Source organism: Physella acuta, unplaced genomic scaffold (assembly GCF_028476545.2).
Source record: "Physella acuta isolate Inbredline_101_S28 unplaced genomic scaffold, ASM2847654v3 ptg001272l, whole genome shotgun sequence".
NCBI lineage: Eukaryota > Metazoa > Mollusca > Gastropoda > Physidae > Physella > Physella acuta.
Window position 1 is genome coordinate 120477 of NW_026732787.1, and position 72089 is coordinate 192565.

The 72089-nt window shown below is 33.3% G+C and overlaps 3 protein-coding genes, 2 long non-coding RNA genes and 1 pseudogene across 5 annotated transcripts; 2 read left to right on the forward strand and 4 right to left on the reverse strand.

Moving 5' to 3' along the window:
* Window positions 1-7585: 7585 nt before the first annotated feature.
* Window positions 7586-9974, reverse strand: LOC131957855 (uncharacterized). Its single transcript, XM_059322658.1, has 2 exons — window positions 9904-9974; window positions 7586-8776 (listed from the first exon to the last, which is right to left on the reverse strand). The coding sequence occupies exon 2, from the start codon at window positions 8768-8770 to the stop codon at window positions 7586-7588; it is 1185 nt and encodes a 394-aa protein (XP_059178641.1). The 5' UTR covers window positions 8771-8776; window positions 9904-9974.
* A 3468-nt stretch (window positions 9975-13442) lies between these two features.
* On the reverse strand, window positions 13443-15839 carry LOC131957849 (uncharacterized). Its single transcript, XR_009389142.1, has 5 exons — window positions 15502-15839; window positions 15149-15321; window positions 14692-14791; window positions 14330-14425; window positions 13443-14214 (listed from the first exon to the last, which is right to left on the reverse strand). It is a non-coding gene; the product is annotated as an uncharacterized LOC131957849 (long non-coding RNA).
* A 12558-nt stretch (window positions 15840-28397) lies between these two features.
* Window positions 28398-30375, forward strand: LOC131957850 (uncharacterized). The gene is made up of 3 exons (XR_009389143.1): window positions 28398-28479; window positions 29924-29978; window positions 30281-30375. It is a non-coding gene; the product is annotated as an uncharacterized LOC131957850 (long non-coding RNA).
* Window positions 30376-30936: 561 nt separating this feature from the next.
* LOC131957847 (uncharacterized) lies at window positions 30937-36276 on the forward strand. Its single transcript, XM_059322653.1, has 8 exons — window positions 30937-31129; window positions 31225-31374; window positions 31923-32331; window positions 33375-33530; window positions 33982-34125; window positions 34322-34397; window positions 34509-34557; window positions 35047-36276. Exons 3-8 carry the CDS (start codon window positions 32250-32252, stop codon window positions 35266-35268), a joined length of 729 nt encoding a protein of 242 aa, XP_059178636.1. The 5' UTR covers window positions 30937-31129; window positions 31225-31374; window positions 31923-32249; the 3' UTR covers window positions 35269-36276.
* Window positions 36277-37655: 1379 nt separating this feature from the next.
* LOC131957848 (E3 ubiquitin-protein ligase MIB2-like) lies at window positions 37656-46984 on the reverse strand (annotated as a pseudogene).
* Window positions 46985-62213: 15229 nt separating this feature from the next.
* On the reverse strand, window positions 62214-68456 carry LOC131957857 (uncharacterized). Its single transcript, XM_059322659.1, has 13 exons — window positions 68351-68456; window positions 67600-67754; window positions 66981-67107; window positions 66521-66606; window positions 66212-66419; window positions 65688-65833; window positions 65031-65403; window positions 64338-64502; window positions 63948-64091; window positions 63559-63646; window positions 63357-63447; window positions 63032-63088; window positions 62214-62931 (listed from the first exon to the last, which is right to left on the reverse strand). Exons 1-13 carry the CDS (start codon window positions 68427-68429, stop codon window positions 62476-62478), a joined length of 2175 nt encoding a protein of 724 aa, XP_059178642.1. The 5' UTR covers window positions 68430-68456; the 3' UTR covers window positions 62214-62475.
* Window positions 68457-72089: the final 3633 nt, after the last annotated feature.

The window sequence follows — 72089 nt, forward strand, 5'->3', positions numbered from 1 at the left end:
AAATATCAGTAGCCCAGATTCTTGCCAAGTTCGGTAAATTGGTACCGAAATTTAATGGGTTAGACTTAATTGTTTTTTTTTCAACTCTTTTGAAAGTTTAGCACGATCTTGTGAGTGGCCCGACAATGCTATCACAGCTTTGTTGAGCACTGTTTTGGTAGGAAAAGCTGCGAACACATTCCATGCACTCTATCGAGGTGTTCAGACTACCAGCTGGTCAAAGCTGCCATTTTTAAGGCCTAGGGGTCATCCATAAATGACGTCACGCTTTTTTGACGATTTTTACCTCCCCCCCCATCCCCTCCGTCACACGTCTTCACACGCCCCGCCCCCTTAAAATGACGTCACACCTCAACCTACAACCCCCCTCAAAATTGCAGTTGAATATTTTAAAAACATCGATATTTTTCCGAAATATTGTCTAAACTATTGCAATTTATTAAAACAGTTATCTAAAACGCGAAATAACGTCTAAAATTCGTTTTCTAACATTGCTTTTTTATAATGCAAAAATGTGACGTCGCAAGATCTGACCCCCCCCCCTCCCCCTCATCACACATCGTCACAAAATTACGGACCCCCACCCCCCTACGATTGTGACGTCATTTATGGATGACCCCTATAAATTAACGCCTGAGGCTTACCGGACCGAATTCCGTAAACGCAGGAACCAGCATAGCCAATCCTACGTAGGGTTCCTGTTTGAGACAGAAAAAGTCTTCTCAAGGTGGCTCAGCTCCGAAAATGTCGAGGATTTCGACAGATTCAAATATCTGATCCTGAGAGAGGATTTCCTGAATGCCATACCTGAGGAGATCCGTCTGCACATCCTAGACCAGGGGTCGGCAACCTTTTGATACGCAAGAGCCAAAAGTCACAATTTACAAAATTTCCCAGTTTTAAAGAGCCACATCATTTTTATTTCAATATTTGGTATTTGATTAGAATTAGGTAAATAAATTTGATTTGTTATTTAAAATAAATAGCTTTAAATATGAAATAATATTTATTCATATAAAAACATAGACATGTTTTGCCAGAATAATAAAATTAGTAATCCAATAATATTATTCTTGGACTAGCTAAATCCACTTTAGAAGCTGGTAATTTTTTTTTTACGCATATCACCGGCTCAGGAGTTGTCTCCAATTAGCCAGTCAGGCCTCAACACGGCAAACGCCGACTAACTGGCTTGGATATCGGTTTGAATAACTTGCATCGTACTCCTCTATCCTTTGTTTCTTACCAGGCTTATCTTCCATCCCATTGAACGCAGGGTAAAGTCGTACCCCACCGTCCAGTAAAAAAGAAATTATATAACTATTAATATTTTTGCAAGGAGCTGGAGAGCCGCATCTGGACGTCAAAAGAGCCGCATGCGATTCGCGAGCCGCAGGTTGCCGACCCCTGTCCTAGTCAACAGGATATTTGATATCAAGAAAGCAGCGGAGTCTGCAGATACGTACGAGCTGGTTCACAAAAAAACACAGGGGTCTGGTAACCGACTTAATCCGGTACTCCCCCTCATGGGCAACAGTCCCCCTGTTGGCCAATCGCTGAGGTCTCGCCAGACAATACAAAATCCCAGAACCACAGCCAGTCAACGAGTAGCATGGACACTTCATCAAAAAATGTTATCCGTGGCAACGAGACAACAGAGAGGTTATACGTACATCGGCGCGTAACGCTCTCCCCCATCAGCAGCAAGTCCAAAGGTGAACCTCACTCGTCGTGATGACACTACACCTACGTGTCAACAGGAAGGAAATAAAGTTTCCACCGCCTACGTTCAGTTATCTTTTGACTATCCTCTCCACTGACCAGCTACTTCATAGACGCTTCTACTGAAGGACTCGATGGACATTACACCGGAAACTAATACTGGTGATGTTACCATTATTCAAGGAGTGGGGGCAGAACCCACTGCAATCCCACTGCATAAATTTACCCTGACACATCAGCGTGTTATTCCCCTAGATTTTATTCACGAGCCCACGTTGAGTTTTGTTGTGTGTCTGACACTCTTGTGTAGTTGACATCTGTTATTAGCCATCCCAAAACAAACCCGGGGCGAAATCGCACCATGACGACGTGCGACGTAACCGCCTGATTCAACTTAGTAAACGACTACAGTACCCAACTTATTCATAGTCTTTTGAACTCATTTACGCAAACGTAGGTACCATTGCGAACATGGGAAGGCCTGGGGCGCCAAATCGCACCCTGTCAGGGTGCCGGAGGACGCCCGGATTTGATTCACTTAAAGACTATAGTAACCTATCTTGTCCATAGTATGTCGCACTGTTAAAAACGAAATTATGCAGCAAAGCACTCACATGATAGCCCAGGGTGCCAAATCGAACCGTGCAGGGGCTCCGGCGGACGCGCCTGTTTCAATTTAGTGAACAAAATTATAATACTCCAAGCTTATCCGTAAATGGAAGAAATAAGCACATAGGATTTGTAGGACCTGGCTTATTAAATGTTATTAATTTTAAAAAATAATTAGTTAACAGTATGTTCAGTGTATAGAATAAATAACAGGCAGTATTAAAAATAACAACGACATTGCAATCTCCGCTAATTATGTAATTTTTTTTCCTAACACCAAAACAAAGTAATAAAAAGTAAATTCTTTCTTCCCCAATTCTAATGTTTTTTTTAAAGGGAAGTAGCTGTGTTTTCCAAATCTAGCGACGTTATGAGAACTAAAGGACAAAATGCAAATACGTTTCAGACACAATTTTAGAAATTTTATAAACGTTGATACGCGGTTTTTTTTAAATTTTATGTAATGTCCATAATTGAAAATTATTATTCTAAGTATATAAAATGAAAATAGTTTTAAAAGACTTTTAAATAGTAATTTTTTAACTTATACATTTAGACAGTGAGCGCTTTAATAATCAAACACTTGAATCCATCGAGTATCTTTTTTTTTTCGTTTTTATAATCCACCACAAACATTTTACAAACATTTTACAGACAAACATACATAATTTAACGTTATATATTAGATTGGACGACAAACATTTTACAAACATTTTACAGACGAACATACATAATTGAACGTTATATATTAGATTGGACGTTTAATATTACTACTTAATAGAAGTATTTAATAATACGTGATATGTCATCTGTTTTACATTTCCTTATTTGAAATATTTGTTATCGATTGCCTACTAACAAAATGAAATTGTTTTTAACTTAACAAAGTTTTCTGTGTATAGTTTTATTTTACATTAATAAATTACGTTGAAAATATTTTAAATTCTTGTTTCATATGACTAAACATTGACTTAGACAGCAATAGATTTTGAATGAGTTATATATATATATATATATATATATATATATATATATATATATATATATATATATATATATATATATATATATATATATATATATATATATATATATATATATATTCTACCACACCAAATTTGACGCACCTGGGGCGCCGGAAAGTGCTCTATCGGGCACTTGACCACTTTGTTCTCTCTCTCTCTCTCTCTCTCTCTCTTTATATATATATATATATATATATATATATATATATATATATATATATATATATATATATATATATATATATATATATAATTTGGGGTGATAGAACACGAGGGCCGGTGACGGTTGGCTGAAAAGTCCACGGAGAGGGAGTCAAAACTAACCTTGACTGACCTGCGCTTTATATGGGCTATATTACGAAAAATACTTTTGTCGAACTACCCCCCCCCCCCCCCTTGATATTTTGTGAGGTGGTAGGAGATTGTCTAGGTGTGTCAGAAAAAACTCGGTATATCCGGGAAAAATCTGCAAGTGGGTAAAAACTGACTAGTTGTATTTCACTAAATAATCTTTGTATTTTATGGGAAAATCAGAGGGTCATTTTAATGCGGATTATAGGGTATTTAAACTCAGTATATCTGACTAATTTTTTGCATGCTCTTAGGTAAATGGCTTGGCCTTTAGGGAAAACTGTCGGTTTGACTCGAAGCACTCGACGAGGGCTAAAACATGACCGCGAGCAAAAAATCTCCTTATTTGAGCTATATAACGAAAAAAAATTCTTGCTGAACGACCCCCTTGATAGTTTGTGAAGTGGTAGGAGAAAATCTGGGAAAACTTCGTAAAGTGGTCAAAAGTGACCAGTTGTATTTCCCTATATAATCTTTGTATTTTGTGGGAAAAACAGAGGTAATTTCAGCAGAGATTTTAGGGCACTTACGGTCTGCACATCTGGCTAATTTTTTGCAAGCCCCTAGATAAATAACTAGGCTGTATGGAAAAACTGTCGGTTTGATTCAAAGCCCTCGACGGGGGCTAAAATATGTCCACGAGTGAAATTCTTATTATTTCAGCTATATAACGATTTTTTTTCTTTTAAACGACCCCCATTGATATTTTGTGAGGTTGTAGAAGGACGCATTGGGGTGTCAAAAAATACTCGGCATATCTGGGAAAACTTGGTAAAGTGGTCAAAACTGACCAGGCGTATTTTCCTATATAATCTTTGTATTTTATGTGAAAAACAGGCTATATTCAGCACACATTTTAGGGTACTTCACCTCTGTACATGTGACTAATTTTTTGCATGTCCCTCTATAGATGTCTAGGTCGTATGGCAAAACTGTTGATTTAACTAAAAGCCCTCATCGAGGGCTAAAAAATGACCGCGAGTACAATTCTCCTTATAAGATATATATATATATATAAATATATATAAATATATATATATATATATATATATATATATATATATATATATATATATATATATATATATATATATATATATATATATAAATTGACGAACGATCCCCCTAATATTTTGTGAGGTTGTAGACGGACCCTAGAGGGAACAAAAACACTCTATTTGCGTCGGAAAAAACCCTTAGGATCGTTAGATTTGTCCAGATTCGATATTTTCTTATATAAACAATTGTTTGTGAAAAAGTATACAAAGAATACGTCATTCGGTCTATGTACACTGGAGGTTACGTATTAAAGTAATCATTTTTAAATAATTTGTATACTATTTATAGAAGAAACAAAAACCACAATGTATAGCATTCGTTTAAAAAAAATTCGTTATACATTTAATTATTTATTTTAACTGAAATTATAAAAATTAATTGTAAAAGTAAATTTAATATAATATATGAATTATACTATTATTGAAGCCATAACAGTTCTAATTATCTTGCGAGTTATAAGTTTACGAATATACCATTACTGTCATGACATGAAATTACTCAGACTGTTTAAACTTAGGCCGTAAACACTCCACATAACAGCCAAACACCAATTAATTAATCATTAAAATTCTCGTCAGTGTTTTGTAAACCTAAGCGAAGCTAATCATGTCTGCTAGCGTTTCAAAGGAGGATCCTTCCCTTTTATAATATACAAGACAGTTTCTGAAAATGTTATTAACAAAGAATAGATGCCCTTAAGCGCTAGCCTTGTTAAGTTGCCGCCCGTGTTGACAACCTACTTACTGACGCCACTTAAAATATTTTATAATAGGCAGTGAAAGTAGCCAGGAGTTTTTATGAAGGGGGTCTTCAAATTTTCCTTATATATATATATATATATATATATATATATATATATATATTGAAAATAGTATGGTAGATGTTTTAAATGTATAACCAGCAATTATTTAAGGAAGAAAAATAAAAAAATAAAAGCATATTCGAATGTAGAAAAACAGTTTTAATTATGCAACAGGAAAAGTGTTTATAGTTGTGTAAAAGAACCCACGAAACAATGACGTCACGTTAACTAATAACGTCATCTGCCGAATTTAGAAAAAAAGAAATTAACTATTTCATTCAAATTTGATTTAGATCTACGTACGCTATGAAAAGTATACAATACAATTTTTCCGACCTAAATTTATCAAATTTATTTTGTCTATTTGGATTCTAGATCTAGAGATTCTAGATCTAGACTAGATCTAAATCTACGCAAAAACTAGACGTAGACGCTAAGACGCTAACATCTAGATTTAGAATATATCTACTTTAGAATCTACTCCAAAAATAAATTTCTATATTAAACTATTTCAGCCCTTAATTATTTTATAAAATCTTTGTTTGTTTAGCTATGTGACTGGCTAATTTTGGATAAAAAAAATCAATTTGAAAGAATAGGCATATTCGCGTAAGTTAACTATTTTTTAAATACGTCTTTCATTCTCCATGTTTTACAAGGTGCCTAAATAGCTGAGATGATAGTGTACTTAATACTACGCAGGTAACACCAAGTCAAACTAATTTTATTATTATTTTTTATATGTGAATCTTCCGATTGTAGACTATAAAGAAAGGAACTACTTCATTCAAATTTGATTTAGATCTAGATCTATAGATCTACTTATCAAGACGTACGCTTAGAAATATATACAATTCAATTTTATCAGTCAAACTAATACAAATTACTTAAAAACAAAACAATGACCGTTGAATAGGGAGTCATCCATAAATGACGTCACGCTTTTTTTGACGATTTTTACCTCCCCCCCTCCCCTCCGTCACACGTCGTCACAAAAAGTCAGACCCCCCCCCCCCCCTAAAATGACGTCCCACCTCAATCTACAACCCCCCTCAAAATTGCAGTTGAATTTTTTAAAAACATCGATATTTTTTCCAAAATCTTGTCTAAACTATTACAATTTATTAAAACAGTTATCTAAAACGCGAAATAACGTCTAAAATTCGTTTTCTAACATTGCTTTTTTATAATGCAAAAATGTGACGTCGCAACATCTGACCCCCCCCCCCCCTCCCCCTCATCACACATCGTCACAAAATTACGGACCCCCCCCCCCCTCCCCCTACTAGTGTGACGTCATTTATGGAATTATTTAAGTCACTTAATCAGTGTGTGCCTGTGTTATGTTAAATGTGTCGGATTTTTAGCTAAATAGTTATTTCATTGCTTTGTCACTAATATAGTTCAGCGTGTAGTAAAGCACATTGCGTTTTGACCAATACTTTTTTCATAAATTATTTTCTCAAACAAGTACATTTCAAAATATATAGGCCTATAATTCACGTGAAACGGGTATCGATGGCTAGTATATATATATATATCACCCGTCTGATACCCCTCTGCTTTTGTCACTGCTATGAAAATAGAAGCTGTATACACATTTGTTAAAGAGCAGTTATTTACTTACAATTATTAAGAGGTCTGTTTAATTGCATTGTTTTATAGTTTATTATAATGGCAATTCAATGAGACTAATGTACTAATTAATGGAAGATAAAATGCGTATTGTTTAGCTACACTAAATGGGCTACTATGTAAAATACAGAATAAAATGTTAAAAAATAAACGTTGAAAAAAGTTATTAAACTTATTTTCTGATTAAATATATAGATTTCATTAATTATATCGTAGCTCAATAAATAAACACACATGAATTTGTTTTAGAATTACAGAGTACAGATTATTACTTTTATTCTACATATCTAAATTGATAAAACAAAATACGATAGCAAAGCTGGTATAGAAGAAAAAAGTCATATCTGTTTGTAAGGAAAAACGACTTCACTATAGGCTATGTTTATTGCTTCAAACGCTTTTTTGCTGCCCGGTATTTTTCCTCTTTTTCTGAAGTAAACTTCGCCACTACAATTGATGAGATAAACCAAACCCCGATTGGCACTGCTATCAATGGAGCGGCAATAGGTTCTGCTAAAAGTGCAAATGCAGATATCCCAAAAAGACCACCAAAAGTAGTAACACATACTGGCAAGCTACTCGGAGGATTCTTAACTATTTCAATATCTTTTTGTATTTGCAGCAGTTCAGCGTTCATTTCCTCTTTTGTTGAACTTAACCTTTTAATTTTATTCATAATAGAAACAATTTTATTTTTTAAATCCTTAAATTCTTGTGTTCCTTTATCCTGACAGTTAATTTCATCCAGCAGATGGTTCCCTTCATTTGATAGATTTTCGATAGAATTCACAGTCTCGTTGTCTAAATTACTTATAGCACGATAAACCTCACTGTTTAATAGACTTAACTTCTGTTGTATTTTTCGTTCCAACACGGGTAATTTAGCCTCTATGATCAATTTTTCTCTCGACAATACAGCGCGATCAAAATCTTCAGAACGATATCTCCCGCTCAAACTTCGAGTAACTTGAAACAAATCAGACACAGATTTATTTATTTTATTCTCCATTCCGGGATAAACCGTGTTGTAAAACAAAACTGTTCTATAGCTGCAAGCTTCTAAAAGATCATGAAATTCTTTTGGCGTCGTCTGTAGTTTAACCCATTCATCAAATGATACGCCACCGCCATTTAAATCATAACTTGTTCCATGTGTGACTACAACTATGCAATACTCAAAGAAAGCTTTACCAAAGCTTTCCTGTAAGCATTTTATTGTTTTGATATCTTCAATAGTACACTTTCCATCAAAAGTTATGACAAACAGAAGCGCGTCGAATCCATCTGGGCACAATGACATCGAATGGTAAATATTTTCTAAAGTTGTCTTCTCAGCAGTTTCGGTATCGCAAATGCCTGGTGTATCGACTACGTTGACGGTTATTTCATCTAACTCTTCGCATTCCAACTGAGATAATTTAGTACATGAAGTTTTGTCTGCTGAGCTTTTAAACTTTTTGTTACCTAAAATTGTATTTCCTGTTGAACTTTTTCCCACACCAGTCTTCCCAAGGAGAACAAAATTTATTTCTTGCTTTGGTTCGGTTTCAGTGACTTTGGTAGCCATTCGTACCTGTAAAAATACATTCAACACTCAAATAACATACTCAACAAGTTACTGAAAGGAGTTAGTTTTACATAATTATTATTAGTTTTTACTTTCTCATATATGGTGTATAGAGGAAACATTGTAATCGGAAATCGATATCGGGATTTTTACACCTTCCTGATTCGGAAAAATCTTAGTTTTGCTATTTTGTGAGTATGCCTCTGTATTTCTCTGAACACAATAACTCGAGTACCGTTTGATTTATGTTAACAAACTTGTATTATAACTAAATACAGTAAAATTCATATTGTTATCAATGTTTTAAAATAATTCATAAAATCTAAATAGGCGACTTCTCCGGGATTTATATCTTCATAATTTAAAAAAAAAAGATGCGTTCTTATTTGCATATACAAATTTTATTTTATCATTGTATTTTTTAAACAACTATCAGAGCTTGTATTTTCCCAAAGCAGTATATTCTAAGAATTTTTCGTTATTTTCTTGAAAAACACGCGATTTAGAAACAAACGTTCCTACTTTCCTGCCATCTAAGCCCTTTCTGTTATATACGAATTAATGGGTAGCTCTATCTCGTTTTATTTTATTGTACAACCTCACATACTCATCTTTTTCAAATCTTTTGATATGCCTATTCTATAATTAGTGATGCTATTTATTTTAATAAAGCTAACTACGTACATCCAAAAAAGATTAAAGAATTTGTCCTACGTAAACAATGTAGTTGTTCTTTGATGTTATGATCAAATATCTTCTTTTTGTATCATTAATTGAAATAAAGTCAAATACTTTCACATACATTACCATACCATGCAGGTAACATGTATATCATACTTTTATCATTGTAAGTTTAACAAAGACAAATACATGACTCCCTTTCCGAACCTCTGATCATTAACTAGTCAAATAATTTAAATTGATTAAGTATAGAAATAAGCTACTACCAAAGGTATAAAAAAGTATAGACAAATCACATTTTAACAGAATGCTTAATATGTTTCAATAAACAATGAACATCCTACGTTACGGTTTTAAATTTAATAAACCTGGTTTTATGTTGTTTTAGTAAACGTATTACTAAAGTATTATGTCATATAGTATAGTAAATAATCAGATAAATAACAACTTACTTTACTCAGCTATACTAATATGATACTATAAACTAAAGCGCACTTCAGATATAGCCTATAACCACTTGAAATAGTGTGATGTGAATCAGAAGTCTGTTATTTTACACAGCTTCTGACTGCTATTTATACCCCAGCGGTTAAAAGCCACATGTGACTCTCTTAAAAAAAGGGCGTGGTCTTGGTTTCCCCCAAGTTTTCGATAAGCGATTCAGGATCTAAATATGGCAGAGAAATCCCAGAAAATATGAACATGTTTTCCTAAAAATCGTATTGTGTTTTTCTTAGGTGAAGATCTGCCGCCTTACGGGTCTGATCGAGCTAGTCCTGTCTGCTAGCGTTTCAGAGGAGGATCCTTCCTTTTTATGATATAACAAGCTAGTGTCTGAAAATGTTATTTGCAATGAATAGACGCCCTTATGCGCTAGCCTTGTTTAGTTGCCGCCCGTGTTGACAACCTACTTACTGTCCCAACATGAAATATTTTATAATAGGAGTAGCCAGTAGCCAGGAGTTTTTTATGTAGGGGGTGTTCAAATTGTCCTTATCATATATATATATATATATATATATATATATATATATATATATATATATATATATATATATATATATATTAATATATTATAAATATCACAAATCACATTTTACTAATAGCCCGACAATAAAACATATCTTTTCAATTACACACATAATTGTGATTAAGGTTTAATAAAGAATTACAAAAGCATTGACAATAGGACATATATTGAATTGTGAAAACCCTCCACAGATATGCTTTCCAAACGAGACGTCTGAAATGTAATCGTAGGTGGTCAGTATATGGTAAGGGGAGACAGTCGGTGAGGACATGCAAGAAAGATGACCAGGTCAGGGTGTGTTTTCGTACATTAAAATCTTGGCTACTGTATTGAAAGACTGTGTTGGCTCGGTCGACTTCAACTGTCGATTATTGACAACCTACACTTTGCTGGTAAAATACATTACATAAATAACACGATTTGATAGAATAAGTAATCTGATTAAACATCGACAATGAGCGGCATATACATTTATGCCGAAAAACGTCATTACCAGAAACTCAAACAGTTTAGTGCAGGCATAGGGTTAAATGACAATATTTCGCTGAATTTCGATCATTCAAGTACCTTGGCGTCATAATATTTGATCACGGAACAAAGCAAGAGGTACTTGCAAGAACTGCCCAAACAATCGCAGCCATCAGTAAGTTATGAAGCATTTAGCAACGTCCTATCAAAAGCAATATCACAGCTGCCTGTTGCAGTTACTTAAATCAGCAGAAGACCGAGAAAATCCTCCGTGATGCCCCAACCATCCCAGGGGTTAAGAGACAATTGACTGATCACTTAACTACCCTGTCTCATTAACCCTACATTTTCTATCTCTGCCCCTCCTAACCGTTTAGGTCTTAGCGCATCAAATAATGGCTGTCTTTGTGTATTTCATTTCGTGTTTTCCCAAATTTACTTCACATGTCACGTGGGGATGGGTAGGTTTGCCTTGCATTTACCCCTCTTCTGTCACTATAGGTCTATATCTCTACCCAGCATACTCCTAAGTGTGGTATTAATATCACTCTACACAATTACGGTTTGGTCAGTCCATATGATTTATAGCCAACACAGAGTGACCATAGCGTCAGTTTTTAGATGTTTAACATTTTTTTAACTAAGGGTTTCATGGGGGGGGGGGTGTTTAACCCCTACCTATCACCTCCCTCCTCCACATGTCTACGCCACTGATAATAGGTTAGGTGAACGACATTCATTCCAGAATTCATGCTTTTTTTTATTTATCACGTACCTTTAATTATTTTCCAAGGAAACTGCTTTCAAGGAAACTTCATTGTCAAGCTAACACCTTTAACCTTTAAGGTTATTGCGTTTTATTTTATTCTATATTTAGTTTTCTAAGCAAGGTCTGTGGGAAACAAGTTATCTGCATACATCCATTGTGTATTTGGTCATGCATATATTATCATGAATAGATCGCTTGTTGACCATCGTAAATGATATTGCTGCATAATTACCTTTGTACCAATTTTTGTCTAGGATTCGCAATTGTTGGTAGAATATTGCAGATGTTAAAAATGTTTATTAAAATAACATGTATAATGTACTGATTTGATAATTATTAAGCAAGACTGCAATATTCAAAGATTTAAAAAATGCAGCCAAAATAATCATGGCTATTGTTGTATTTTTAGACTTAACTCTTTGAGTCTTAACTATATGCTAAAAATTATTAGATTTAGGTTTAGAAATAAACATTTTTTTGTTACTTTGATTTCCATCACCCGCCCCTGCCTTTAATAACAATATATTTGAAATAATAATTATTATTAACATGACCATTTAAGTTGTTTTAAAGATCGGTTAAATGACAGTGTACTATTAATAACTACCTTTGTGTTGAATAACGTCACGTTTGGTGCTAAAAATATTACAGTCAGAAAAAAACAAGTTTGTGCACAGCCTGACAGTTTCCGCTCCAGTTAAACATAAAGCCTATTTTCCCACTGACAAAGGATTTATTTTAAAAGAGATAAAATGTATATAATCCTGCGGATTTACAGAATTATGTTGAACTGACTTTTCTTGAAAAACCCTGTTTATGTTGTTGTTTTTTTTATAAAATATGTAGGGTATTGCGTTTGTTAATATTTTGTGGCGCTGAGAAGGTGACGTATGCCCACTTTTTTTTAAACGAAACTAGTTTAAAGGGTTAGCTCATAAATCGTTGAAAGGCTATAAAGACACACTCATGCAACAAGGTGGCCGCTCACTTTGTTGCCGTAAACACGGCCTAAGGGACAAGACAGCCACCCAACGTGGACAATAAAACTATCATCGTTAGTCGATAGTTATATTTGGTCACACTCTGGTGATCACATGACAAAATTTTATTTAAACGACAAAGGTCATTGCGGAGCAAAGTTAATCATATTGTGCACGCTAACAAAGCAGTATTAGTGGTGATAATCCAGCTATGGCTTCTCATCAGAGGCGTAGCGAGGGAGGGGGGGCGGGTGGGACATATATGGGTTGGAAAAATATATTGAAAGCTTGAGGGGAGTGCAAATCGAAATCCTGAGGGGGGGGGGGGGTGCAAATCGAAAGTTTGTCCCCGGGCGCCGGGAAGGATCGCTACGCCTCTGCTTCTCATTATATCGCAGAAAGGCATCAGAACTTTTATGACGACAGACCTACACTAGACAACAGCCAGCAAAAAAAGTTAACATTACGTTTGTTTTTATGATGCACTAAAAACATAATTTTTACATTACGATCCTAAGGCAGGCCCAATCACTTTTTGAAAATTATGTCAAGTATTTGAATATTAATGTGATTACGCCTTCCATCATCTCTAATGTTTTGTGCATTTTCATGTCTTATACATTTTATATACCGATAATGCTATTTTTTTAAAAATTAGTTTAACGTAGTCATTTAGTATATTTCACGATTATTATGAGTAAAAAGTTAATTTTTTTTAAAAAGCAAACAAAATCCACCTGACAATTAAAAATAAATGATAATTTGACTAAATCCTCCTAAATACAATAATATTTAGCTTTGAGATATGTTATCTGAAATCATTTAACCATGGTATTATTTGTCCATTATGTATTTTCTCATGAGATCTTTTGTCCTGAGATCATTTGTCCTGAGATCATTTGTCCATGAGATATTTTGTCTGAGATCATTTGTCCTGAGATCATGTGTTCTCTCACCTAGCCGACATACAAATAACTTTTGTAATGATTTTTAAAGTGGAGACAAATATTAAACTCTAGACATGTACAGAATCAAACAACTATTTACCATGGTAAAGGTATATTTCTTTTTTCTAAGTCGCATATAAATGCATATTTGAAATGCTATTTTTTCCACACCAACAACGGAGTTCGGCTGGACATACATGTTTACATCTTCCGTTTCAGAAAACTCGGCATAGGCCCTTGATTTGTGTGGCTCTATAAATTTACAGTTCACAAGCACGATTACGAAATGTGTACCAGTCAACAGTTTAAATTTGATTTGCCAAGCATTTAATTCTTAACTAATAGTTGTAAAAAGCGTTACCTCTTGTCCTAATGAATATTTCGGAATAGTTTTGTGTGATACCAATTTCATTTGCAGCCCAAATTTTTACATTTAGGAAACGTGCGTGTATATCGTCGTTAATTAGAGCAAAACTTGTTGTTACATTGGTTTTGTAATGCCATTTTCCTGAGACGACTTCCAAGACATAAAATAAATAGTCGCCTCCATGGACTACTTTAAGCAGTGGCTGTAAATATCAATAGTTGTTTAAGTAATCTTATTGACTATTAAATCCAAATTTGTAAAACTTATTACGATAATTTAACATAATCTTTAATTAGTAATTTGACAACTGACGCTACCTTCCAAGTGTTTGTAGATTTCTAGATTATCTAATTTGTTGCTTGGTCGGAATTGATAAAAGCTAAACTTGTTTAGTTCTGGTGCTTTATCGGGAACTAAACAAAATAAATAAGACATTAAATCATAGAAAATGTGGAGTGCATTGTTTGAAAACATCGTTTTATTTATTCAAAAGAAAAACTTAAAGTTTTAATATAATTCAGTTTAATTGAAGCGTTATAGAGATTTTTATTTCACTTTGAATAATCAATGTTACATGAGGAATTGCTCATGATATCTTAAATAAATATATAAAAAAAACGGTAATTACTTATTCTGTCTTTGATTAATATCGAAATTAAAATATCACCAGACCACTTACTGTGTTTATTTTTATTTCTGTTTCCAAATCTATGGGCAATATTATGAGCTACACTGCCGCTTGTGTCATAAAAGACGTTATATTAAGTTTCAGATATTACCTAAAATAAAAATGTGTATTTTTAGATTAACAATGTAGGTTGTTTTTATATTCTGTGAGTGGTCGGTTACTCTAAATCCATTTCAAAACATTGAAATAGAAGGATTTTGTTTCTAATATATATATATAGGCCTATATATATATATATATATATATATATATATATATATATATATATATATATATATATATATACACATATATATATATATATATATATATATACATAATGCATAAATGTCCTGCCAACTAATTGTACACAACCAATAATGATGTATCGCTGAAAACGTTATTAATTGTGTTCACTAATCATTTTCACTGTAAATTAAACGAAAAATTGACAAATAACAGAGCCCACCTCGATAAACGTTCGAGTTTCCAGCTGTTCCACGATAAATTCTTGAAACTTTGTGTTCTGTGTACATAATTCTCTCATTAGCAGGTCGCCTTCAACATAAGCCTTGGGATTAAGACACGTATCAGTTGTCCGAGACTCGGAAGAAATGATTGGTTCTAGATGGTCGTCAATTACTGCTCGAAATGCAACATGTACTCTTTTAAATATAAAGTACAAAGTCAAATATATATATATATATATATATATATATATATATATATATATATATATATATATATATATATATATATATATATATATATAGGCGAATGTGTGTATGCATACATTAAGAAATTAAGTTAACCATAACTTACGGTGCAGTGCATGAAGTGTTAAATGAATCCAACAGCCAAAACAAAGCAGCAGAGAAGCAACATACATTATGAGATATTCCAGGTCTTTTAGTTTTTCGTTAAGTGAGAATTTAAAATGACTAATAGATAACCACTACTTGATGCAGTTGAATGGCAATTTTAATTATTTATGTTCTAATTTATACTGCTGTGTTAATAACGGTTGGGTTATCTAACGAAAATATTTTCTAACGGAAATATTATCACACGGAAATATTTTATATCGGAAATATTATCTAACTGCAATGATAACATTATAACAACGACCAATTCATGTTACTGCTTGCCAATATAGCTCTGGTATGGCACCTTACTAATTAAACAAACATTTGTCACACTTAGTATGTTTCTAAAAATACGTTCAGGTACTTAACCTACTTATTTCGCTGGGAATTTCCGAAATTGTCTTATACAAATCCTCTTAACGTAACACAAAACAAAGCTGATTTAAATATATTAAAATCATTAATACGTCGTAGAATATTTTGGAAGAATAGAATTACATCAAATACGTTTTCAGAATGATAAAATGTATAAAATTCTGTTTAAATCCTTGACACATTATGCTGTACACAGTCACACATATTTTACCAACACATCCATATGCACGCTAACTCTATGTAAGGTATACTTTATATCTTTAGATAAAAAAATAAAAAGCTAATGTAAATAATTGTCTAAACTTGATGTGCATCAAGCGTGCACAAGCGATGTACAAGATGAAGTTCAATCATTTACACAATATCTGAATTCGAAGTTTTAAAGAAAACGGAGGCCTTTTGCATATTTCTTTTTTTTTAAATATGAGTAATTCTTAAATGTTTTTAAATAGAATGGCAATTACATCAACACAAAATTTCGTTTTAAATTGTATATTATAAAAAAAATTCTAACATTCTAAAGTTAGATAACAGTGAAAAAAAATGTAAAAGTCGATTTCCTCATAATCAAACAAGAGATTCAGCAAGTTTTTTCAATATAATAATGGTTTTAATGTTTAAATATAGTTCTTTGTAATTTAGCATTCGCTATAGTAAACTGAGAGCTACCTGCACATACATGTGGCTACAACGAAACATATATAATCATCAACTACCATTTCATTGAGCTAAATTATAAACGGGTGAGGGGGGGGGGGGTCTAGCATTTCTGTTTTTCTTTATATTTGTTTTTTTTTCTTTTATTATTAGCTGGACTATCTACTTAGTGACTTTTCTAGTAATAAACATTACATCTTAAGTTTATCAGATTCTATCAATAAAACGAAGACTTTATTTTCTTTTTTGAAACGAGACTTTAAAAAAAAAAGACTTAAATAAGATTTGTCACAATATAGTTGATCCCCTTCTACTTCCCAACACCTTATCTCCCTTGAATTGGTCTTTTAAATGTGTCTGCTGTCTTAACCTCACCCACTTCCCAACAGGAGTTGGCTGTATTTGTGAACAACAACTCCCCTTACAACACAATTAATTGTATAACTAATTATACTAAAATATTTCACCAGCTGGTAGCAATCAAGTTCCACAACCCTGTCAATATATTTAAAATTGTAATTTCTTCCTTTATCTCCCATAAATCAGAATTTATGAAGAGGCTGTAATATATTGAGATAATTGTGAGGTCAAGGGAACTCACTCTTCTTGTGTTGGTTATATTTATAATGTTGTTATTATGAGTGATGTCCCTTGTGTATTGTTCTTCCTCTTCCGTTAACGAATAAAGATGTCTACATGTTGGTGGCTTCTATCTCCGTTGTGTATTCCTAATCTATTATATCTGGCGACGAAGATAAATGATCCACTAGAAAGAGCACCTACTTACGCAAAAAAGAGGTTTGCTAGAGCATATTAGCTAAGTATTTCTAGGATAATGGCGCTGTATGGCCAAATAAAAGAATTTGATTCGAATGATGAAATCATTCATGATTATCTAGATAGGTTAAGTTTTTACCTTGAAGCAAACAACGTGACGATAGAAGCCAAAAAGAGAGCTGTTTTGTTAACAGTCATAGGGCCTAAACAATTTAGGCTACTAAAAGACTTATGCGCACCAGCTAGTCTAACTACCAAGAGCTTTAACGAGCTGAGCAAATTGCTAACAGACCACCATGCGCCTACCCCATCAAAGTTTCTATGTCGAGCTAGATTTGACAGTAGGACTCGTCAACCAAACGAGTCAATATCAGAATATGTTGCTGCTTTACGTCATCTAAGTAGATTCTGTGAATTCGGAGACACGCTGTCTGACAGACTATGTGAAAAGTTTGTGACAGGTGTAAACAGCCCTGATGTTCAAAGAAAGTTGCTGCTCGAGTCAGATCTAACATTGGAAAAAGCAATACAACTTGCAACTTCATACCAGCAGTCATCCGATGCGGCGAGATCTCTAACGTCTTCAGAGATCCATGCAGTAAACAGCAGGTTAGTCAATAAACACCAACCCCATCAGAGCATTTCACCTTATGCTAAACAGCCTGCACGTTTAAAGCCTAGATCTAAATCTAGTAATAATTATCAAAAATGTCATCGATGCAAAGGTCCCCATGCATCTCATCGGTGCAAGTTCAAGTCTGCAACTTGTTATAAGTGCAGTAAGCAAGGTCACATTGCTAAGGCCTGCTTTGCAAAGTCTTCGTCTGTTGCTAAATCTAGCCAGTCAAGACAGTACTGCAACCAAAGGCAGCACTATGTTAACTCTCACCAAGACTACCTAACCCAACCAATGAACCACTCTACCTGTGAAAATGCTCAAACTGATTCGCAGCCGGATTTCAGCCTGTTCTCTGTGAAATCAATAAGTCATGCTCCCATCAATGTACCAGTTAATATCAACGGTAAGAGCATCAGCTTCCAACTTGACACTGGAGCATCTCTAACAGTCATCACAAAGAAGGACTTTGACGCTGTCACAGGAGGATCAGTGCCTCTACAACCATGTCACAAGTGTCTAACAACATACACTGGTGACAATGTTCCGGTAATAGGAGAGTGTATGGTTCATGTAAGTTATAATGGTCAAAGTGTTAAACTTCCTATTCTTGTGGTTGAAGGAAATGGACCACCATTACTAGGTAGGAACTGGTTAAGTGATCTTAAGTTAAATTGGGAGAGTATATGTTCATTGAACAGTGCAAAAGAATCTAGTCTTACTTCAATAGATAAAGTTATATCTGAAAATAAATGTGTTTTTGGTAATCCAGGATTACTAAATGATAGAACAGTGAAGATAAGCATTAAAGACACAAATCCAAGATACTGCAAAGCTAGAGTTCCACCTTATGCAATGAGGAATAAAATTGAAAATGAGCTAAGTAGATTGGAATCTAATGGCATCATAAAGAAAGTAGACTATTCCGATTGGGCAACGCCCTTTGTGCCAGTGTTAAAGAAGGATGGTTCTATAAGAATTTGTGGAGACTATAAAACTACACTGAATAAGCAAATAGAGCTAAATAGGTACCCTATACCTAACATTGAGGAAATTTCTTTGAATTTGGCAGGAGGAGACAAATTCACTGAATTAGACTTTAGTCATGCTTACACTCAACTAGAACTGCATCCAGATTCAAAAGTCTATACGACAATAAACACACATAAAGGACTCTACCAATATGAAAGACTATGTTTTGGCATATCATCTAGTCCTGGAATTTTCCAAGCTGTCATAGACAGTATTTTTAAGGATATTCCAAATTTTTGTGTTTACTTTGACAATGTGTACATAACTGGTAAGAATGACACTGAACATCTTAAAACACTTGATAAAGTATTGAAAATAGTTGGTGAAAAAGGTTTAAAGATAAACAAAGATAAATGTCAATTCATGTTGACAGAACTTAGTTTTCTTGGTTATATATTGAGCAAACAAGGCATCAGACCTCAACCTGAGAAAACAAAAGCCATTAAAGAAGCACCCAAACCTGAAAATACCCAACAACTAACAGCTTTTTTGGGCTTGATAAATTACTATGCAAAGTTCATAGGGAATCTGTCTGGTAAACTATCACCACTGTACAAGCTGCTACAGAAAAATGCAACTTGGCACTGGGGTAAACAACAAGAAGCTGCTTTTAATACAGCAAAAGAGGCTTTGTCTTCTGACACCTTACTAACTCACTATGACCCAGGGAAAAGACTTATATTAACATGTGATGCTTCACCAGATGGTGTAGGAGCAGTCTTGTCCCACATGGATGAGAAGGGTGACAGACCCATTGCTTTTGCCAGTAGATCTTTGAACCAGGCTGAGAAAAATTATTCTCAGTTAGATAGGGAAGGCTTAGGCATCATTTTTGGTGTTAAGAAATTTCATAAATTTCTGTTTGGTAGGAAGTTCACCATCTTTACAGATCATAAACCATTGCTAGGTTTATTTGGAGAAAACAAAACCCTACCTGAGCATGCCTCACCAAGAATTCAAAGATGGGCTATCACACTAACTGCATACAATTATGAATTGAAATACAAACCTGGATCTGAGAATAGTGCAGATAGTCTTAGTAGATTACCTTTAAAAAACCAAAGCCTTAGCTATATACCAGAAGATGTATTTGTTCTTTTCACTATCATGGATAACTCCAATATAAATGTGAATGATATTAAAAGAGAAACAAAAAGATGAGTGCTTAATAAAAGTATATGAGCACTGTAAAAATGGTTGGCCTGAAGAGTCAGTGAATGATGACTTAAGGCCATATTAAATAAGAAATAAAAACCTTTGTGAAGATAATATAAAAGATGGAGAAGATGCAGTCCATTATCAGTCAGAGTTGCCTAAACAAAGTATTTGTAACTTAATAAATGATTATGGTGATATGGCAATTTCAAATGCTTTAAGTAAGAAGGAATGTGATCATCAAACAACTTTGCTAACATCATTAGCACTTACAGAAACTAAAAGAAACTAAAAGGGTAACATCAAAAGTAAATACCAAACAGAAGAAGCTAAATGTGACAATGAAAGAGTAAACAGGTTATTAGCCAAATACCGCACAACTCCTCATATAACAACAGATGTTGCACCATGCGAATTGCTATGTGGTAGGAAAATTAAAACTCATCTTGACCTACTACATCCAACTGTTCAAAGGTCTGTTTCCCAACATCAACATACACAAAAAGTAAATCATGACAAAACATCCATTGAAGAGAATTTGGATATAATGAGAATGTGTATCTAAGAAATAATGGGAGAAAGGAAAAATGGATACCAGGTCAAATTGTTCAATGTACAGGACCTGTGTCTTATAAAGTAAAAACAAATGATGGACTTATTGTCCGTAGACATGCAGACCAGTTAAAAATAACTTGTGCAGATAAGTGTGAATCTGTCAATCCCACCAAATCTGAACAGTTCACACCAACTCAGTTTGTTCCACAACCAAGTTCTGTTGATATGAGTGAACCAAGTTGTCTAGAGTCAGAAAATGTAAATTCTGGAGTTAATGATTTAAATCCTAGACCTCCTGAGATAGAGAATCCAAATGGTCAGAATATTGAGTCACCAAATCAAAAGCCACTGAGAAGGTCAAACAGGACAATCAAAGTCCCAAATAAGTTAGACCTATGATTTTAAAGGTCAAAAGGACTTTGACATCATTGTTTTGTATTTTAATTATGTTGTAACATATTGTGCATTGTTTGTAAGGATGTAATCTACCATAGTGTTCATGTTACAATATAATTGGTGATTTTAGGATACTATCAATTGTTCTATTGAGAGATGTGTTGTTGTATTCTAAGGGTAAAGGGATGTAATATATTGAGATAATTGTGAGGTCAAGGGAACTCACTCTTCTTGTGTTGGTTATATTTATAATGTTGTTATTATGAGTGATGTCCCTTGTGTATTGTTCTTCCTCTTCCGTTAACGAATAAAGATGTCTACATGTTGATGGCTTCTATCTCCGTTGTGTATTCCTAATCTATTATAGAGGCTTTCACTTAGAGTTAACAATATTACAACAACAAAAAATAATTAAAAAGTATTATTTCGCTAATCGCAAAGTGTTTAGTTATACAAACATATTTTTTTAGTTATATATATTCTTAAATTACATTTTGGCTTAAGTGCATCTGTAGATAGACAGAAAATCAAAGATATGGACAGGATTTGTTCAACAAGCCACACAGAGAGACATAAGATATTCACAGGATGTGTTAAATAAGTCACAAAGAGGTTCTAGCTTGAAGTGTGAAGCCATACAAATGGAAATGGGTTAATAGAACCGCTAAGTCAATGCTGGGTGTAATTGGCTAAGATTACCATACAACGAATTTATTCATGAAATAGAATTATTTTGTCAGCATCTTTGTACGTTTTAAAAATACGTTTCAAACAATATAGATCTGCGTGTATTTTCTATAGAATATTACATTGAGAAAGACAGCCTAGCATTACATAGGACAGTGATAAAACATAGATTTTATCATCCAATATAATGTTCGTCAGATCAAGCGAAATGAGTGTGGTACAAATTGCACCACGTCTTGCTCACCTATCTGTTCATCTTAAAGAAATGTGTATAAAATGAAATAAACCAAACTGTACCTTCACATCCAAACCAGATGAATTGATATGATGGGACAAAGCAAATGTGCGGAAACCCAGTGTTTCATTGACTGACATTATATGTGTTAGAAGTGTTTCTTTTGATGTCAAACTTCATATAAGGACATGCGCGTAAAAGTATTGAATGGGAAGAGATTCATTGATACGTTTGACTAATCCTGCTATAGTACCTTAAATTAAAATAATTCACGATAAGTTGCAACAAACCACGTGTGCTAAACAGCCATCTTGTTTCTAGATAACAAAACGATCGCCAGTCGTTTTGTTTACTTTATGTGCATACAGTGGCGTAGCCAGGATCGTCTCAAGGGGGGGGTCCAACTTTTACCCGGGGACAAGCTTTCGATTTGCACCCCCCCCCCCCATCAGACTTTTGATTTCCCCCCCCCCCCCTAATACTTTCGATTTGCACCCCCCCCCCTTCTCAAACTTTCGATTTGCACCCCCCTCATACTTTATATATATATCGAGGGGTCTAACCCCCCCCCCCCCCTGCCTACGCCACTGTGTACATTACGCCTCTGTGTGCATATGCTCTTTGTGATGACTCTAGTTCAGGGTAGATGGTAGAAACAGACTATAGCTTAATTAGCTAAACAGACCAATGTGGGATGGTGAGCTAACCACTGAAGCATGGGACAGTAGTTAGATCTGCTCAGACGCAGTTAGCGCAAGAGAACGGTCAGAGTTAGGTAGAGAATTAGAAGATGTTAGCTAACGGTAGAGTGTAGATGGTGTTAGGATAAGTTAGGGAACAGTTAGATAGAAGTTGTAGTTAGATAGTGTAGCAGATAGGCAGATTTTAGGACATAGTTAGGGCAGTGGGGTAGGGAATGATTGTGTAAATAAAGAAGTATAGAACACTTTGAATCGGACTTGTTTTTTTTTTTGTGTGTCACAGAACTGTACCTGGCACATAAGAAGAGGCGATCCACCCCCCCCCCCCTCCCCCGTTGGAGAAAGGACAAACCATCTTACTCCCTCACACTCTTCTATTTGTTGTTTTAAAATTATACAACTTTAAAAATTGAAGCTTTGACAAGAAATGTACAGTTCATTGTCATCGAAACACTATTAAACACTGTTTAGTACGCTTTATATTAAACTGAAACAATGCATAATGTACATGTCTGTCAGTGTTAAGAACGTACTATGACCATTCCCTTCACCCCCTCATCCCCTTCTTGCTATTCAACTAACGACCAGTTTATAATCTGGTTACAGCATGCTGTGATAGGCTTGAGCGCGTTCATCAGGCTTTACATCGGACTGTATGCGACACATGTGTTAATGTGTTTGCCCATCTCTCCGTATAGGGTTTTCTAGCAACGAATGTAAATACTAGATGGGATAAGCATTCACTTAGGCCTTGTAATTGACCCTATCTACACGGATGTGTTATTCGCGGTTGAATGAACATTGGTTATTTATAACTCATCGGCTCTTGATGCACTATCCAGAGGTGTGTTATGGGAGGGGGCGTGTCTACCTTCATGCGCTTTACCCAGTGTTGTGTAGTAGGCTATTATCAAACGGCAATAAACTTGTATACTTACTTACTTACTTAATCCTCATCACTCCCTGTGGAGTATAGGGCAGCAACAAATCTCCGCCATTCCGCCCTGTCCTGGGCGAGCCACTTTAGTTCATGCCAGGTTTTGCCAGTAGCCTGTACTTCTACTTCGATCTCCCTCCTCCATGTTCCCAGTGGTCTTCCTCTATTTCTCTTTCCGGGTGGGTTCCACTTCAGCGCCATGTTGGGGAGTCTTTTTTTGCTCATGCGTAGGACATTGCCCAGCCATCTCCATCTCCTCGTTCGAACTTCTGAGACAATGTCGTTTAATCCTGTCCTTCGCCATATTTCCTTGTTCGGGACTTTGTCGTCCCACTTTATCCTGAGGATGCGTTGGAGGGATCTTCTTTCAAAGCCTCTAAGTCGGCTCTCTCCTTTCTTGTTTAGTTTCCATGACTGCAGCATAGAGGAGTACAGAACGTACATTTGACTTATAGATCCTTATTTTAGTTCTCTGCTGCAGTGAGGATGATTTCCAGATCTTGGCGAGTCTGTTGAAAGCTTGTGCTGCCATTGCTATTCTGGTGGCAATTTCTTTCTCCATGCTGCCATTTGCTGATATATAGCTGCCGAGGTACTTAAAGTCTTCGACCTCTTCTAGCTCTACTCCATTCGCAAAGGTCTTGAGAGCACTTTTGGTTTTTATTTTCATTAGCTTGGTTTTTCCGGAGTTTATCTTTAGCCCAACGCTTTTGGCAATTTGCTCTATTCTTGTGGTTTTCGCTTGTGTAAACGTGTGTAAGCTACAATTTAAGTAGGGATAGACATTGTATTAAAGTGAGAAGACCGGCTAACAAACAGAACTTAATCTGGTTTGATGATAACTGTTCTGAGAATAACACTCGATTGATAGGATGTGCAATACTTAATAGTCATTAATTCATTAACTGTTGTATAACACACATTCATTTGAATACTTGAAAAAATAAACGATGACTGAGTATGAGTGAGAGTTACGGAAAGTGTGTAGTGTGGTGTGTGTTGGATACGTAGGAACATCCTGGATTATGTAGGTCGCTTCTCCGAGCTTTCCCCCAAAAACTATTTTTAGCTTCTTGACAAATGCTAATTTAATTAGTAAAGCAAAACACGGGGGTTACCAGGGCAATAATGTTAGTAGCTACAAGGACTGGTAATTGTAGATTAATTACCAATATTTTACTGATTATTAGCTATCTATTTCATTATGCAGTATTAGACTAATACGTTTTCAAAAAACTGAGAAGGATGCCATCTTACTGATGAAAAAAAAAAAGCTCGAATCATTGTAAATCATCAAAGGGGGATATGAGTTATCTCAAGCATTTTATCATTGCAATGATTATTTCATTGGAATGCTGGATTTGTGTGGCAGTTCATGCGTCTCAAGGTACGTTATAAATCATTGTTCGTTTTTAATGCATGTTGGCTATAGACCTATATATTGACAGACACATATACGTATAGCTATGTGCATGTGTATATACATCCTATATATATATATATATATATATATATATATATATATATATATATATATATATATATATGCATAATATACATATATATACATATGCATACACACACATATATATTATATATATGGGTTAAATACGTATGTAGATATATGAACATATATATATATATATATATATATATATATATATATATATATATATATATATATATATATATATTTATATATATATATAAGATATTCAACCTTTATGAGTAGGCCTATAGAATTTATAATATATTAACCTATATATTCACTGCGAACACACACATTTTTCCCACAGTTTTTATTTTTCTACCCATATTTTAATTATTACATTCCATTTCAGCAAGCAGGAATGACCAATTTAAGCACGGCGTATGTACTAACACAACACACATGTGTTCATTCGATTCGTGTTCTAATCACAAGGTTTCTTATGATATGGACTTCACAATAGAAACATATGAACATAAAAATGCCGGGGTCGGGCTACTAGAAGTTCAAGATGTATTCCAGGTAGTTACTCGTTTTTGTTCAATAATTTTGTGTTCAATTTTAAATAATAAATCTCGATTATTCTTCATAGCTCATGCTTTTATCCTTGACTGCTCTAAGTTGAAACTATTTTTTTAGTATCTACATGTACATGTAAGCCCTGCTAGGGGGGGATACCTTAAAATCTATCTACCCTTCCCTAGGCTTAACTTACTAATCTGTCCGGTCAGTGCAACCGTGGTAGAACCCACAGTGGTTAAACCCTAACCTTAGTCTAAATAATAAGTTACTAAAATAAAACAAGCTTTTACAGTTAATAAAATTTATTTAACAAAATAATAAATATGGAACCAAAAGTTATTATAAAAAACCAGAATCTAGATCTAGACAAAACACTCAAGACGTACAAAACAAACAGAACTCAACGAAACAAAACACCCAATTTCGGACCACCGTCCTAGAAAGAGGAAAAATAAGACAAATCAATTAAAAGTTATACACAAGACAGTAAGCTGACACAATTGTCAGCCTAAAGAAGAGGCTCTCAAAAGAAAGTAAAATCTACAATAATCCATGACTAAACCCAGGCCATCGTGCTACCACGTGGTCTGGATAAAACAAACATTGAAACTTCTCAAAGTCAAGACTAAATAGATCTAGTATATAGTCACTTTGTATACAAAATAAGCAAACAAAAATATGGAAAACATAATAAAACACTATAAAAATAACCCTACGTTACCATACACCACATAAACGTGACACAGAAACTCTTCAACACACAGGCCTCGACATTCCAGCAGAATGTCTCTCCATGTCGACACACCACATTCACGAACAAAGAAACCAATACTAGGCCTACGAACAAAGAAATCAATGCTACGCACAAGAAAATAGTCCCTAATACAATAATAAGTAACATTCAGGACATAAAGCAAAGTGGAGCAACAATCCAAAACAAAGTTTGCATAAATAATAACATTAAAATATAAACAAGACACAATAACCAGGCTACAAACCATTGTAAAATCAAAATCATATCAGCGCCATAATAGCGGACTACTTAACTAAAAACCACAACAATCCTAAAAGGAACACAAAAAGCGACATTCGCCTTCTTAGTTACAAATAATTATAATAACAGATAAACACACTCCAGCCGCTCACATACATGTATAAACTGCATTGTTTAAGGTAATTTCACGAGAGACAAATTAGTTAACTATTATATCTTACGATTTAAAAGTTTGTCTTCTTTTCACATTTTTTTTACAATTAACATATTATTGCAATATGGGTAGTTTATACCTAACACTGCCTGTGTGGAGTTATGAAGTGAGGTTTAGTGCACTTACGGACCAATACTCAATGTCAACACTGGCACACTATTGTGCGCATGACCGAGAACTTATTTTAACGCGACCAAACACAGCCACCCCCCGTCTGTTACACAGGTTGAGGTACAGGTATAATATGGCTAGGATGTAGCTTTGAAGTAGATAACGAATAGGAATGTGAAGCAGCTGCAGGGCCGGCGCTACCTATAAGGCGGTCGCCTTGGGAGCTGTCCGTAGGCGGGCGCAAAAATGGGTTGGAAAAATAAATTGAAAGTTTGAGAGGGGGAGGGGTTGCATATTGAAAGTTTGAAGGGGGGTGCAAATCGAAAGTTTGTCCCCGGGCACAGGGAAGGGTCGCTACGCCTCTGATAATACGGGGACACGAAAAAAAATTGCGGTGTGGGGTGCTTTTAATAAGTTTTGCCTAGGGCGGTTAATAACCTCGCGCCGGCACTGAGTAGCTAAATACTAGCCAACATTACACTAAATATTACAACCTTATAAAATTACATGAATAGACTGGGTAGCCAATAAACATTAGGCCCTCAATCACAGTGTACTAATCAAGTAAGAAAATGTATTGACAAGACTAGATCTATTTCAATATGTACATCTAAATATTTAGATGTACATATTATTGATATAGATCTATATACGGCACAAGTAAATAAGTAAATGATAACCATGGCAGTCTTCAATACACATTGAATAATATCGGGTAATTAAGACTGGGATAATACATGATTTCAATTATAAAAGCTAGAAAAAAGTAGGCTGCAGCACTAATCTTCTTCTTCGTACTTAACTATAATGTTGGAAGAGATTCCCTCCAACACAATTGAGTACACGTGTCAACTTATTATGCGCCATTTATGCAGATAGACTCCGATCTCATCCAGCTTTTCTTTTTGAATTTGCTTCTTCGTTGTTTAACCAATAACAAACTACAAGGCAGCAGTTCTTTTATTTTTGAATGCCTCTCCTAGAAGAGCTACTGTCTCTCTGCTATCGAGCCTTATCCGCTCGGGATAGCACTAATGGCAATTTAGATTATACTGCATTCATTACCAATCTTAGAGACTGGACTATTTAATAGTAGAACGATCTATATAAGTCAATTTTATCGACATTTAGTCTATTGGATAAAAACAAATATATTTAGCTGTTTCCTCCATAGAAATAAACGGAATGAAAAGAATAAATACGTTACCTTTTGTGGAATATAAATCAAGTATAATAACACGTAATAAGCACATGGATAAACAAAAAGAAAAAAAATAATCAACAAGTATAACTATAATAGTTTGAACTAAAATTAAATTTTAAAAATACCTCTACAGCGTTGTTCATACAACAATCTCTGGTTGGAGTTGATCCAGTGGAGACCGCCACAAATGTGCCTGGCCAGAGAAACCCCACTACCCCCACAGTTACCTGCATTGACTGTAGATGTTAAAAGAAATACCACGATTTTTAATGGAAAGGTAAGGGCAGAAGGGTAACATTTTATTTAGGAAACAACTTACATGAAATAACGTCGTCAGATTTAAAGGTGCACTTCACTGCCGTGAAAGATATACATGTAGGCCTAGATACGCATTAATGAAAAATAATGATACACACATTGTTACTTTTAAAAATGCATTTATATTTCACGACTGGACTAATAAAACGAATACAAGATTAATGGAATTTTTAGATTTGAATATTTCCATTTAGACTTTAGCCATTCATTTAGCCACTTGATAGATGTTGACTGGTCGGGCTAGATGTTTTAACGGCATTGACCTCAGTGTTACTTCCAGACTTTTTTCTCGTGGTGGGGGGGGGGGGGGGTAGGCATTTAAAATGGGATTTTTTTTTTGGGTGGGGGCGAAAACTAAAAAAAAATTTGGGGGGGGGGGGCGAACACTGGTAAAAGTTTATATTTTCGGTATAAATTATATTTCGTTCAAGTGGGGGGGGGGGGGGGGGCCGGTACACGTCAGGAAGAAATTTTGCTTGACATGTGCTAAAACGGCAATGGTCCATTAGCCATTCTAATTAGTGATTAGGTTCTGGAGATCAGCAACAGCAAATTGATGATGTACATATTATTTTCATTAATGAACTCTTGATTTTGGCGTATACTGTGGTTTTCGTGTTTTATAAAGCCTCGCCCATCGGACGGTAACAGAAAAAATATAATTTATATAGAAAATACAGTTTATCTTCCTCTTCTTTCTTGTCTATGTAAAAAAAAGATCGGTTAATATCGTCTAGAACGCTGGAGTAAACTTGATTAGGTTATGAATACAGGCTGCTATTAATAAGTCTACACATCGGGTATAAATCTAGTGGCTTAATAGCAGAGGCGTATCCAGGTTTTCGTTGTAGGGGGAGCGAAATGAGCAAAAAAAGGCGCCGAATTTTTAGCACGTTCTATATACATGTATTATATATATATATATATATATATATATATATATATATATATATATATATATATATATATATATATATATATATATATATATATATATATATATATATATATTTTTCAGCCAAGTGGCGCCTTTTTGGAAACTTTATATATATATATATATATATATATATATATATATATAAAGTTTCCAAAAAGGCGCCACTTGGCTGAAAATGGCCGCTCCCCCTGCTCCCCCCCCCCCCCCCTGCGTACGCTACTGCTTAATAGGTTTTGTTTTCAATACGGCAGCTCGTGAGATTTTTCAATAGCCATCACTTCTAAGCAAAGTGACAGTATGAAAAAAAATGCATAAAAAAGTTTAAAATACAAGCTGTTATGTAATAATGCACTAGAAAAGAGAAAATGATTGATTCCCTTGTAGACTAGTGAAAGTGTGAAAAATGAAATGCAAACCCACACGAGTGACCTAAAAACCTACTTTTTAAAAATTTGTTTCCTTTTAGGTTTATAAAAAAGTGAAATGTGCATCCTTTTTTGGCCTTTTTGCAACGAAACGAAGTAAGGGATTTATTGGCTATAATAAATTAAAATATTTCTTCACGCATGAAAACAAATAGAACGTTAATCATTAAATCCATTTCAAATATAAATATGTAATTTATTTTTTAAACTAACATCCTATTTTACAACTTATATTTAGTTTTCAAAATCGAATAAAATTATATAAATAGAATCTTCAGCAAACTTTTACTTTTAAAAGCATTTGTTATCTCAATTATTATGTATCTGAATAAAACGTTTCTTTAAAAAATGGTCTCTAATACATGATCTATGGTGGAAATATTAATTTGTTTTTCAAGTCCCAGCACGACCACCCGATGTAGACGACTTCAGTTTTTCTGTAATCCGACCAGACGATGTAACAGATCATCCCGTAATCTGTGTCACATGGAAGGTAGCTATTATTGTTTAAGTATTTAATTATCACCACAAACAGTTAAGGACTTCGTGCTCGAATTTTAAAGCGTATGACTGCTAAGGGGTCATCCATAAATGACGTCAAGCTTTTTAAATAATTTTCTAACACTGCTTTTTAAAATGCAAAAAGTGTGACGTCACACCATCAGAACCCCCCCCCCCCCCTCCCCTCTCCGTCATCACAGACCGTCACAAAATTACACCCTACGAGTGCGACGTCATTTATGGACAACCCCTAATCCGAAGTTTTCAAGTTCGGATCCCTGACTCACGTTAGGCTAAGTAAAGGCATTATACTGACTAGACGATCCCTGCACACGCCGAGGTTATAGAAATAGGTGGACTTTATTTTACCTGCCCTATGGACCATCAACTTCAAAATGTACTTTACTTATGTTAAATTATTTTATTATAGTTACGTTAAATTTTCCATGCTAATTATGTAAAATTATTACGTGGAATAAGTATCACTCTCTAGTTAATTTACACATAAAGTAATGTAAAACTACTTTCATATCTCCAGCCTTTGTCGCGAGAGTTACATGAGAGCGACTATTTAATTTATATCATAGAAGTCTCCTCCGGAAACTGGCAATACAAAACAAATGTAACAGTGAGTTATGTTCTTATTGAAGACGTTACAAACTCAAATGAAGTGAATGTAAAAATTTGGGCTGCAAATGAATACGGTACCTCAACAAACTATTCTGAAATATTCATCAAAAAGAAAGGTAACAATTTAAAATAAAAGATTGTAATGTAGATATGTTATATGTTGCTTTTAATGTTCTTTATCTAAGTTTGTATCAATTGTGTATAATTTTAGAGCCACACAAGTCCAAGGCATATGCTGAATTCACCAAGGAAGGAGATGTTAAAATATATGTCAATTCACACTCTGTCTTTGGTGTTGAAAAAATAGCGTTTCAAGTGTGTGGAGGGGGAATTGCTTCTACTCGTGATCTTTGCTTCGTAGGTGATTCTAAACTATTTACTCTAATGTAAAATAAACTAGAAATAAATTTACGAATATTAAATGGTGCACAAATGAGTGTCTTTCAGTGTTTCTTCCAGGCATCTCATCGAACGAAATGGAATTTATATAGAAAAGTATATACTTTTAACAGTGTGTAGTGTGTTTAGCCTCATCCCCACACACACTCAAAACCTTCAAAATGTTTTCCAAAAATACAAAGGGGAACATCTTTAGCTATGCTGTAATATAATATGTATGCATCTATTCTGTTCTTACTATTTTTATATTACTATTATTGGCGGGCCTCGGAATCAACATGAAGTCTAAGCCTTTAAACATAATATATTGTGTATAAATGTCTTGCCCCATCCTCTCCGTAACTTACGTCTATTACCGCTTATAACTTGAAATTTTAGCTGTATAAAAAATTACGACGTGAGATAATATAACTAAGTAACGTCAAGTATCAGTCCGTCATTAAACGTCTAGCATCATCATACATTTGCTGCCAATATCTTGTTCTACAAACCTTGGTTCTCATTTTACAGGAAGTTCTCGCTACACAAGTTGTGGATACGGTTGATGCTGTTTTAAAAGATGGAGACATCCTGGAGTTCTTTGTTCCATATCTAAGCCGATTTAAAATATCAAACACTAATTCCAGCAATGAGATCGAGTATACTCACTTACAAAACCTGAATAATTCAGAGAATATTTTAAACATAGTAACATCTTTCCTAACTTTATACCGTCCTGATAATGTAAGCTACGAAACCTTACTAAATAAAAATCTAGAGACCTCATTGGCTATCGTGGAGGGTGGAGAATATCGCAAAATCGTGACTTACGAAGAAGTGAAAGATAAAAAAGTGTTTATGTCAGTGATGGAGGATGGTGCCTGGACAGGGATGGTTCCGATAAGCTGCTATTTCAGTGACGTGCTACATTTTTATTTACGTAAGTCGTCGTCATTGGATATTTATAAAAAAAAGTCTGTTAATAATCATAATTTTTTTTAATGTCTAACAGGGATAGTTTAGGGGATGTAATGAAATATATTTCAGTGACGTGCTACATTTTAATTTACGTAAGTTGTCATTGGATATTTATAAAAAAAAGTCTGTTAATAATCATAATTTTTTTTAATGTCTCAAGCTTACAGGGATAGTTTAGGGAATGTAATGAAATATATTTTAGTGACGCGCTACATTTTTATTTACGTAAGTCGTCATTGGATATTTATAAAAAAATCTGTTAATAATCATAATTTTTTTTTAATGTCTCAAGCTTACAGGGATAGTTTAAGGGATGTAATGAAATATATTTCAGTGACGCGCTACATTTTTATTTACGCAAGTCGTCATTGGATATTTATAAAAAAAAGTCTGTTAATAATCATAATTTTTTTAATGTCTCAAGCTTACAGGGATAGTTTAGGGGATGTAATGAAATATATTTCAGTGACGGGCTACATTTTTATTTACGTAAGTCGTCGTCATTGGATATTTATAAAAAAAAGTCTGTTAATAATCATAATTTTTTTTAATGTCTCAAGCTTACAGGGATAGTTTAGGGGATGTAATGAAATATATTTCAGTGACGCGCTACATTTTTATTTACGTAAGTCGTCATTGGATATTTATAAAAAAAAGTCTGTTAATAATCATAAATAATATTTTAATGTCTCAAGCTTACAGGGATAGTTTAGGGGATGTAATGAAATATATTTCAGTGACGTGCTACATTTTTATTTACGTAAGTCGTCGTCATTGGATATTTATAAAAAAATGTCTCTTAAGAATCATACAAATTTTTTTAATGTCTCAAGCTTACAGGGATAGTTTAGGGGATGTAATGAAATATAATTCAGGTCTTAACTCTTTATTGAAAACAGAAACGTATGCATTTTTTTCCGTTTAGCCCTTTAATTGTAAATTTTGCTAAAACTAGTGTTTAGCCCAAGTATAGAAACGTTTATTCCTGATTATTACCACCCCTAGCACGAGCCAAGTTGAACATCACCCAATATGACGACTCTGGGGACTTAAATAGTGTGCATCTTTCGTTTAGACAAGAATGTTCACTTCGCCCAAACCAATTTATGGCTAAATATTTTTTAGTATTTTCGACCTCAAGTCCTAATTGTGACAACGAAAGTAAGTATCTTGGCAATATATTTTTTTACAATATCACCAGATAAAAAAACAACTATCAATGTTTTTTTTTTCATGAAAATATTATAAGTAAAAGTATTCAATTAATACCTCTAGTGGTTTCTAGGTTCTATATATTATACTATTTTGAAAAAAAATATACATGGATTTCTTTACAAGAAATATCAATAACAATATTTTACAATGTATAATTGCTGTATTCAGCACACTTTTAAAAATGTGGTTTTGAACATTAAAATTAACATAAAATCCTTATAGTAAAACCTTGTAACTAGTATTCTTTTTTCCATTTACGTGAATTTCACTTACCATTCAGAACAAATGAATTCATAAAAGTAGTCAAAAATCAAAACGTGTTAGACGAATTTTGTTCATTAATAATCCAATTATTAAAAAATCATTATTATAATTTTGATTGTTTATGATAATTCAGGGCACATTATTGCTAACCTCAGCAACAAGATATTTGATGATGTGCATACTGAAATACCAAAAGACTCTAAGTTTGTCTGCATAGAAGCTGTTGGTCAGAAAAACGTATCTGATGTCTTTGGTCCCATTATCATTATTCACGGCGGTAAGTAGCGATTTTTTAATATAATTATTGGATTTAAAAAATTCTAATTGAAGCTTTATTTTAAAGTGAAATGTAAATTTAAAAGCAAATAAAGATGGCATTATATATTTACATGGAATTTTTTTTCTAAACAGTATTTATTTACATTCAACTAAGCATTAAAGCTAAGTGTTTTTTAATAAACTTTATTTTTTAGATGTCTATAAAAAACATGCAATCATATTAGGAATCGGCAATGCTTTTTTCCTGATATCAGTTATAATCATATCAAGGTAAACATAATTATATGCATTTTAGCGTGTACACATTTGTATCTAGCTATGTTTATAAAAATATAAAATTATATAGCCATTTTTTACATTTAAACATACTTTTGTTTGCAGATATTTCAGTTACTTTGCGTTCACATTGGGCCGTCTAAATAGAGAAGAGGTAATTAAATTGTTGATCTTTTAACATAAGATAATTTTATAAGTAATAATGTGACGTGAAAATATGTAAATCGATTTCCTCGATACAAACACAAAGGGCACTAATCAGACTTTTGAATGTGCATTTTATTTGAAGTATGTTTATAGCTAATTACACCCTTTTCACAATACACCTGATATATTCAAGCCTAATAAATGCAGATTCAGCAGGAAGCTATAAAACATTTGAGTTTTAAAAAAACGAATCTTCATTATGAATACTTACATAATAGAAACTGCACACACAAAGTGATAAACATATTTGAATGCATAATGCACATGCTAAACAAACATAAGCTTAAATAAAATTTCAAAACGCATCTAAATGTATTCCGATTTTCCTTATATTATGATATTGTTTTATTACAGTTGAAACATAAATATTAATAAAATAAACATTTGTTTTCGACATATATTATAATATCAACACATGTCTGATCCTAATGTGTAGCACCAGCTTAGCGTTATGAACAGCAGTATGACATCTTTAGAGAATGTTTCTACCACGTCAATGGATACCTTGTTCAACGTGAATGCTGATAATAAAATGCTCTTAAATCCAGGTTCTAGATCTTTATTGTCAGGTAGTATTGAAGATAATATTCATGTTATAAATGAAAGTGTTAGTGGCAGTGACAGTGAAAGTGACAGTAAAACCAGTACAGATATTTAATATTTTAAAATATGTTGGCAAGAAATCGTATATTTTTTTGTAACAAACAAAATAACTGATTAATTAAGAAATTATTTTCTGCTCTCATTCTTACGATTTTACAAATAAGATTTATACACCTTAAAAGGCAGCTGTAGATGCACTGGAAAATATGACATCCGGGCTTGATAAAACAACTTTAACAGCGGGTCCACCATACAGATGTCAAGATTATCTTAGAGTTATGTCGAAACGCCTGTAATCAGCAGAATTAATTGTTATATCGGACATTGTGAAAAAAAGACGAGTTGGTTTAGACGAGCGTTCATCTAGTCAACGATAAGTCAAGAGGTCTTTATGCAATAGGTTATAAAAGTATGGCATTTACACGGCATAAAATAGTATATGTATGTATACAGTTGTTGAGAGTTTTAAGTTAAATAATTTGTTTTTAGCAGCATTAAATCGTCTTAAATATTGTTTGAAATAATATTTCGAAACATGCCTCTATTAACTGGATGGAACTAGGTGGAGAGTTTCCTATCCTACGGTCTCGGCATATGCCAAAAAAATTATATCTACCAAAGTTGTAACTTAAACATGACTGTCTAAAGCTGTGAAAATATATATTGTATTTATAGCATGAAAATCTGACAGAATATGTTGTGTTCGACATAAAATAATGTTAAATGTTTTTTTTTAATTAAGTACTAGTCAGACAAACCACTACTTAAAAATAAACAAAAATTTGAAGGAGTAAAGTCTCGTTTTTTACCAGCGATGGTGAAAACGGATCTGACACACTACAGTTTAAGTGGGATTTTTTTTTCAGTGCGTTTTTCATGTATATTTTTGAGTGTTTTTTTAAAAACAATTCCCTTGATTTTAGCTTGTGCTTGTGTTTCCACTTTCCAATATTTATGTGTTGCATTTATGTTTACATTGTACTAAAATGTTCAAGCAAACAAACTCAAAAAATGCGATTAAATTGTTATAAAATTATGTAAAATATCCTCATGTTAGTTTGAATTCGTCAACTTTCAGTCTTTAATAATTGATTCCCCAAGTTGTTCGTAGTACTTCCTGGTACAAATGATTACATCCGATCCCATAACTTACGACTTGATTAACATCCTCTTCAAACTTATTCATCCATGGCGAAAATGTATTCAACATTACACCAATAAACAACTTCTTTCTGCATATAGGTGATCAAGATTGGGAGAACATAAATTATCAAACCAGGTGTCAATTGGTATAAAAAAAAAGCTGTCAAATATAAACAAACATGTTTTAGAATAACAAGGTATAAAAGTAAATACAAGCAAAGCTTTACACAGGTGATTAAATGACACATGTAAAATCCCTTTTGAAGAAATAAATAGTTCATTCATGATCCAATTAGATACATGGTGTTTAGGTAAATACCGTTAGGCAAGTATAGGTGTCTTAGCTGCATGTTTTTAGGCACTAAACAAATGCCGTCCATGCGCTTGTGTTACATATCTGTTATTTGTTAAGTTTTATTTAATTACTTATTAAATGTGTGTTTCTAGATTTTATTACTACGCGCTATTCCTAACCCCCAGCAACACGATGGAGAAAATGTACCTTTTTAAATTCTAAATATCCTTATAGCGGTCTACACCAAATCTACACATTTTTCAAAGCTTTTCCTTCTCTCTCTCTCTCTCTCTCTCTCTCTCTCTCTCTCTATTTCTCTAGTGTGGACTGTAATTACCGATTGCTCTTAAACAATGAGCAGCGTTAACATCGAGCAATCACCTCACCTGTGTTACCAGACTCTGGGCATGTAAGTTGCCGCCAGGTTTCAGATTCCTCCCTGATAAATCTACTAGGGCAACAAGCTACGATCGCAATGCATATCTCCTAATGCGTTACATGTGGGGTAACAAGTCCGAGTTCTGCCTTCAGATCATGTCGTCCCATTGTAATCGCAACTTTAACTATAAATAAGACTGATGTCCTAAAACTATTTTTATGGGAAAGTAAAGTATTGGAGTCTTTTTGCGACATTCGTACGTTCTACTAACTATATAGAGAATTGTCTTACTGACAACATCGAAATGTTGTTTGGAACTAATAGAGTGGTTAATTCACTCATAATTTTTAAAAATGTTTTTGTCTGCTGTAAGTAATTCAGTGACACGCTAATGCTAGAGTTAGAGAGCGTTACAGGAACTTTAGCTACTATAGTAAATTTATAAACGTGTGATGTAGGCAGAAGGGTGTCTTAGGGGTTATAATCCCAATGAACCTGCACCATTGCAAGCAATTACATTAAATACAAAGTTAAATAAAGAAGCTATTTATCTATACATATACAAGCTTTTAACGTCTTTTTTATTTAAACTGCAATTGTGGAAAAATCGCAAGTATAATGGGAATATGATCTGTAGAACATTTTGCATTTAATTGAGTAATATTTGAGGAAATTAAATAATACAGTCAGATAAGATATGTTAAAAAAATTTTACGGATGCAAATTATAATAACAATCTAATATGCAATACTTCAGCAAAATATATATTGTCAATAATAAAATCAGTTATAACAACATTATAGTTATGTATTTACAACTTTTGTTTCTATTATATCATTGGAAACTACGTCATAAATATTGAACTAATTAAACACCTCCTCTTCTCCTTATTACCTCCAACACAATTAAGTAGGACTATTCGTGTTGTCAATTTGTTATGCACCATGTTGTCCGTTGATTCCGATACTAGCCTGCTGCTTTTCATTTGAATTAGCTACCATAGCCTTTGTCCAACCAAGAACAAACTAAGAGGCAGCAGCTGTTTGATTTTGGATGTGTCTCTCCTAGAAGAGTGGCTGTTCCCAGCTATTGAGCCTCATCAGCCCAAGGGTTCAAACTAGAGACTTTTGTCTAAATTTGCCCATATTTATATTATGCCTTAATAAAAATTAATTGTAGGAGAAACTAAATATCAATTCTAGAAACTGTCGTCCATGGTAGTTTCACTGACAATCGTAAATCTAAATTTGTCCAAAATATCGGGGAACTTTGTGATGTCATTAAAATTAGAGGTAAGATTAGTGTAAAACATGTTTTGAATTATTCCTCATGTTATGGTCACTTTTGAAATTTTAATGTAATTTTCAGTAAGATGAACATAAATATATCCCTAGCAAGAGATAAACTGCTAAGCTTAGCTTACGAAAACAAATACAATATAAGAAAGTAGTGAATGGCCTACATCAATTAGACAAAATAACCAATTGAAACATTGCTGATTGTAAATGGATGAAATAATTTCAGCGTTAGATAACTACTCATGTTGTAAATATTTGTAAAAAACATATTGCCATTGTTGTTATGAATTCATCTATAGATTATCATTCAGATATTGTAAAATGATTTGTGTATTCAAAGGAAGAAAAAAAAATGCGGAGCATGGAAAATAAGTTATTTTTGTTCGAGTTGTTTTTTTAAATGCTCGGCTACTTGTGGATAATCGTCTTCTAAGCTATTGATAAATTCAGGGAATGCTCTTTTTGGACCAGAGTGGAATAAAATATCTAGAAGTTTAGTAGTTCGCTTATGTTGAGTACGTTTACTATTCACATCTCTCATCGTCTCCAGATCTATAATTTTTTTCGAAAACAGATGAGCTGTTATCGACTTTCCATCAATCTCCTTTATTAAATATTTATAATTTCTTTGAAGAATATTCTCGTGTAATTCTTGTAAGCTGCCATGAATTGGCTTTACTTGGTCTGAAATTAAACACATATTTGATGCAGAAATTGCACATCTCAATTTGTTTAAATAAACAAAACATTATTATGTTGCCATTAAATTGTTCAAGCAAGCAGTAAATATGCTCTGAGTTTCCCATTACGAAAATTTTAAAATCCATTCACATAACGTTAACAACATTACATAGTATTTAGCAAAATCAATGAACTTAATGATTACTTTATTACTAATTATAATAACTGATTGTCAAACGCCCAATGTCCGAACGCTATTAATCCGAATGACTTGTAGCCCAAATGAACGACTTGCCAAATGACTTTTAGTGCAAACGCGATTATCTGAACACCGATTGCTCAAATTTGAATGAAATAGTTTATTTCTTTATATCCTATAATTAGAAGGTGACGCCATTAGTGTTGTGTTCTTTCCGTAGTTTAAACATGTGGCATGTGGCGTCATTGTTTAATGCATTCTTGTCACAACCATAAACACTTTTCAGGTTGCATAATTAACAGTGCGTTTCTACATTCGAATATTGCTTTAATTTTTATTTATTTTTTCTTTAAACAACATATAATTATGTATTTAGAACAACCACAATATTATTTTCAACAAAAGTCCGTATCTTTAAATTCTCCATATATTGCTGAAGATACTGATCTCTTAGGCTAGGGACATGCGGACAGAGAGAGAGAGAGAGAGAGATAAAGAGAGAGCTTTTACATATCAGGATAATTCGGTTAAATTAAAATAATTATGTATTGCTTAATTACGTTGATATTATTAACTTTACCTTCAGTACAAGCCGACGCCCCATCAAACGGTGGGTTATTTAAGTCTTGATTTGGACCTTCTGTTTGTGGCAAATCGGTTACGTTGGCGTTTGGCGCAGTCTCATTATCTGTGTTATAATCAGGTTCTGTGTCATCACTCTTTAAATAAATATTCAAATAAAATATACAATCTGGTTGTTGAATTATTTGAAAATAAATGTATTGGTTTGGTAGAGGCAATGTCAGCTAATTAGGGTTTGATACTAAGATTAGATTTAGTTTAGGTAAGTACTTTTACAATTCGACATGATTAAAAGTAACCCAACAGAGCTGCATTGTTTACTAAATATTATTGAATCGTTTTTTATGTCGCCGTGAATAGAGCCTGTAATTTCAGTAAGATTTTTATAAGAAAGATTAATTAAAGTAGGATTCTTTTAAAGTTATGAGTGGGATAAGATAAATTGGTACAATACTGTTCAATTACATAAGAATTTAAAAAAAAAACTAAAAGCAGTAATAGTCCTATTATAGCCCTGAACTTTTTGGCTCAAAGGTATATTTTCCCGGAGGTCTAACTTGATTTCCCGGTGTCTCGACTGCCCAGTCCACTACTGGTCGTGGGTTGGAGTAGTGTGGTGTTTAGTCAACTCCATGTGTGTGGTGATTGTGTGCTGGTGCAGGGTGGGGACGTGATAAGTATTCTGTATGGTGCAAGATAAATGATTGTGTGTGAATCTTGGGGTAAACTGGTGTCGAGTTGCTAGCGATTTGTGGAATGGTGAGGGGTGGCTGGGAGAATAGAGTGTGGGTGGGGCGGTGTTGGATTTGGTTTAGAGTGCTGTTTGAAATATCGAGAGAGCTGCGTTTAGAGTGGTGTGGTTTGTGGTGTGGCGCGTGTGTTTTGAGGTGGATCTTCGTGGTGCAGTATACTCTTGTTTATTGGGAATGGTGTGGGGTAAATTATTGGGTGTTGATCTTGTGATAAAGGGGTTGGGTGTGGGCTGTAGAATTATGTTGGTTTTATTGTATATTGTAGGGCATAGTGTGGTTTGTGGGGTGGTTCAGGTTGTTTGGGATTTGCTTCAGGTTTTCGTTCATTTTGTTAAACCGCGCAAGGTGGTATGCTTTAACGAGGTGAAAAAAGTGTTGTGGGTTTGATGTAGTCTTTTTGTTGTGTTTTGTATGTGTGTGGTGTGTTCTTGGGGAATGGTGTTCATGTGTATGGTAAAGAATAAGTGTAAGTCGCAATTTCCCGATTTTGTAAACAAGATTACTTTTTTGTTTGAAAGTCATTAGGCAAATATATAATACTACCGAACTCTCTTCGTCGCTTTCGTCAACTTCTACGTGAAAATTTGTAAAATCCTCAGCTAACCCATCGCTGTCGTTCTCGTCCTCCTCTGAAGAGTTAGAAGATATTTCTTCATGTTCTGTTTATAAAATAAACATAGAAAGTAATACAAATAGGGACTATGTATTATTTTCAAAATGTAACACTTTATAATTAAACGCGTCGGGATTTTAGATTTTTTAATGAAATTATATGAGATCAATGTTTATAAGGTTAAGGAAAATTGCTTTAAATAAAAAAACATTATTAGAAAATGATAATTTACATTGATTATTACTATAATCTTGACAAAAATATTAGTCAACACATTTTTAATAACAAGCTTTTATAAAAGTAAGCAAAAAAAATGTAGAAATTAAAATATTTTCTTTAAATTAATAATAGTGAGTCACTAAATGTTTTTAATTAATATTTTTTTTTTCATTAGGTGATTATTTTAACCATGTTCCTAATGTGTGTATATATATATATATATATATATATATATATATATATATATATATATATATATATATATATATATATATATATATATATATATATATATATATATATATATATATATATATATATATATATATATATGTGTGTGTGTGTGTGTGTGTGTGTGTGTGTGTGTCTCTAAACTTTAAATTTAATTATTTCTAAATTGTGTAAGTTTAACCTAATTCAATGCTAACTATATTCGTTGTGGCATAAAGAACAACAAAAATAACACCCAAACTTTAATTTAAATCCGGAATTATGTCAAGAGATGCTATATGAAATATGCTGATTAGAGAATATTTTTTTTCAAAAACATAATAGGCCATTAAACCTTAATAAAAACGCAAATTAAATGAGGAATATGACTACATGACATTCATACAAAACTTAACACCTGGGTATAATAAGGATAGAGTTACATTATCATCATTACAAATATATATTAGGTTTGAAAATAAAGAGCATTCTAAAATTAAACATCACAACACCACACTATGGGGGAAATGACAAACGTAGCTTCTAAAAAGAAAAGCGATCAACATTGAAAGGAAACGAATGCATTATGGTGGAAAAACTAAAAAATATACAACAACCTAAAAAAACAACAAGCGACACATAATCCCCCTTGTTTAGTGAGGCTGATTTGAGTGTTTAGTTAATAAATATGGTTTAGTCCTTTTTACCTAGAACTGGCAAATGGTGTTCGTAGAACAGGCCACCCTCCGCAAAGTTGATACATTTCAGCTCCACCACTCCCTTATTACCAACATCGTGGTCAAGGATCAAGCCTGATGACCACATTACAGTTGCCACACTACGGAAGGTGCCTTCGGCGCTGTCTTTGATTTCGCTCACAACTCCTGAAGATCCATCACCACCTACATCGCGGTTGAAAAATATATTGAAATCTACATACGTCGTTGAAATTAACAAAAACTTCTTATGCAAAAGACGTGTTTAAGCGGTTACACACGCGCTTAATTACCCGGAAGTTTTATTTTGATAATCGGCTCAAGTCTTTAGGCAATGTCCGTCATGTTTAACCATGAGAGTAACAAGAGCTTACAGTTATGTATTGTATATATCTCTTTGTATCATGTTTAAATAAGACGGAATACCATAGGTATTTTAGGACGTCTTTCTTAATTACATACTTGTAATACAACCAATATCGTCACGTCAAAGAACAAAAATGGTTTACATTCAAAATATGGGTTGTGTGGAAACCGATGGGACTACTTGTGCATCGAATGGGGAGCAGGCAAATGGGTTTCAGTGCCTTCCGATTGTATTTCAATAGTAATTATTTTTAAACCACTTCAATTAAATAATAGCTTGACGAGAAAGTTTACTAACGTAATAATAACAAACAATATGCTTAAATTACCGTCTGCATCACCACATTTCCAGTGGGCACCACGACGTACAAGCGCTCCTGGAAAAATTCCATATGCCATTTTCTTTGTACTTCCTTCACGCTGTCCGACGTTTATTCTGCTTACACAGAATATATATATATATATATATATATATATATATATATATATATATATATATATATATATATATAAAACAAACGTAAAATATTTTTTTCCTAGTAAATGATATAAGCAGTAAGAATATGATGTGCCAAACAAGAAATGATAATGTAAAAATGTTTTAATATTTTCTGTATGTATTTTTTTATAAACCTGCTTTTCCCCGGTATGCGGGGATGCGGTAAAAGAGAAGCAATAATAAAGTGGTGTTTACTTTTATTTTTCTAGATTCTATAGCGATGACGGAATGAAGAAGGAAGGACTGACACAACAACCAGCCGCCTTATATAACTTATATATACATATATATATATATATAAATATATATACATATATATATATATATATATATATATATATATATATATATATATATATATATATATATATATATATATATATATATATATATGTATATATATATGTATATATATATGTATATATATATATATATATATATGTATATATATATATATATGTATATATATATATATATATATATATATATATATATATATATATATATATATATATATATATATATATATATATATATATATATATATATATATATATATATATATATATATATATATATATATATATATATATATATATATATATATATATATATATATGTGTGTGTGTGTGTGTGTGTGTGTATACATCTTTTCTTCTTTGTTTTTAAATTAACAATATGTAATATGTATTATCTAATGATAAATAATCGCAAACGTTCTACATTATTTCTGTAATTTGGAACAATTTCAAAACTTCCAAATTAATAGCGTACTCACACTCTATTGATAAATGTGAAGTAACTTTCTAAAACAATATGTAACCATCAATGCACATCAAACACCATTGTACATAATTCCTATTTCTGTCTTATGTGATGTATATATTTATATATTTATTTCCTCCCCCACCCAATCCTCTCTTCCAGGAATGTGACGACAGTGTTTTTTTTAATAAAGCCGACCCTAACCACTCAATATGTTTAAGAGGAGTGATGTTTATTGGAAGACAGAGGAAGAGTTGTATGCTAATATATCTATTGAGCGCTAGAGGCAAACTGAAAATATTGTGAGGAAGAAAGTTTAATAGAGAAATAGATGGAATCAGTAGTCTTCGTAGCATGTTTACACTAGTCGTAAACTCACTTGTGCTTAGAATTTAATGATGTTCAGTAGGTAGACTTGGCTTTGCAGTTGGGTTTAGTCACTGAACATTGAGGTTTTTAGACTGTACGAGGTGATTGAGTGGGAACGATTTTCCCCCAGATCAATTAATGTTCTAGGTAATATAATTATGATATGGACAGTCGACGACACATGTTACTAAACTTTTTTCCGGAGAAATAGTTACCATCTTATGGAGTAAGGCATGTTTTGTATATACCTTGAGCTATATAGTTTCGTTTTGTTGTGAAACGACGTTATTGCAACTATGGTAATGGAATAAAATTGAACTGTCGTGTTGCAGTAGTGTTTAGCGCTTTGACTTGGGCTAAAGATGAGAGTAAGAGAGCCAAGAAAGTTATAGTACTCACCCCTCCGTTTGTGTACAATCAAATCTTATGAATTATTGTAGCATATTGTACAGAGATCATAATCTGTACAAACGTTACATTTCCACCGGATCCCTTTCATTTGTGTTTCACATACGTCACACATGATATTAGGAAAGCAAGTGCCTAACAAAAAAAATAATGGTTATTTGTAAAACATGGTTGTGTTGGTGGAACGCTTGTTAGTCAGAATAAAAAAATGCTGTAAGGATGACACATCAAACAGTACTAGAAATAATTAGTATTAACAATTCTTAGCGTAATTAGATAAATTTAGAAATGACTCATTCAAAGCTGCTTTAGCTACCTTACGGTGGCCCTGAACTCGGCATGATCTAATACCACATTTCTGAACCTAATCGTAAAACACGTACCCATGTACACAGTAACAATAACGCGTGTCATCTATATCCATACATTTCACTAGTGGCTGACATTAACTCGCATATTTTAAAAACAATTTCTTTAACGTAAGCATTTAGCAGATATTCCTTTGTGCTACACAATAGTAACAGCTTTCTACCCCAGACTTTTTCCTTATTTAAAACTACCGTGCCCGCCCCCGCGCGTTGCTTCGGGGTTAAATGGAAGTCTAACGAAACACATAATAAAGGTTTCAGCAATACGTTACCAAACGTATATATTCTTAGAAGCGTGATCTTATTTTCTAAAACTGAGTTTTTTAAATGTAAATAATGCCTGCGGTTGGATCATATATATGTTTTCTAATATTTAAAACGAATAGCACCATAGCACTCACTGGATAGTCCGGGGCGCCAAATTGCACCCTACCAGGGCGCCGGCGAACGCCTTTTTTTCAATTTAGTAAATGACTATAACGCCCCATGTTACCCATAGTCTCACTGTTTAAAACGAATGTAAGCGTCATAGTGCTCACGGGAAAGACTAATCATATCCTGCCTGGGGCCGCTTGTGCGAAATTAAATTCCTACCCCCCCCCCCCCCCTCCACCCCACCAGAAACATTCTCGGGAGTATTCTCATCGACTGCTCAAAGTTGTATGGCACTCGGATAAACGGTGTCGAACCGCATCCAACATTCAGTTTTTTAATATACAGTGTATCGAGAAGAATCGCACCTTCCCGGACCGCCGCCTTTGTGAAATTAAAAGAGATTTGTTTCCAGAAACCTACCCTGGAGTGTTCATATCAACTACACAAAGTTTGACCGCGATCGGATGAACGGTGTCAAACCGCAATCGACTTTATTTATATATATATATATATATATATATATATATATATATATATATATATATATATATATATATATATATATATATATATATATATATATATATATATATATATATATATATATATATATATATATATATATATATATATATATATACAAGCGTCTCCGTCCCCGCATAAGTACCACCTAATGTATTTGTAGAAATAGCCTATATCTGCATGCAATAAACAAAAGTGTATCTCACCACACTGGGCATTGTCGTAAACCAAAAGATCAGAGGCGTTTTCGTGGCCAGCTCTGTATATTTCACTAAAGCCATTGTCCCATAAAACGGCTACGTGATCCTCATGGGCGTCATCATCTAACTCCTCTGACTCAATGACTGTGCCAACACATCCCTCTCCGCCATCTTGATCTCCATACGACCAGTCTGGTCCACGTACCACTCTTAAGCCATATTCCATTTGTAAAAATCCTGCTTGCAGTATGATGAAAATCTAAGATTTTAACTATGAACCTAAATCAAATACACTACACATTGATAATGCGCATTTCGTTTTTTAATTATATATTTTACTTCTAGTTTAACAATACAGAAAACTAATTTTAATGAATTTTAATGCATTAGTTTTTTTTAAAAACGTATATATGTTGTCCTTTAAATGTTTAAAGCATGCATTCGTGAATATGTTTTACCATCTGATTTTGTTTTCTTAAAAAAATTAAATTTAAACCGAGGATTATAAGCTACAATTAACTTCCTTGTGTTATGTTTACCGTAAATAAACCAAGCGACACCTTCGTGCTACACGCTAATAGTTTATAAGGAAATATAAATATTATATTATCGAATTATATATTTTAAAGAGATGTGTTAATGCATTAATACAAAACGTATCTCTAAGCTATATCTACTTTACCTGCAAACAACACAGTCTTCTCGAGGTTAAGCTTGACTGGACATCAATAGTGTCTTAACACTGCGTGCAGTTCGCCATGACATCTTATTTCATTATACAGCTAACTTGATGTGTTCAACTTTTGCTTAGTCTTCATTGTGTTATTTACACATCCTGATTCTTGCTAGGCCTGCCTTTTTAGTACATTCAAAATACACATTCAACTAACTTAGTGGTTCTCAAAGTGTTTTTTTTTTAAATAATTTCCTTTTTCGGTGGAATGTTTCCGGGAGTTGGAGGGTTTGAAACCTCGAGCATATATTTGGGGGTGGTGCATAAAATGGGGAGTGGGTGGTGAAGTCTAGAGTTAAAAGGATTAACGCGCATCATCCATAAAGGCTCTAATTGGTGACAGGACAAATTACCCAAACTTCCTTTTTGAAAACAACTTCTAGTGTTTTGACATCAACGTGGTTATTTTGATATAATCATCATTTTATTTGTCTTTGCATTTTTATGTCTAATACTTTTTTAAAAGTAAGTTTACTCAGTCTTTTGATAGTTTGTTTATTAAGTTTAAGTGATTCAAGCAGTATATTTTAAAATAATTATGTGTAAAAAAAATCCATAATACGACATTTAATTTAAAAATGTAAACAGGACTAAAAATAATCCTATATATATATATATATATATATATATATATATATATATATATATATATATATATATATATATATATAATTTACTGTGATATATTTTGTCCTGGTATCTTTTGTCCGTGAGATCATTTGTCCTTGAGATTATCTGTCCTTGAGATAATTCGCTCGTAAGATATTTTGTCTGGTATATTTTGTCTGAGATTATTTGTCATGGAACCCTCTGATTTTATTTTATAAAAAATATTCTACATTTTTTTATCGATCTTCAATTTCAAACACAGTTTGTTCCCTAAAGTTATCAGATGAACTGATCGAGTATACACAAATGACGAAAATTAATTAAAACAAAGCGGGAGTGATCTCCCCTAATCTTTCTCGACAATTTTTATATAAATCTACGGGAGAAGCAAGTTGGGATAAAGGTATGATTTATAATCAATTTCTAAATAACTTAAACTTTTTAAAATTGATTAGATCTCGTAGAAAAATAATTGCTTAAAAAGTGAACGGCAAACAATATGTGTATAATAATGCGATAAATCAATATGCATTTTTTGGTAAACCGTAACTAGCGTAAATTACAACTTCCGGTCAACGGAAATTACTCAAAACTTGACAGAACGCACAGAATTAAATCTTTATCTATTTGCAAATTTTCGTTTATCTGTCTGAAACAGTACAGGCTTTTGAAAAACCAAAAATAGAATAAATTCCACTTCCGGTTAACGGAAATCGATGAAAAGTTAAAACAGAAAAAAAATTTGATATAATACTTATGTATTAAATTTCATCAATCTAGCTGTAACGGTATTCATTACGTGTGCACAGACCCACGGACACACATCCACAAAGACACATACACAGACATACGGATATAGTTGCGAAACTATGCTACAGTCTCTTTTGTTCAGCCTGAAACAATCATTTAAACATTTATTTAGAGAACTTTTAAACAAGGAACTACTTTAATGAGAAGAGCCTCTTGAGTAATCTTTTTTCACAGCGATAATAAAAACGGATCTGATACAATATTTTAGTTAAAGTGGGGGGGGGGTGGTGGCGCTGGGGTTTCAAAGTTTTTTTCACATGTGTATTAAAGTGTTTGAAGTTTTCAATATATATACATATATATATATATATATATATATATATATATATATATATATATATATATATATATATATATATATATATATATATATATATATATATATATATATATATATATATATATATATATACTAAAAGATGGCCATTGGTTCGCTATGATGTAAAATAAATTGAAAATAGTACTTTGAAGAAATAATAACACACAATGTAGGCCGACAAAACAAAATTTATCACTATAAACAATAAAACAAACATAATATAGTTGGTATAAAACCACGCTTTTAATCTAACACAAAAACTTAATCTAATAGTTGGAACATTCTGAATAATGGCCTACATAATATTAAAATATTGGTCTTGCAGTTCAGATAATATTTTTAGCGCAATTTCCATACTGGGGGATTGCGATTATTAACTCGTCATTTCTGGATGGATGTGTGTCCGCAGCGTGTCCGCAGCTTTAAGTCGTATCTCCTCCTCAACGAAGCAATATCAAGGACTAGTTCCAAAGCAAATATGTTAAGCGAGTTCCGAGGATGAACATAGGCCAAAAAAAAAAACCGGAATTCCTTCCTGGATTTCCTGGAAAAGCCAAAAAACCTTTAAAAATGCAGTTTTTGGCCCATATCTCGGCAACCAGACCACTTAGCGACTTGAAACATTTACCAATCGATTCCTGCTATAATTTAGAACAATATTGCCGAAGAAAGTTTTCAAAAATATCCTTTCGTTCGGTCACATTTTTTTTAATTACATTATACATAATACACTACATTACTATATTGCAATATAGAGAGCGCGACAACTAAATACCCCCTACACGTCCGCATATTTTTTAAAACTGAGCATCGTGTAGGCCTACTCGTTAAAATAAAACTATTTCCGTTGATATAGGTTAATATAATTGTCTTTTTTTTTAGCGCAAAATTAACTTGTTTACTTATTAATTCAAACGTTATTTTTGTACCCTATTACTTTATTTATAATTTATATGAGAGTGATAGGGAGTTACAATTACAAGGTTTTGTTTCGCTAGGCCTAATCATTTTTTTTCACATTTTTTTAAAAACAAACTTGATCACTATCTATTTTTTAGATAACATAAGGAAATTGCGCTTAAATTGTCATTAGACATTTTATTAACTTGTTTTTAATTAGCTACTGCTCTTTGTGTTCTCTAAAGAACATGTTTTATCATAGTGATAAAGTATGGGTTAGATCACTGTATTGCTTACACACCTCTTTTCTGGTAATTACAAAAACAATGTTCACATAGTTTTTACCTGTTTCAAAAGCTGTGATTCTGGCGGCTAGTACTTTGGTACATCATTACGCGTTTTCCCAATTGTACTTAACAGATCAGTTCAGGTTGGGTTGGGGGGTCAACTTAATTCACCACTGTCAAGTCACTTTAGGTCTATTATCTTACCCAGCGTATACATAGGTGTGACATTAATGTCACTCTACACAATTACGGCCTGCTCCGTTCTTGTGGTGGGGTGGGGGGGGGAGGTAACCAACTGAGAGTGAATATAGCGTTAGTTTTTAGATGACTGTTCTGAACATACATATACAATTATTCATAATTACTGATTCAGAAATAGATTTAAAATAAGTGTTATTCAGAAATTTAAAAAATTACAGAGTGGTCCATGGTGGGGGGTGTGGTTGTAACGCCCATACCCCTCCCCCTGCCTGCGCCACTGAAATTGCATATTGATATACATCCTCTACATAATTTTTCATACACAGTAAAGGCGAGTCCAATATCTTCCAAACGAAAGCCATAATCTACCATTTCTACCGATAGGTGATCCTAGATGGTATAATAGAAACTATTGAACCAGATGTCAATTCACACAAAAACATCGTTAACTGTAAGCAATGTTAAATTGCTAGAGCCAGGTAACTATCAACAACTGAATCCACATCTATGGTTTACCAACTACAAAGACCACTCATAGTTTCGATTAGAGAAACGATCTTTAGGATATTTCCGTTGGGGAAGTTTAGGTTAAGTACATTCACGGTTAGTATAGACAGCTGACTAGAAACAAATGTTTTACATCTGATTCTGTGTCTAACGGGCAAGTATTAGAGACCCATATCTACTATCTAGGGATCTGACTAATCATGTTTTAATGATTTGTTTATACATGCATTTATTACACGTGTTTTAATTCTCATATATTTAAGACAAATTAACGGTTAATACTAATACACATTGTGACGTGGATTGTCTGAAACGAGAGTGTGTAAGCACAGTGTGTGTGTGTGAGAGAGAGTGGTCTATCCTTGAAAGTGGTGTGTTAGTGAGAAGAAGTGTGTGAACGCGGGAGTGGATAAATGTTGTGTAGTGTCAACACTGTGTAATTACTCGTCTCTTTTCTTTTTGTCCTTTTTCGTGTGGTTGGTGAAAATTACGCGTAACTGATATAGATTAGCTTTGCGGATTTTGTTTTACTTACTCTTGATACACCTGGCACAGCGAGCCCAAAATGCATTCTAAGCCAAGTGTAACAACATCTATATATATAAAATGCAATGTATGTTTGACTGTTTTTTTTTTTTTTCTTTTTTTTTATTACTACACCTTTCATCCGATCGCCACGAAACTTTACAATGTTGATGGAAATACTCCTGTGGAGGTATCTGAGAAAACAATTTCAAATTCGAAGAGATGGCGCCCCGGTAGGTCGGGTTTCGATTCTCCTCTAAATACGGTATATAAAAATAAAAGTCTATTGTGTTTTGACACCGTTTAGCCGATCGCCATAAAAGTTTGGGGAGTTGATTAGAATACTCATTGGGAGGTTTCTGCAAAAATATTTTTTTTAATTTCCGAGAGGGTGCAATTTTCGTCATAACACGTTTTGGTGCTCACAGTTTAGAGCGGCTGTATTAGCACTGGGCAATCTCGCATCCATTAATATGGCGTCCTGCATAGACGGAAAGGTTTACTATTATATTCAGCGGTAAAGCTGCAACAGGCGCAAATGCCGGCCCACCGTCGATTTCGCTACCCAAATACCCCCGGGCTCCCCTGTTCGTTTAAAATTAGGCTATGCAATAAAGACACGATGGGCAACAATAATCGGCGATTTGGCGCCCCGGGCTTAGCCGTAAGCCCAATGGCGCCCACGTTCATTTTAAACAGCGCGATGGACTTTGGATACAATTAGGCGTTACAGCCCTTTACTAAACTGAATTAGGCGCGTCAGCCGACGCCCCGGTAGAGTGCAATTTGCAACGGCCTATCCTCGGACTTGCAGGTATTGTTTACATTTAAATTACTCAGTTTTAGAAAATAAGATTACTCTTCTAAGAATATATAAGTTTGTTAATGCATTTGTGAAACCCTTCTCATATATTTCGTCAGACTTTCTTCTAACCCTGCGGTTAATTAAGAGAAGTAATTGCTTTTTATTTTGTTTAGCACAAATCTATTAAAAGGAGTTAATGAGCAACCCTATTTGATTATTTAAAAAAGGGAAATAAGTCATGGAAGTGGTTTGAATGTTTGCCTATCTTTCATACTATAGCTCATGTGTATATATTTTTTTTTACGCATCAGCATATGTCAGCTACTGTTAACATCACTACTGTAGTAGATCTGTTATATATATACAAACCCACTATAAAGGTGCACTTAAAACAACATTCATGAAATAAAAATTAATTGTTTTTTGTTTGGTTGGAATTGGGCCCCTAGACTACCTCCCCCCCCCCCCCCCCCCGCATTACGGGGTTTGGCGGCATGGTAGTTCTGCCCCTGGCGTTATAACAAAGAGTGGTCTAGAGCTGCCATCGTTTACTCAAATTTTTATTGCGTTTTTTTCTCATCAAAGTCCAGTGTCGAAATAAACAATAATACTAATTACAATAATAACAAAACCGATATGTCGGAAACCATAATTTTAATAAGATGTAAATCAGTTACAGTTTTGTCCTTTCCTATTGCCAATTTAAAACTCAGTCGCCACAGAGCTAATCTGGCGAATATTTACTGAAGCTGTTCTCTACTGAAGCATCAAACACGTGCAAATAGTAGTCTGTAGAGAAAAATTTTAATTGGTATTTTTTCTGGGAAAAGTAAGTTAACTCTGCTGTGAGATTTGACTTAGATTTAACGAAACTACTGCATCGATGATTTCGCCAAACGTTATTGTTAATATCTTTCAAAGATATTTATCTCTAAACAAGCAGTATTTGCAATCTTAACTTTCCATAGCATGTTCTATATTATTATGTCCTTCTACGTCGTGCGTTCTTTGTTATCAGATATTACTTTCTGTCTTAGTGACACATCACATACTTATTGAGCATACATAATTCGCACTTACATTCTGAGCTTTGACCATAGTAAAATATAATTTCAAAGTAGTTAGGGAGATTCAGAGCTCTCGATGATAATGATGTCTAATACTTGAAAAAACAATGTAGGCGAATCTTAGGCCCAATTGTTTGGGAAATTCTAAATGCTGTGATGGTGCGTGTTGTTATAAAGAATCTGGTTTCGAGATGTAGTAGCGTAGTTACGAAGCAGTTTGTTGGCGATTTGGTAGAGTAGCTAGATGATCTTGCGTTTGCGACCAGTGACTTAGCAAGCGGGAGATGGTGAATTTCTGGCCAATTTACTTGGCGAGGAAGATACTTATTCGGCAATGCAGCTAAACTTGAGATATTCTGGGTCGATGGTGCAGCGAAGTAGTTTAGAAAATTCAACGTAACTGGGTATGTAAGTTACGAATGTAAGCTTTTAGTTGTAATAGTTTTTCCCTGTTTTCTTCAAGCCTCTTGTGTGCTGTATCGTACTTAACATGCTTTTCTTTATCTTTTTCATAATTCTTTAGAGTAAAATTAATTCCTAAATAAAAAGCTAAAATACCTAATGCAGATTTGCTATTAAGTGCTAGAAATCCACCAAGTAATAATGATCCCGTTAATCCTGCAACGCAATTCGCTCTGGCTATATTCTTGTTAGATTTGTCTTTTAAAACTTCAGTATCAATAGTATCATCACATATTTGTTTAATCAGAGCCTGTTGCTTTTCACTAAAGAGCCTGTTGCTTTTCACTAACTTTCGACAGCGTCTTTATTTTACATTGAATACGAACTGCCTTTTCACGTAGTTTCTCTAACACACCAGTTCCTCTATCGACAATTTTTATTTCTTTCACTAATGTATTAGCTTTAGAACGAAGAACTGTCACGTCGATATTACATTCATTTTCAATGGCATTCACAGCTTCATGAAAAGAACAAATCAAAAAAGATAATTTGCTTTGTATGGAATTTATTAGTTCAGGTAAATCCTCATCAATCGCAATTTTTTCCCTCAATAAGCGACATGCCTCAATATAGTCGTGTGTGTATGCAAAGGGAGGAAGCTTGTAATATCTTTTCAGCCGTTTCTTTAGTTTTAGCTTTTTTTTCTTGGAGCCCGGTGTATCAACGTTACAAATTGTGATGCCATCGTGTCGTATAGAAAAAGATAGCTTAGGATATGTTTTACACAATCTTTTACCATCGGAAGTTGAAAATACTTTGCGCCCAGTATCACATTGCCAGTTGAACATTTCCCTTCACCTGTTTTTCCCAATAGTAACAATATCAACTTGAGCCCTTTCGGAATATCGGATGAAGCCATGAATATCTAGAGGCAAAAAAAAATTGAGATTAATACAAAAATTATACCTAAATGGCATTCGAACTAAAGTAAAGGTAATAATGCTGAAGTAGTTTACCGAACCCGTTGAAGTGTAAAATTAAAAGCTGAAACTTCGATTTCAACAACAGTTTTGACAAACTAAGACGTAGGCCTACATTTTAATTTCCTAAGTTATTTCAAGTAAGTTTGAAAATAAAATGTATACTTTGCAAAATATACCCACATGCAATAAATTAGTTTAATAGAGTAGGGAAACCAATGATTTTGTTCACTTGTAATTAAGGATAGTGTTTTTTCTAAAGTTACATTGGTGATTTCAAAATATAACTTTCAACAACACCATTGGATTTGAGCTCTTCTAAAATGAAGTCACACCCCAACGAAGGACGAGGCAGGGGTATGGGGTGGGGGGTGGGCTGGGCGTGATCTGTGCTTCTATTACGGTTAAAGAATAGGAATGATGTGCATCTTTGGTAGGCAAACCCTATTAAATTGTGAGCTAACTAAATGTTTATAACGCCAGGCAAATTATAATATATATATATATATATATATATATATATATATATATATATATATATATATATATTGATACATATATAATATATACATATATATATATATATATATATATATACATATATGTATATATATATATATATATATATATATATATATATATATATATATATATATATATATATATATATATATATATATATATATATATATATATATATATATATATATATATATATATATATATATATATATATATATATATATATACATATATATATATATTATATATGTATCAATATATATATATATATATATATATATATATATATATATATATATATATATATATATATATATATATATATATATATATATATATATGTGTTACGGTCATAGCCCGAAGTGCGGCCAATACGCGGATTGGCCGCGCCAATGGCTTTCTTTGCCAAAGCCCGAAGAACTTAGCACTAAGATATTTTTTCGTACATTGGCCGGCCAATGCGCGCACTGGCCGGGACGTACTGGCCAAAGTCCGAACCGCTTAAACTTGACAGCGTATTTTGTACATTGGCCAGCCAATGCGCGCACTGGCCGGGATGTCCTGGCCAATGTTCTATCTAGACTAAGTTGTGATCGCGTTTTCATTATTCTGGGTGCGGTTTAATTGTAACGTATTGTTTAGCTCTTGCTTGTATAGCATTCTATATGCAAGGCGACATGGATCAAAAATGGCCGTCAGACCATGAGACAGACATAGCAGATGGCTGTCAAAAGAAAAAAATGTAAATCCATGTTAGTTTCTATATATGGGCTACAACTGTATGTGACAGCCTCCTCCTTGATGACAATCATCAAAGAACAAAATCAAAGACAGGCGGCGTCACCGACCATTCGCAACAAGACGGAATGTTCAAAAGACTTTCATTGTTAGTTGAACAATAGTGTCCAAGCGACTTGTGATTGCGTGGGCGTCAGAAACCATATTTCCCCAACAAATGAAGCAGGCCCACCACCGCGCCTTGACTGGACTGCATGATAAATACCGACAGAATTTCCTTGCATTCCAGATTTCTTGAGAACATTGAACAATAAATGGAGGCTGCCATAAATGCAACGACATCCTGAGCTAAAACATCTGCTGCCGTGGCGGAACGTCCAGACCAGTTGCGTGACAATAATGTGGCCAACAGATTCTGTATAGTTTGTGAAAAACATTGTAGTGCAGCTCATTCTTGTGGATCCTGTGGCAACGATGTCCATGCTATTTTTGGAATACCCAATGAAGCAGACGAAGGGTACGGAGGAAATATTACCTGCGGATTGTGTCACAACAAACTAGACATCATGGAACACAGGTCACCAGCTCATACTAGTTAGCAAACTCAAGGTGCTAAGATGCTTAAAACATCAAATACAAAATTTAAAGAGGCTGAAGTGGGTGACAATGTACGTATCCGTGTTCCAGATGTTGACAAGAGGTCGAGGTGATCCCCGAAGCGTGATTGCAGTTGTCATGAGCGTCGAGGGCGGTTTTTACGAATTAGGAACGGAACATGGTGTTCCAAAACAACTGTATGCTAGAAGTGAGTTTTCAATTCTGCACGAAAAACTGCTCTTATTGTCGTCAGTTGGCACTGAGGAAAAATCACTACGAACCATCGCATCTTCACAATCATTGACTGGGGGCCTAGGTTACACTCGCTGCAATTGCACAACCAAGTGCACAACAAATTGCTGCAAGTGTAAAAATAACAAGCTACTATGTAATTCTAAATGCCATAAAAGTTCAAATTGTAGTAACAAATGATAATATTGATTGATTGAGACTATAGTACAATAAAAAATTTGAATGTTTCTGTCATTTACTATAATTAATAATCAATAAAGACTTAATTTCATGATCCTTACGGCATAAAAAAAGCCAAAATCTGCTCACGATCTTCTAATTCAGACTTTGGCCGGTCGTCCCTAGCCAGATGATCTTCTAATTAAGACTTTGGCCGGTCCACCATGGCCAGTCCGCGGATTTGCCGACTTCGGGCTTTGACCGTAACATATATATATATATATATATATATATATATATATATATATATATATATATATATATATATATATATCTGTATAAAACTTACCCCAGTTTAGATAAAGGTGAGTTAATTATAACGTTCAAACATTGGAGGGACACATTCTGTGAAGCTTTACGTAAGTGGATGTTTCCACCACAGCTGTTGGATCTAGGTTTTACAGTTGAACAACACAATAGGCAAGTCATGTGACGTATGGAGGTTTGGGACTTCCCCACCGTTTTATCAACAGTTGCAGCACACTAGCAGGTGTGGTTAGTTTTCAAAGTAGCTGAGGTAATATGAATATTCGTCTTATTTGTGGGCGTATTTCAAATAATTGGGTGCTCTTCAATGTTCAGAGTCACTAGATAGTTATTTCAATCTAACAACTAGTTCAGACTAGTTTAATAAATTAATAAATTCAAATATTCAGTGTATAGAAGACAAAGGCAATATGTCAAGTTTTTGTGTGAAATTGATGTACATTTCTACTTATGTTTTCAATAATACAAGCTACAATAACATTAATGTACAGTGTTTGAAAAGTAAAAAGCAAATATTTTATGAATGTTGAAACATAATATTCTGCACTATTTTAATATTGGAATGAGATTTATAACTCATGTTTCTCGAGATTATATTTTTTTGGACATACTGCATTTTTTTGTGTATATACTCGATATTACCAATACAAAGTGTCGAGCAAAGTGGCTTTCTTTTGCTTTTACTTAATATCTAAAAATGCATTCAAATATCTCTGTATATGCCGAGGTCATTGAAACAGATGAGCTCTAATACAACTGCTATATTGACAAAAAAGGGTAACTCAGAAACTGACCAAATGTTTTAAAATAAAACGTGAGTGATCTCCCTTAAATTTTCTTTGTATATTTTTATATATCAGCAAGGGGAAAGCCACTTCTAGCTTGATCGGGGCTACAGAAATGACTTTTTATTATTTTTTTCAATACCTGTATTGTTTATACACTATAGAACCAAGTGGAAAGAGTTGCGCACCAAATAATCTTAAACAATATGTGTATAATAGAATGAAAAATGCTACTTCCGGTCACCATTAAGGAAACACAGGGCATTTTCAGTCAAGACAATAGGATGCTGTACCTATGTATAAAAGGTGTTCTTTCTAACTGAAACTATACTCAATCATCAGTGTCTTGGAAACCAGTTCCTGAAGCCACTCAACAAGTTTAATTATTTGTACTTACATAGGGAATTTCGGCTTCCTAACAGTACTCGTTACTTTCGTTTATCGAAATCATTCAAAAGTTGATAGAAACTTACGAATTCAATGTTATGCTTACATGTAACATTTTGTTGCCCACCTAATTCAAACGGTACCCAAGTTATTGGCTTTTGAGAAACTGGAAATGGAGCAGTACCACTTCTGGTTACCGGAAATCGCACACAAGTTTACAGAGATGTACAACTTTGAAGCAATCTACTTACATAAGCACAGTGTGTAAGACTGTAAGAGCGAAGCCAAAGGGAACTTTGAATTTAGGTCATGGGTCAGGCTTTACTTTAAAATAAAGATGGCTGGTCTATGGGAGAAACTCGATTCTAGATTTTATGTTTTGATGTTAACTAGAGAAAGATAGTAAACATAATGAAATACATACCTCTATTGGTGTTTCTATATGTTTTAAATTGAATGAGTTTCGTAATGAAATGAATTAATTAAAGTTTGATAATATATCCTCGATGTGTAAGCTGCTACTCTCATTAGGAGGCCTAACCTCCTCAGTCAAAGACTTAGAGCAGCAGGCAACTTCCTGATCTGCAAATTGTTTTTTTTTTGTTGCCTTTTTTATGCCTTTCCAGCTCACTCTGCTGCCCCTGCCTCTAATCTTTCAACGCATTATTGTGAAGAAAGACTCTTTTTTTAAGGCCATAGTGGTTTGCAGCTCTCAGGTAGCCCATTTCACCAATGATGACCTTTTCAACCGCAGCTTTCATTCCCTCCTTGTCATAGGCCGAAGTTTTTCATTTTTAAATGCGGACCATTCTGAAATGAGAACAAAATTAAATGTTAGAAAGTCTAATTACTAATGTGTGTATGGGGGATGTTTAGCTATAAATATTGCATAAATTATAATAAACAATGTAGGTACAGTAAAAATAATATCAAACTATAGGGTAAGGAATTGCCCCACACCTATTATTGAGAAAAAGAAAGTATGCTTTCCTGTTCTAAATTAATGGCTAAATCTAGCATAATTAATTGTAACCAATAACAAAAATGATTAAGCTATCATAAAATCAATAAATAATTGACAGCAAGTGTAATTGCTCATATTTTAAATCTCTCCCACCTAACCCCTCTGTAACACGATTCAGGATAAAACCATTATGTAAATAACAAATAAACTTGTCTAACACTAGATGTTAAACCACATCATCCTTGGCTTATATTCGGGACCAGCATTCACGGGATTTTTAATAAAAGTTGTAAAGATTTTCTAGAAAAATGTTACTATGTTTTCTAAGAAAACAAGCATAAATCTTACGTAATGATTTCTTTTTCGAGAAAACGGTATGACAAAAATAACATCTTGTGGATTCAAGCGTACAAAGTAGGTCAACACATTTTGAATGCTGCTATACACAACATGTCGGCATACAATGGTCGAGTATCTCCGCGACGATCTTTAAGACAATTTTTTTTTCTATTCCGATGTTTAATATTAGCACAACTTTTATATAATGAACACGAGTTCACTGTAGTGACAGACATTCCCACACACTACACAGATAATGTAAATAGTCAGGTCTTCTTCCTTTACTATAGAAGAAGAAAGTCGGGTACAGAAAAAACAAGTTAATAAAAAGTCTATTGACAATTTAAGCGTAATTTCCTTATGTTATCCATAACAATTTTTAATTTTTTGTGACCGAACGAAAGGATATTTTATTGCGCTAAAAAAAAGACAACTATATTAACCTATATCAACGGAAATAGTTTTATTTTAACGAGTAGGCCTACACGATGCTCAGTTTTTAAAAAAGTAGTAAATATCATCCTAGGCCTACACGATGCTCAGTGTAAAAAATTAGTAAATATTTTTTTGTGACCGAACGAAAGGGTATTTTTGAAAACTTTCTTCGGCAATATTGTTCTAAATTATGGCAGGAATCGATTTGTAAATGTTTCAAGTCGCTAAGTAGTCTGGTTGCCGAGATATGGGCCAAAAACCGCATTTTTTTCGAGATTTTTTGGCTTTTCCGGGAAATCCAGGAAGGAATTTTGGGAATTTTTTAGGCCCACAATCATCCTCGGAACTTGCTTAACATATTTGCTTTTGGAACTAGTCCTCGATATTGCTTCGTTGAGGAGGAGATACGACTTAAACCTGCGGACACACATCCATTCATTGCGGACACACATGCATCCATCCATCCAGAAATGACGAGTTAATAATCACAATTCCTGTAAGGAAATTGCGCTAAAAATTAGACGTTTGTACATTACGTTCAGTGGATGAAAGTACATGTCAGAAAGAAATATTACTATTGTAAATATGTATCAGTCCTCACAAGCCGATGATAAAAATTTGTTTAATGAATCCAACATGGCAAGGTAAACCGAAGCTGTAAATTACATTTCTGAGGCACACAAAAAACAAATTACAATAATTCAAACAGTAAGAGGGTCAGAGACACTTCTCTATCGGAGATATAATTAAATAATGCAATATTTCCATGTGCATTATGTTTTATAATAAAAAGAAGATCCTAAAACCGACAGGATATGTTTTAAAAGCATAGGTGGATCATACTGCTACGCAGAGTTTCTTTCAAGCAATCCCCCAACCTATCAGAAGTACTCTACCGTCCCCCCCCCCAATCCCCCGCTCTAACGAAATATAATTGTACAAAAAAATATACTTTTACCAGTGTCCGCTCCCGCCCCCCCCCCCCCCCCCCCCCAAAAAAAAAAATAAATAAATAAATTGTAATATTAACAACAAAGTATGCACAAAGAATTTAATAAAAACAAGTTAACTACAAGAGTAGGCTACATGGCTACATGTGAAATTATCAAAATTTAAAAAAAGGATGAACTACATTGACCATAAAATGGTTGCAAACGATACAGTTAATAAAATAAAGTCTGTAAAAAAAAAGGTACCTCTCGAGTCGGACCCAACAGGCGTGCTTACTGATGTAAGCGTTAAACTTAGAGCTAGTAAGATAGTACATTCTGAGTTTTCTCCCCTTATATAAGCCTGATGTGAACCAGTCTAATACATCTAAGTAGTATATTAATCTGCATTATATATCTTCGTCAAAGCATGCTGCGATAACTAAGAGAAAAGAGCTGGGGTGGAGGAAAGAATGCAGGTAGCTTGGTTGGGTCGTTACCAAGATCGCAGTATAATAGTTTTACCTCACACCCCTTGCCTTGCTAAAAAATTTCGTGGTGACGCAATTTTAGCAAAGGAATAAAACAAAAACAAAAAATATAATCATGTGCATTTCAAAAGTACAGGCAAAATAAAATGTAAATGTACATTGTCTGACGACAGGCAACAGTATTTTAGAGTCGGCCAGGTTTGGCGAAAATCAGACATAAAACATTACAATTATTACAAAATTGCAAACATTATGCCTTGAGAGGCTATATTAAATAAACATTGGTATATGTTTTAAAATGTGGCGCTGTAAGAAGTGACATGGTATTTTATAAGTTTTTACATTTAATAAAAGTTATCAATGCAAAAGGTTTGTTAGTAGGTTATCTGTAAAATACAAGCAAGTCAAACAAATAAATGAAAATATATAAAAACACCAAAAAAAACGATATTTAAAAAAACATGATCAAATTAAAAAGATTTTATAGGGAATTTTGTAAAAAATATCACAGTTAGCCTTAAACTGGTTTAATCATGTATTATCTGAGCAGCTCAAATCAAAGCGATGTTAAAATTGAGCTTAGTGCAGTCTTAAGACAATACACTACTTTCAAATTACATCTCACGTCAAACTAGCTAAGTTATGCTAAATGATTAGTCGAAACTGAATATAAAGCTTTTAGGAAAGAGTAAATCGCTTAGGAGGTAGTAATCGGAACACCAGCTATCATGCAGATAACTTGTCTCTCGATGACTTACGCTGGTATCCTTAAGCCATCAGTTGCTTCATTAAATTATGTATATGTTTCTTTCGGTCGGCCAGTGTGAACATTACTACTCTTAAATTAGCAACGTACACAGTAAGCAATCGTGTATTTGGTCACATGTGACCACTCCAGGTTTACTTGCAGACGATGTAAGTCTAAGACCTCCAACCCCCCCCCCCCCCCCACCCCGGTAATGATTCCACAATTTGATGGCTCTTGGCTCTTAAGTAAGGGGATTCATCGAAGGGAAATAGATTTTGTCGTGGGAAAAGAGTTCTTTCCCTTAGTGATGACAAGAAAAAAGTATTAGAGCTAATATCAGTTGATAGCTACTTAACCTTAAGCTTATTTAGCCGATATGGAGTCAATCAACAATAAACTAGCCGAGTTTTTTATAATGAAAGAGAGAGAGAGATAAAGCGAGACAGAGGCACGAAAAAATACTTGTCCTTAAGTTTGTAATATTTTTAAAACTCTACATGAATGTTGAGCTCACTGCTGCTCACACTTCCGTTTAAAACATTAAATTTATCATCACTGTGTACTGACACTAGATCCTCAACAAACTGATTACCATAGATGTGAATGTCATCATTAATATTTCGCACGGTTTTGTCTTGACTGGTGGAAGTAAAATCTAGACAACTTGACACACTTTCTTCACTGTCGTTAAAGACGTTAAGTGTTTGCTCCACATCACCAACTTTGACTTCAGTATTTACTGGGTTACAGTTGATTGAGAGTGAAGAATTGCGGATCTTCGTGAAGGACGATATTTCGTTTAAAGAATTACACCGCTTATGTGAAGATCCGCTGGAGCTTGATGCAAACGTTTCAGAGCTCATGTCGATGCCGCTGTCGTTTGGTGATGTGGCACCGCTGGTGTTGGGAGAGACAGCAACGGTGTTGCTTATATTTGCGCCCTGTAGAAATATTTAAAACGTTAATTTATTATAGATTTAGAAAAGTGAACATTCACTTGTGATATTTTTTGTTACGTTTTTATGTTTAAACTCAACCCACCGATGTAGATATTTCTTCCGTGATTCGGATTAATGATGTTTCAGCCTCGCTAACACACTGTGTCGAAATATTGAATAAATTTAAAATACATCTTTAAATATTTTTTTACTTGTAATTTATGTTGTCAAATCTTGATTCGTTTGTCTTTAAATACACGTTGAACAAACCAAGCTTTATATTAGCTCCAATAACAGTAAGATATTTTGTTGTTTAGTTTAAACACCTTCTTTGAAATTTTGTAAATATGCGTTTTACAATTCTAATTTAATTAAATTTTAGTAAGATACTAACATTGATAAATATATTTAATGTTTATAACACTTACCAACCACTGTAACTCTTCCGTAGCCTCGAATTCTTCGGTTATTTCTTCAATCCGGCGTTGTCCTTTCTTACATTTTGTAAATCCTAACCAGCTGAAAAGTATTCAAGCAATAGATTTTTTTAACATTTAGTTGTATTAATATGTGGATGTTATTATATTAACAAACTTAACAATAAAAATGGTTTTTAAAAGTGATTTTTACCTTGATGTCACAATTAGCAGTATTGTCACAATGACTACAGGGATGATCACAAAGAAATGTTTCGCATCCTCAGAATGGGGGTACTTTCCTTAAAATAAAACACTTACTTACAAATAACTACATAAAACACTTGGGTAAAAACCGAAACATTACTAGGAAAATTGTGACTACATATGTGATGATGTTATTTGAATGGATATTTTTCTCCGTGTAATATGATGTATGCTTAGGTGGTATTCGTTTAAATTTGCAATTCGTAGATTTATAAATTGGTATAAGCTACTTATTATATTCATTTATTTATTTTTATTTTTAAAAGTATTGAAATTGTATAAATAATGTTCGTGATGTAAATTTTAAACGAAAAAATAAAACAATGCAAAATTTACCCTTGAAAAAATTGAACACCGGCCCAAAGATAGCAGACACATTATTCTGACCAATCACATCGATGCACACAATTTTTGTGTGAGTTGGTACGACGCAGTGGACGTCGTCAAAGATCTTATTGCTGAGGTTAGCAATTTGTTGCCCTTAAATAAACAATAGATGGCTACTCAGACTGTATAAATACATTATTTCAACACTACATTTAAGAACGAAGAGAATATCAATATGTATACTAAATTAAGTGAAAAAAATCTTTGCCAGTTAATTTTTATTTTATGTTATATATATATATATATATATATATATATATATATATATATATATATATATATATATATAATAGCGTTTATCTAACGCATTACAATTGTGCACAATTCAATCCTACTTACTGTCCTTATCACAATTAGGACTTGATGAAGAAAATACTACAAAATATTTAGCCATGAATTGGTGCGGACTTGGTTCACAATTTTGCATAAATGAAAGACGTTGTATATTGTTATCTTCAGCCGACACATGTAGTTTAGTGATGTTAAACTTGACATTTGCTAAGGCTAGAAAATATGTTATATATTATAATTTATAATAAACAAAATAATCAAAATTTACGTCTAAAAATATTAAACAATTAGTATTAATAGGTAGAGTCTTTATCATCATTATAAGGCTAATATCTTGTAATATTAAAATCTACAACTTATCTAAAAGAAAATTTTAGCGTGTTATCTAAAAAAATACAGATACACGTGTAACTTATAGTGATCACAGGACTATGCTTAAAATACCTATATTAAATTTTTTTAACTATAGATACAGATCCTTGTTATAATTATACTGTTATAATGATTTATATAAAACTCGGTCATTAAGTCAATTATAAATTGAATAGACAAGCTGTGGATTATATTACTTACATAAATGCATTATAACAAGATAAGTATTTATATATATTTTTTTAGCATGATACTCGTATATTTTTAAAAATCAATGTTGCCCTTATATACTAATAGTGTCGTATACTTACAAGATCCATGTCGTTTAAACCAATGTTGTCCTTTAAACTAATAATGTCGTATACTTACATGATCCATGTCGTTTAAAGTCACCAAAGTAACAATTTATCGGGACTATCGATGTCCAATCACCATCAACCATCACTGATATAAAAATTATCTTATTTTTCATTTCTTCATAGATCAAACGGTATTCTTCAACATTCGATGAGCAAACACGCTTTGAATTTCGCAACTTTTCAAATTCACTTTTGTCAGCAAAATTAGAATTAATTGAAATATTTAATGAGTCGTTATGATTGTTAAAATAAAAAAACTGCATTTCAACGTTGTGAGCATCCAGTTGACACAAACGGCTGATGACAGGAACAGTAAATTCATATATCGGGTTGCCCTTATCGCTAACTTTATCCAAATCAAAAACTTCCGTTACCAATATCTCCTGTAATAAAGAAAATATTTTACATGAAAGTTCTCTTTTTTCAATTCTATATTGACTATTTGTCGTTGATTAATAAAACTTTAATATAATGTACCTTAATGTACCTTATAATGAATGTGTAAGTCTTCGAGGTGTTGCGTACATTATGTAGGGCTAGTTAATATTTGCAATTTTAACCAATGAAAAGACACGGGTAAAAGCAGTTTTTTTATTTCATTTTTTTAATAACCTTACATTTGTAAAATATATTTTTTACATCAAAATTGATTATTGAAGTGACTCACTAGACAAATATCCTGATTTAAATGGGTTCCTTCCTCACATACTTGTATGGCTATTTTCTCAGCACCACCAACGGAGCTAGAGTTCACATATATTTTCACTTCACCTTCTTCAGAGAACTCAGCTGCTGCCAAAATGTCAGGTGGCTCTGGGAATATTTTTAAACATTATTTCTTTTTAAACTTAGATTATGATAAACATTGACTGATACTGATACAGTTAAATATGTTGAGTAAAGTTTTAAAAGGTTATATTACTTTTTTTATTAACAAATGTGCTAATCGTTTTAACTTATCTTTCACATAATATAAAATCAATATAATTTAGAAATCGAAGCTAAAGCAGTGATTGTTTTTAAAACTATACAATTTGTAACGTGTTCTTGATATATAAATTTATATATATATATATATATATATATATATATATATATATATATATTAAGCACTATTTTCTAGGTATCAATTATTTTTAAATGAAGATTTTTGGGTGTCGCCTTACTTTAATTTATCCAAGCGAAGTTTACCTTTTTTCTTGATAAGCATTTCGGAATAGTTTTGTGAGATACCGATTTCATTTTCTGCCCAAAGTTTCACTTTAAGCGCATTTGAATATCGACCGTCTTCAATCATTGCAAAACTTTTGCTTGTGTTCAACTTGTAATTCCATTTCCCAGAAGAGACCTCTATAACATAAATTAGTTTTGCGCCCCCATGAGCTTCTTGTGGTATTGGCTGTAAATTAAACACGACTTGGTTGTTTAATGCCGTAAGGATATTTTTTGTGATAAATTAAATTAGAATATTAAATTGGAAAAAGTAACAGCAACAACTACCTTCCATGAAATGCAAATGTCTGTATAGTCATCTTTTCGAATCACAGCAAAACTAAAAGGATGTAGAGCTGGTGGATGCTCTGGGACTAGATGATAAACATATTAGTTCATTATAAAAAAAATGTTGCTTTTCTTAAGCTGGGGGTACATTAGAGATGTCTTTTATATCCTAAAATATATCATTATTTTATCCTTTTTCCTTTTATTTTTAAATACTGAATTATATTATTAACGCGTAAAATTAAAACATGTGTAACAGACCAACATTTATATTTTTATATTAGTTTAATACAACTGAAATTTAACATTTATAGCATGTTAAGTATCATAAAAAGCAGGTATTGCTATTTTGATTTAACAAAAAAAATTATGTAAAATGAAACCATAAGATAAATAAAATATAATTAACATTTTAACTAACCGTTTTTGTCGGTAGTAAACTCAATGGATAACGTTTTACTATGGTCAACTTGTGTGCTCTTCCTTGCACTGACCGTGTAATTTGTAAACGGTGCCAACCGTGATAGACGAATAGCAACCAAAATATTGCCGTTAACATAGTGCAACTCGCTTTTATTCATCTTAAGCTGGAAAGTTGAAATTAAATGAATAAGGCAATTTTAGTATTCTAATCATTTTAATGCAGCTATCTGTGTTTAGCAGTATCATTTTTTAAAAAAAGCTATTAACAAAACTGCTTCAAAATATAAACACACATCATAAATATGTGTTTTAATGTACTAAGATTATGACAACGCAGGCATGAATTTTATTTTTCATCACCTAAAACCTTGTTAAATATGTTTATCTCTAAGTATACACATACATATATATATATATATATATATATATATATATATATATATATATATATATATATATATATATATATATATATATATATATATATATATATATATATATATATATATATATATAACTGTGCCATTAGTAAGAAGTTTTATTTTCTTTTAGTATAAATAAAACAATCAAACCTCTTAAAATGGTAATGTATTATGTCAACATATTCTTGTTTTTAAAGAAAAACTGTTTTTTAAAAAATGAATAATTGTACTTACATTAACCATTCTATGAGCTACATTTTCAGCCAAAGAAATTTCAAAATTTGTCAGCGGTGTATTTTGTAACTTTTCTTTGCTAGATGCTGGGTTAAGGTTAAATTGACGAAAATATAAGATGGCGTCCTTAGCTGTTTTATTCTGCAGCGCTACATCTGTCAACATACAGTAGCATTTAGTAAACATGAACATTTTTAAATGAAATAAAATAAGTTGTGGACATAAAAATCAGCAGTAATGTATTTATGTTATCCAGTTTATATATTAATATGGTGACACCTAATGATGAGTACAAAAAACCATAAAACTTTAACGTAACGAGCATATTTGCTTTTTTGTTGTTCTTTTTTCCAAATCAAATGTAATTTCTTTTTAATAATGAATAATTTGCTCTAACAATCTTCTTCTTTGTTCATAATACTTATATTGGATTTGATTTTCTCCAACACAAATTAGTGTGGAAAATAGAAAACAGAATTTAAAAATGGATCAAACTGCCATTCGCTCTGTTTCAAAATATTATGTGGTGTATTTTTTCTGTTGTTGGCTATACACTTTCCCTTAGTGTTTGTCATTCAGATCAGATGCTAAAAAACTTTTGAAATGAAGGGCTGACCTAAGGTTAACTTTTGAAATGTGTCTGAAGTAATGTATATATTAATATATATATTAATATATATTACAATATAGATAGATAGATAGATTAATATATATAGATATAGATATAATTTATTAACTGACGATACCTTACCTATCAACGCATTAGTTGTTGAAGAGGTCAAAATCCAGCAGTTAAACCATATCATATAATGATTGATATTGTACTTCATGTTTAGCCTTTTTCAGATGACCACATCACACTCTCTCATTCTATTAGTAAAAAGTTTGCCGTCTGATTCTATTCTTTTTTTTTTCAAATATACATATATATATATATATATATATATATATATATATATATATATATATATATATATATATATATATATATATATATATATATATATATGAAATATATCATAAATAAATCTACTTCTTTATTTTTTTTAGTCTGAAAGTGACACACTAAATTATATTGGTTTTTGTGTGTATTTATAAGTAAGTTATATATGTAAGTTAAATATATATATATATATATATATATATATATATATATATATATATATATATATATATATATATATATATATATATATATATATATATATATATATATATATATATATATATATATATATAAGGTAAGTAAAGTTTCCCTTTCAAACCTGACGGTTTATGGGGCAAATGAAGTAGAGTTCACATTTGTCTGTGACCTCGGCATATGAAGAGATAGTGTGGTCAGCACTATGCCCAGCCGCCTTTATTTTCCCTAACGTGAGTTAGGTACCCATCAGAGTTGGGTGGACTCAGGGACGGTCTACTGACTTGAACCCTGATTCGAACTCGAGACTTACGGTTAGCAGTCCAGCTCTCTACCGCTAGACCACTCCGTCCCTTATATATATATATATATATATATATCATTTAATATTTCGTAAATTCACAGAAATAAATGAATGAGTGTACACCTAAATAAATGTAACTAGAAGTGAAAAAAAGCGTCCTGACATAGCCCTGCTATTTATGTAGGCCGTAGTGGGCACTTCTTGTCTCTGACATATTTTCAAATTTGTACAATTACTTTTAAACTAACACCAATGTTAACGTACACCTTAAACATGCGTTTATTTTAATTATGTACAAGAAAACTATATGTTAGGATTTTTTTTTTTTAATTACTCTTTGCCATGTAATTATTGGAAATTCCTTTTGCGCTGTAATAAATCGGATTTTCCCGTATTGATCGAGATTTTTCTTTGCAGTAAATAAAACGGTTATAAGATACTAGGCAAAGTGCCTAGCTTCGCTTAGGTTTTCAAAAAAGTTGAGAAATTGAATGATTAATTAATAGGCTGTTATGTTAAATGCTAACGGCCTAAATTTATTCAGTGGGGTACTTTTATTGTCACCATAACTTGATGGAATATTCGCAAACTTATTACTCGCAAGGTTATTAGAAGTAAAAGGGCTTCCATAGAAATTATCAATCAAATATTATATTAAATTAATTTTGCTATTAATTTTACAATTTCAATACAATTTCAATACAATAGAAAACTTAATTTATAACAAAATATCTATTTAAGACAATGCTACACTTTATGATTTTTGTTTTTTCTTAAAAAGAGTATACAAAATATTAAAAAAATTGTTACATTAAAAAGTTACCTCCCCTGTTCATAGACCAAATGACCAAATCTCGTATAATGAGAATTTCACTCGCAGTCATTGTTTATGCTGACCAACAGTTTTTCCATTCGGCACAGTAATCTATAGAGGTGTATGCAAAAAATTAGCCAGATATACTGATTTTAAGTACCCTAAAATCCGCGTTGAAATTACCCTCTTTTTTTTTCCCATAAAATACAAAGGGAAATACAACTGGTCAGTTTTGACCCATTTAACGAATTTTCCCGGACATGGCGAATATTTTGTGACACCCCAAGGCGTTCTCCTACCACCTCACACAATTTCAAGGTTGGTCGTCGGAGGAAATTTTTTTTCTTAATATAGCCCATATAAGGCGCCGGTCAGTCGAGGTCAGTTTTGACCCCCTCTCCGTAGACTTTTCGGCAAACCGTCACCGGCCCTCGTGTTCTATCGCCCCAAGGCACCATCGTGTCAACTTTGACGAGCCTGCGGCGCCGGGAAGTGCCCTATTGGGCACCCGACCACTTTGCTTTATATATATAGATATGTTGGCTTGTATATTTTTTATCAAATAGATTGGAGACTTTTTGGGCTATAATTATTGTGCAACACTTTGCCAAATCCAACACCTTTATAAATATTACATATTATTTTTATTCCGCTATACTGGATAGTAGGCCTATGTATATCTGCTACTTTAGATTAACAAAAGACTTTAAATTATTATTCTTTTATATAACAACAAGTATTTGAATAAAATTTTATCAACACTATTTTATATAGATTTTCACAAATATTATCATAAAATACACAGATATGGCTTTTTATGAGTAATATACTATAATCCTAACATGACACTTTTGCCATTTCATTTAACCTTTATAATGCCTCCGCCATCCCCCCCCCGCCCCCTCATTATACTTACCTATGTTTATCCATTCTCGAAAATGTCTTCTATAAAATGATAACATTACATTTAATGTACCTCACAAATACCGGAATGTACCGGAATATATCAACTAAGAGCGTTGGTATGGACAAACGTACGCCCCTTCAGCAGTGGCTTAGCTAGGATTTTCGGGCCCCTATGCAAAAATTATTATTGGGCCCCTACTACGTCAAACTGTAAATTTTGTATTGTATACGTTATTATTGAGTATTTATACGGTATTATTATGTAGTATTCCGTAACATAAAATACCTTTGATTTTATATATCTTTTATGTAAAAACAAACAAATTAACTGTAAGCCTGTAACATGAAGTAACCTAATACAGTAGCATCACAGGGCAGGGGCCTCACAATTAAAGCGTGACACCATGACGAAAACTCGTAAAATACTACCGTCAAAAGTGTTTTATTCAGTTAAAATAATATTATATTAAGTAGAGGGGTAGCACTCCACCGAAAATGCAAAATTGTTGGACATGGTGGGGGTGACACACACTAAACGCACCGGGTGTTATCAAATCTTGTGACGCCACTTACCAAATACACATTTTAAAAAGTTGCTCATGATTTATTTAGATTTTTTTTTTCTTTTTTATAAGTTTGCAAAAGGATTAATATGTTCCTTGAAGTCCATTTTAGTTGCTTCTATATGTTCAATACTTAGGATGACCAAGTTACTGACCCAAAGAGAATATTTAAAACTGGTTTCATAACATCATCATAATGAAGAGACTTGGGGCGCCCAACTGTATACTACTGCCGAGGCGACTGGAGGACACCCCTTATTTTCTTTAACCATTGATTATAGTAGTCCTCCGTATCCCTATGGCATGGCGCTCATAAAAACACGTATATGTGCCGTAGTTCTTACGTAGGGAACCCGGGATGCCGGCTAAAGCACCTGTGCAGTTTGACCGTTGAATTAAGCAGTAACCCTGACCACTTGTGCAGGACACCCAATTAACTGACCCCAGGTGCTAAGAAAGCCGCTGGGAAACTCTGGATGGCAAACTGAACCGCCTTACAGCCAGGGCCAGGGGCGGAACTACAGTGCCGCCAGACCCCGCAATGCGGGGGGGCCCACGCCATTTAGGGGCCCAGAGCCGACCATAATACATTTGTTTATAGTTAAAAAAAAAAGTAAATTTTCTTTCATTTTTGACTTGATGGTTGTTTTGTAAAAAATTACCGTAGCTGCGGTTGGATTATCTTTATTCTATAGACACCACCCCACGCTCTTGTTTCATCTTTTTCCCTTTGTTTTTAAACAACTTTGAAAGCTGAGTATT

Bases quoted from the DNA above. Each gene is read 5' to 3' on its own strand.
- LOC131957857 (XM_059322659.1), bottom strand. From the start codon at position 68,429: ATGAAGTACAATATCAATCATTATATGATATGGTTTAACTGCTGGATT. The intron at 67,755-68,350 runs GTAAGGTATCGT...GTATGTTGACAG, and splicing joins AACAACTAATGCGTTGATAG to ATGTAGCGCTGCAGAATAAA. The intron at 66,607-66,980 runs GTAAAACGTTAT...TTTATCATCTAG, and splicing joins GAGCACACAAGTTGACCATA to TCCCAGAGCATCCACCAGCT.
- LOC131957847 (XM_059322653.1), top strand. From the start codon at position 32,250: ATGTCAGTGATGGAGGATGGTGCCTGGACAGGGATGGTTCCGATAAGC. The intron at 32,332-33,374 runs GTAAGTCGTCGT...TACCACCCCTAG, and splicing joins CGTGCTACATTTTTATTTAC to CACGAGCCAAGTTGAACATC. The intron at 34,558-35,046 runs GTAATTAAATTG...CCTAATGTGTAG, and splicing joins GCCGTCTAAATAGAGAAGAG to CACCAGCTTAGCGTTATGAA.
- LOC131957855 (XM_059322658.1), bottom strand. From the start codon at position 8,770: ATGGCTACCAAAGTCACTGAAACCGAACCAAAGCAAGAAATAAATTTT.